Source organism: Cibotium barometz, chromosome 65 (assembly GCF_041138505.1).
Source record: "Cibotium barometz isolate CiBa-2024 chromosome 65, ASM4113850v1, whole genome shotgun sequence".
Lineage (NCBI taxonomy): Eukaryota > Viridiplantae > Streptophyta > Polypodiopsida > Cyatheales > Cibotiaceae > Cibotium > Cibotium barometz.
In genome coordinates, this window is record NC_141110.1 from 22,551,405 (window position 1) to 22,623,493 (window position 72,089).

Consider the following 72,089-nt stretch of genomic DNA (forward strand, 5'->3'; position numbering starts at 1 on the left):
GTGCTTCATTATGTACCTGACATAATGACGCAAGTGCATCCCAAGCATGTTTAACAGTCCTGCAACATGACCGAATGTGAGGAATGATACTCCTCTCTTGACTAACAAAGCAAGAAATGCATATGCATGCACATCTCTTTCATCCCACTTTGTCTATTCCTATGTAGGAGGTATGTTATCTTGTGTTAACATACTATGTGAAACTGAGTCCATGTTTGCAGATGTGCCTTCTCCATCATGTTCATCAGAGGAACCAGGACATTTCTCAATACCAACCACAACATCCCATATCCCTTTGGCTATTAATACATGCCGCATCATATAGGACTATAAACGGGTAGTTGGTCCCTTCAAGCTTATCCTCATAACATCCAAAATACGTCACTATCTTTCATTTCTGGATAATATCCAAGTAAGTAATCACATAACTTGCAAGTGCTTAGTGATCCTTTGACCAAGGTGGATTCTAATAAGGGTACTGACAATGCATACTTGCAAAGTATATGAAAGAAATGCAGAGTAAACAACCCCCAAAACATGCTCGAAACAAAAATCTGACCCTAAAATAGTAGTACAAAGTACAAAGTACTACACACTTCACATTCTCTTTCTTCTCCTAGAAGAGCTCCTTGATCCGATTTAAGAAGATAGGCGACTCGGGGGGGTGGACTCGGGGTGAAGGGTAAGAAGCACAATAGTGGCAAGGAGCATATGCTCTGATACCAAATGTTGAAAATAGGGTTGCAAGAATGCACACACACACAGACATAGTGGAGAAGCTCAAGGGAGCACACAATGAGATGATAGATAGATAATGAATGTGTGCTATACAAAGATGATAGATAGATAATAAATGTGTGCTATACAAAGATGATAAGTATACTACCCCAAGATGGATATATACTAGCACGGGGGAAAAACCTCGTAAAGAGAGAAAAAGTACCCCGATTGGTCCTTCTCACACAATGCATAAAGCCCTAATCCATAATACACACAACACACTTCTAACCCTAGCTAATGTCCACACACTATGACCAGCACACTATGACCAGCGGGACGCGGTCATTTATGTCTCACACATGTTCTTACCTAACATGCCAGCACATAGCATAGCTGGCACACACTGACATTGAGCTTGAATCTCAACAGCCCCTCTCAAGCTCATGATGTACTGCCATAGATGAAGATGTAGATGAGCTTGGGATATCAAAGCTCTCAACACTCCCCCTCAAGCTCATCCCACGTACTCCCAACATAGTACGGAAGTACTCAAACTTCTCCCTGCTAAGTGGCTTTGTAAAGATATCAGACACCTGCTCATCAGTCTTCACATACTGTAGATCAACTATACCATCCAGCACCTTCTCTCTGACAAAGTGATAATGGACCTCTATGTGTTTGGTCCTCGCATGAAATACTGGATTCTTGGCCAACTGTATACTGCTCATGTTGTCACAATGAATGACAACTTTGCCATCAATTGGCTCACCCAAATCTGCCAAGAGACTCTTTAACCATATAGCTTCACAAGTAGCAATGGCTGCACCCCTGTATTCAGCCTCTGTACTAGATAAAGCAACTGTAGGTTGATTCTTGCTACTCCAACTCACCATGGCACTTCCAAGTGTAAAGGCATAACCACTAGTAGACCTCCTGTCATATGAGCTACCTACCCAATCAGCATCTATGTAGCCATGTATATCCAAGCCTTCACCGTGCTCATAAAGAAGACCATAATGTTTTTACATATCGCATAATGCGCCTCACTGCATCTAAATGAGGTTTTCTGGGGCTCTGTATAAATTGGCTTACTAGCCCCATTGCATAACTCAAATCCGAGCGTGTGATAGTCATGTAAATGAGACTACCAACAACCATCTTTCTATACATATATGGATCATCCAACTCCTCACCAAAATCAGCCCGCAACTTTACATTCTGCTCCAAAGGTGTACTCATAAGCTTACACCCTGTCATGCCATATTTTGCCAACATATCCAATGCATATTGGCGTTGCACTAACCATGTACCTGCATGGTCTTTGATCACTTCAATTCCAAGAAAGTATCTCAACTCACCCAAATCTTTCATGTCAAACTGCCCACTCAATGCTTTCTTGACATGCATCACATCTGTAACATGATCACCTGTGTGATAATCAAGTCATCCACATAGATGACAAGTAAAACAATCCCATGATGTGTTTTCTTCACATAGAGTGAAGAATCTGCTGTAGAAACCTGAAATCCAAGGGAGATAAGATATCTGCACATCTTATCACTCCAAGCACGAGGTGCTTGCTTCAAACCATATAATGCCTTTTTCAATCTGCATACATGAGTGGGATACTTTGGGTGTACATGACCTTCTGGCTGTGCCATATAAACCTCTTCTTGTAGATCACCATTTAGAAATGCATTTTTGACATCCATTTGATGCATTTTTGACATCCATTTGATACATTTCCCAACCATTTGCTGCAGCCATAGCAATGACTGCTCTCACTGTTCCCATCTTTGTCTCACTGGACTAAATGTTTCATCATAGTCCAAACCTTGGGTTTGTGCATAACCCTTAGCTACCAATCTTGCTTTATGTCGCTCAATGGAACCATCTGACTTGCATTTCACTTTGTAAACCCATTTACAACCAATGACATTTTTGTCATGTGGTGGTAATGCAACCAAATCCCATGTGTTATTATGAACCAATGCGTCCATCTCAACATCCATTGCTTTCTCCCATACATGCTTTCCAATAGCTTCTGTATAGCATGTAGGTTCCACATGCTTCACCAAAGACGTCATATATGCATAATGCATAGCAAAATCACGGTATGTCAACCTGTCAACTGGATATCTGACCCTTTGGGATCTCCGCAATGCCTGTAGATCACTCTGAACACCTGTCACTCTAGCATGTGGTGGCACATATCTATCCTGCCTTGCACCAGGTTTGCGTAAAACAGGTATGCCAAGCTCCTCATCCAAGCTCTCTGAACTTGATGACTCATAACCTGTAATTCCAATTCCTTCAACCTTCTTCTTGCCTTTATCCACAGCATTACTCCCAGTGCTCACACTCTCATGCCTCAAACGTCCTGACCATGGACGTACAATGCTACTCTCAGCCTTTGCTGGCCCAGACATAGAAGTAGAACTAGAACTTGCTTGTGGCAAGTTCACAGGCACATCAGCTTCAAGTGACTCAATGACACCCTCATCCTTTGCTTTGTACCAACTAGCAAGCTCATCAAACACCACATCTCGTGAGATAACCACTTGCCTAGTTTGTGGATTGTAACATTTGTATGCCTTTCAATCCTGTGCATATCCAACAAATACACTTTTCTGCCTTAGGATCCAACTTCCTCCTTCTCTCGTCAGGCACATGTACATAAGCTATGCAACCAAAAACTTTGAGGTATCCAATGTCTGGCCTATAACCTGTAAGCTGCCGCAGCTCTGGTGTACTTTCATGAATGGCTGTTGTAGGTGTTTTATTGAGTATATACACTGTAGTAGCACATGCTTCTGCCCAATAATAATCTGGCATGCTCTTTTCATTGAGCATTGCCCTGGCCACTTCACATATGACTCTATTCTTTCTCTCAGCCACACCATTTTGTTGAGGTGTATACCTGCAAGTCAATTGTCTTCTTATACCATGCTTTCTCAAGAAATGCTCAAAAGCATTTGAGGTGTATTCACCACCTCCATCTGTCCTCAAACATTTAATCCAACAGCCATATTGCTTTTCTGCAAAAGCTTTGAAATCCATAAACTTTTCCAACACTTCACTTTTCTCTCTGAGAAAGTATATCCATGTCATTCTGCTGAAATCATCTATGAATGTCACATAATATAAACTGCCTTTGATAGATGGGTTTTGTGCAGGACCCCATACATCGCTGTGTACTATCTCAAGTGGCCTGCTACTCATGTTTCCTTCTCTAGGAAACCGCAACCTTGCCTGCTTTCCAAACTGACAGGCTTCACAAACATGCATATTCCCATCATATTTGAATCTAGGCAGCCCACTTGCCTGCATGTTCTTTAACCTTTGTATATTGACATGTCCAATCCTCTTATGCCACATATCAATATCCTGTACCACATTTCTGCTTTTAGAGAACATGGCTGATTTTAACTCAGGAATCCCAGCATTTAGCTTAAACAACCTGCCTTCTTTCTTGCCTTTAGCAATGACTCTACATCCATTCTTGAATTCGTCAACGAAGCAACCATGCTCGTTGAAACGAACCTGTAATCCCTGTTCCACCATTTGACCAACTGAGACCAAGCTTTTTGTGATAGAAGGCGCGTACAATACATCTGACATAGATTTTGTTTGACCATTGTGCATAACCAATGGTACACTTCCAACATATATAATGGCATGCTGAGTATTATCTCTTGTCTCCACATAGCCTTTCACATCCATAGGCTTCATATGCTCAAACCATTCACCATGACAAGTCATATGGTTTGATGCTCCAGAGTCCATATACCAAGTGTCATCATTTTTAGCATTTGTCATCATAGATCCCACAACATGTTTCATGGCAAACAAGTGATTTGTGCTGCCATCATTACTGCTTGATGCATAATTTCCACCACCATGTTGTGTATAATGTCCACGATGTTGTGCTCTACCCCCTCTCAAATCATTCTGTTTGCGAAAACAATCTCTTGCCATATGACCAAATTTCCCACAATAATGGCATTCCACATCTTACATAGATGTTTGTTGGCCTTGCCAACGTCCTCTACCTCGAGGATTACCTCTGCCTCTCTGAGGTGTATATCCACGACCACCTCTAGCACCATATGAAGGCTGAAAATTTTGTTGTGGTGACCTATCCTGCCATCCACGACCACGTGATGTAAATCGCCCCGTGCCTCTAAAACCTCTTTGCGAATAAAAAGCCTGTTCCTCCATCTAGAGTTTGTCTAGTTCACCATCTAAGCTCTACTTGAGAGAGCACACAGGTGGACACCACCATCACCTTACCTCTTTGGTATAATCAAAATTTTAAATTCTCTCCATTGTGTATCTATTGCATTGTCTATTGTGCTTTGTCTTGCTATCTCTTTCCATTGTGCCATATTCTTATAAATTGATTTATCGTAAGTCTTAGCTAATATTAATTTCCATTGTGTATCTATTGCATTGTCTAATGTGCTTTGTCTTGCTATCTCTTTCCATTGTGCCATATTCTTATAAATTGATTTATCGTAAGTCTTAGCTAATATTAATTTTTTCCTAAGTTTAAGAATAGATATCCTAATTCTTAACTTTTATATGGTTCTAAGCAATAAGGAGGTTCACTCAATTTGATAAGGTTTCTTGCAAATGTTATGTGTAATATCTAATCTATGTTAAGGGGTAAAGGGTCAAAATTTAACTTTAAGGGTCTCTCGTTTTGAGAAATGTGTAGAGAATAAGAATTGATTTTTCTTAATTTGATTTAAATTAGAATCACTATGAAATAACCAATTTATTTATAAAATAATAAGAAAATATAAATTATAAGAAAAGCCATAATTATACCTTGGAAATTTTGATTTGTAGAAGACTTGTTATACCATGTGGCGGGTAAAGAAATGAGCCTCTCCTCTTCAATATCTCAAAATTTTTTCTATAAATCCATAGGGGCTTTTACAACCCCTAATGATAACTCTCTTTTACAACCCCTAATGATAACTCTCTTATACTCAAATGATTGCTTACAGCCTTGGTAAAGCCAACATATGACCAATGGACATGTACTACATTGAAAACCAACCATACAGTACTCCCTTCTCTCTAGGAAAATTTTGTGGATTTCTCATGAGAAGGTGGCATTTTTTATATTTGAAAATGATGGCTGCACTCTCTACATGCACCATTAGTTCACTCAAGTTGGTAGCCCACCATATCATGCACCTCGACCTTAATTTCATACATCCACCCATTTTGTCATGCACTCAACCACTCCTACATGCATCCACCCATACATCTAGTCAACCCACATTCATGCACATTTAGAGTTATCTATTAGCTCAGTATGCTTATCTCCACATTAATTATTATTTTTCTTTACAAAAATTATCCCTAAGGTTTTTGCACTCACCTTCCAACCTTAGACTTTTTATCTTTCACCCATTCAATCTTGGATTAAATTAAATGTGCACTCTATTTATAATTTTTATAAAGGCTAATGCACACATATTCAATCTTAGATTAAATTAAATAAGCAGTCTATTTATAATTTTTATCAAGGCTAATGCACACATTCCCTAGCATAGTTTGTGGAGAATTATTTTCATTCTCTCTCAAAAAATAATTCTCTTATTTATTAAAAATTTTAATATGATTTTTTATTATTTTCTTTCTCTTTCTAAGCCCAATGTTTAGGGGGTGCACAAATGCATGTGTGCACATAGAAAAGCCAAATTAATTTTATGCACATGGCATCTTGATTATTAACCTTAAATTTTATTTTTTAATCCCTCAATTTCTCAGCCTTTTAGGTTTCTCATTAAAATATTTTTCTTTCTAAAATTTCATATTCTCTCACTAGATTATACAGCCACAAATTAATATCTCAGCTGCATTAGGAAAAGAGAAAAGGGATCTTACATTCTGTCCTACTTGAAGATCTTAGATGTCCTCATCTCACAAACTAGGGATCTTCCTCTCTCTCCCAAGTAGTATCATTGGTCAAGAAAAACTTCAATTTGATTAAATATTATTTTAAGGGGCTTTTCTCAGACATCTAAAACTACCTCTGTTTCATATTCAACTTGACCTTCGGTGTAGGAAAAGCAACCTACTCATCATCCAATATATAACTTGGATCTAGGACATATTTCTTTAAAAAGTCACATACATTGTAAATTTTTAAGTATGGGAGGAATTAAAAATTCATAAGCTTGATCTTTGACTTTCCTCATAATCACGTACGGTCCATAATATCTGGGTGATAGTTTCCTGTAATTTCCCAAGGAAAGTGAACTTCTCATGGGTCGCAAACAAAGAAATACCATATCACCTTCATTAAACTCTCACAATTAGTCCACTTCAAATTGGCATATTGCTTTTGTCTATCCACCTAGGCAGGTTTGATGTCCTTCTTTATAGCCTGCATTTTAGGATTTATTTCATCCAACATTTTCTTTGATGGTTAATTAGTGTATGGGACCAATTTAATCGCATAATACAATCTTTCCCATAAAGCGCCATAAATTAACTCATCCCTATGCTTCAATGATAAGATGGTTAATTAGTGTATGGGACCAATTTAATCGCATAATACAATCTTGCCCATAAAGCGCCATAAATTAACTCATCCCTATGCTTCAATGATAAGATGCATTATAAAATTAGTTTAATATGAGGCCAATCTCCTATATGTAGGGGGTGGTACACAAATAGTTAGGGGTTTAGGGAAACTCTCCTATATGGAGGGGGTGGTGCACAATTAGTTAGGGGTTTGAGGACAAGGGAGAAGTTGAGGACAGGGCCTAAAATTGATGGGTGTTTTGCCTATCAAGGGTCTTTTTACCTGTCAAAAATTGCATGTCATTGTGAAATGTTTTATTAAAAAATGCTTGTCATTTGACATGCGTCTAAAAAAATTTCTTTTTATTTTTTTAAATCTTTTATATATATATATACCTTATAAATAATATTATATCAATATTCATAATAATATATCGCTAAAGCCCTCTTTTAATGTGATTTGAACTTTGAAGTTAAAACTTAACCCCCCCTTCACAAAAAATTTAAAAATGAAAGTTGGAACTTGGACAGTGGACTGTTGGATAATTTAGAAATTAAAATCTTAGATGCACTGGCCCATTATAATTGCATTAAGTGATGCTATTAACTCAAATCATGTAGGTTTAATTATTTTAATTTGCTGGCATACTGCCTCACCTACCCTATCTTGCATGCTTCTTTGGATACCTATTACCCTCACCCCTGGTCAATGGTTTTGGAGCCCCTCAGCCCTACTTTTATCTACCACTTGGTGTTGAGCCCCTCAGCCCTTCTCTTGAGTCTCCACTACCCACTACCGCCTACGTGTTGTTGGGCCTTAGCCAAGCCACATGCGCTTCTCTGAGCTCTCAGCTCTGTAACCCTCCAACACGGGCACGTGGTTTCCTTGCTCTACGACTCGTCCTATCTCCATGTGCAGACTGCAAGGGCTCCTCGTCGTGATCCCTGTGTTGAGCACATCTTCCTTCGGCATCGGAGCCCTTCATCTTGCACACAAGGGCAAAAGCCTTCTGCTATGTAGGTATATACTTGGAGCTCTGTCTTCTTGGAGATAAGAAGTTAAAATTATTAAACTAATCTTCCATACATAGGAGTTGATATTTGTTTGCTTCTTTTATGTAACATACTAGCATGAGGCTAGGTCGACCGGTAACTGTGGAGTCTGAAATTTGAATCACATGGTCGTCATCTCTCTTCATCTTCCTCAACAGAAACCTGTCGCCTGACCCTAACCATGCTAGCCTTGTCTTCACTCTACTCAATGCTCATCTCACACCTTTACATGCGTTGTCTCCTACGTGCGTGAAGGACCTGCAGTGGCACTGTGGTGGCAGCCTGCTCTTTTATTTGGCAAAACAGTAATGGGCCATGGCCATCACGTAATCTTTTTTTCTTCCACTGAACATGTTTTTTTCTTCTCGAATTGCTAATCAATCATGGGCAATGGCCATAACTAAAATGTCTCTTTTGAAGCTATAGATAAATTAGAGGATGTATTAATGGTGTCTGATGTGGGTGTTATAGATGGAGATTCAATCACATGATTTTTTCTACATGCTTTTGTAAGAGGTGTATAATATAGATGGAGATTCAATCATGTGGTTTTTGTAGGAGAGACTAATGAATGACATGATGGATCATGATATGGTAGTCCATGCCTATGGAATTGTGCTCTCTCTGTCTACAATAATCTAGATAGCTATCTCAAATTTTGAATAAACTTGATGGTGGCTAGTTAGGTATTATATTGGGTTAACTTGAATTTGTGTAGTTATCTCTGCTTCCTGGTGATACATTTGACTAACTTGATGATGATTGAGTGTGGGCAGAAAGTGAATCTTAGCAAACTCAAAATAACTGCATAATGCATTCTTACAATGTTGTAATTTGTAGGCGATTCAGCTTGGTAACTTTCTTACTGTTGTTATACATCTATTCTTACTTAACATAATGAAAGCGTTACCTTAAAGTAGTTTGCTTGGGAGCATGGGGATGCATTGTAAAAGTATTGAGCTTGATTTGATATTGAGTCTTTCTTCATGCTAGTGTATTTGGCAGCCAATGAGAGAGAGAGAGAGAGAGAGAGAGAGAGAGAGAGAGTCACCTTTGCCTTTAGATATGGAGGCGGTCTATGGCAATGTCTCATGGGGGAAGACGTAAAAAGAGTAAATCTCAACCCTCAATAGCCTCATTCATATCCAAAGTGGTCAATGTCAATGCAAGACATGAGAGTGAGAGCTCTCCAAATGATGCTCCGGTTGCTTCGAAGTCTTCATCAACAAGCAAGCCCAAAAGGAGGTGGACAAATCAATGGAATCTTCTTCATCCTTGGGCATACTTATGCAAGTCCCCATGTAATGAGGATAGGATCAAATACATGGTGTCAAGATATAGGCAAAGTCAATACGTTTACAGAGGGAGAGTCCCAAAGCATTCAGCTTTCAGCATTGAATGAGCATGCAAAATCAGCTGATCATAAAATGGCAGCAAGTGCTCATCGTGCAACGATAAAGATTGGTGGAAAAGGACCAATAGATGAGGGTATTGAAACTATAGTACATTTTGAATAGTTAAGGATTGTAACTTGCATGAAATTGGTATATTTTTGTGCATGCAATGATATTGCATTGGAAAAATATCCGGTTCAATGTAAGCTCCAAAGGGATCTTGGTACTCCAATATGGCGGCATCCGATGAGTATGGTGTTTATACTAATCGTGTTTCTGGAAGGGAATTCTTGATAGCCATGAGGGATTACATTAGAAAGGGGTTGCATGCTGAAATTTGTGAGAGTCCTTCTTTTCAATCTTGATTAATGAAAGTACGGATCGAACCATGGAGAAGTATTTGATCATCTATGCAATGTATTTGAATGGTGGTGGCAAAGGACAACCTACTTGCAAGTTTATGGGTCTACTTCTCGTAGACAATGGGTCTGGTGAGGCAATCCGCAATGTTGTCCAAGCATTTATGATAGAGACTAATTTAAATATGAACAAACTTGTTGTATTTGCAACGGATGTTGCTTCAGCATGCACAAGTCATAGGACTGGTGTGGTGGCACAATTCCAAGCATCAACTCCGTGAATCATGGGGGTGCATTGTATTGCACATAGGCAGCCACTCGCAGCAAAAGATGGTTTTGTGTCAAATCCTCATGTGTTTGCCTTTGTTGAGAAGGTAGCAACAAGTTGTATGCATGGTTGGGGAAGTCAACAAATAGGCTTGTTGAGCTGTGAAAATTGATGCATGATTCTAACGTTATGGATTTGAAAGTGTTGCAGATTCATACTATTCGATGGCTGTCTAGAGGGCAAGTTATGGAGAGGTTGGTTTCTTCAATGCCTACTATTTTGGACCAATGGAGAATGCATGAGAAGAAGTGGTATGCCTATGCTACGATCTTTCAAGTGAAATTTGTAATCCATTTGCTAGCTGATGTTCTTATTGAGCTGAATAAGTTAAATGTGGAATTTCAAAGAGAGAACAGTGATGTCACAATGATTGGTGTATATTTGGATTTGACATTTGAGAAGTTAACAATGAGATATATAACTTCTGATGCTAATTTTGGTGTGGGCTCAAAACATCTTTCTAAGTTTCTAGACATGTCAAAGGAAGGGAGTCTAAAATATGCTAATTGTAATGGGCATACTCATACACATGCATTAAAGTTTATCCCAATCCCAAAACAAGCTAGGAAAAAGAAAATAACTCGAGCATCAAGTGGTAGCGAAGATGAGGAGGCAATGCTTAATTTGAATGTGTTGCCCGAGGATGTTGAAATAGAAGTAGGTTCTCTTGTTGAATCCATCTCTATTGGAAAAGCATATGTACAAAATGTGTTGCATGCTTTAAATAATAGGTTTCTTGACCTTGGAGTCTTCAACTCAATTAAGCTATTTAGTCCTTTCACATATCCTCCAGATCCAATTAATAGGGGAAAAAGGACACAGAATGGTTGGAAAGGCTTATCAATAAGCTGAATGTTGATAGTCCAATCATTGACATCAAAAGATGTCTTGGTGAACGAGAGGATTTTGTGGGTATCCTAGATAGAGCGAGTAGGAAAACAAGGGTATGTATGATTCTTGGGAAATTTGCAGCACATACAAAAACACGGTGGGATACATATCCAAGGTTAATGCACTTGTGGCAAGCAAGCATTATTGTTTCGACCAACACAGTATCGTGTGAACGGGGCTTCTCTCGTTTAAAATAACTTAAGATGTGGTTTGTGCTTGGAAACCCTTGATGCCTTGATGTTGTTATCACTTAATGCAAGTGAAGCGTCTCAAATTCATTGCAATGATGTATTTAGTACTTGGTTGGAAAGCAAAGATAGGCAGGCAATGCCATTACAGTGATGTATGCTTTTATGCCATTACTGAACTGTATAGCTTGCACTGTATAGCTTTCAGGTTGCATTTGGACAAAGGTTTCATTTTGAGAAAAGGTCATGAGTGGTTGGGCTATACAGGTTGTAGGTTGCATTCTGGAAAAATACTCATTTGGGAAGTAGTTGATTGCTGGTTTTGGGAAAAGTTGATGGCCGAGAAGCAAGTATTTTGTCAAATTTCAAAAAATGAACATACATAACATATGCATTTTTTGGATAGGTAGTTGAGGACTGTACATATACCAGTTTTGGGGCCATTTCAGGGCCATTTCAGCCACTAGTTACGTAGAACATGCATATGGCTGCATTGGTAATCCTTTGGTAGTGAAGCAAAGTATATTGTAACATTGCATGATGTTTAACATATGTATTGGCTATCTTATGGTGATGAAGCAAAGTATATTACAACATTGTAGGTGTATCAAAAGCATCTTCAACATGTATTTCATTTGAGCATATCTATGAAGGGAAGTATGTACATGTGGTGCTTGTGAAGGGAAGTACTTTTAAACATGTACATGTGGTGCTTGTGTTGTTGCTACTTTTTTCTAAGCTCACTCATTCATGTGTATCATGACTAGTTTAGTATCATGAGTTTCAAGGTGCTTGTGGTGGTAAGAGTTTAAACCTAAGTTTTATCTTAACTCACAAGATTTAAATATTTATATTTTGTTTGATTTTTTGTCTACTTTGTACTAACTTTCTAGTGTGGGAGGGGGGGAGTCGGTTCTCTTCCATGGTTATGGTGAAGAGAACCAACTCGCCTTCTCCCAAAGAGAGCTTGGTGTAGCCACTCCATGGTGAAGGGGTTCAACTCCCCTACTCTCTCTCTTTATGTGGTAAAGGGACGGGTCCTCACCATCAACAACAACGTTGGAGATTGTGATCTTGGAGATGTACTTATTTGAGGCCACTTATATCATCTCTCCTATCATAGTAGGCTTGAATCCTATCATAGTAGAGGCTTGAGTCCTATCTACTTTGCTATTCAAATTTTTTCCATGTGCATGAAAATTTAAGATAATATTTGGACTTTGTTTTAATCAATGTGATAATTTTTTACGAAAAAGAAGTCTCCGACTTTGAATATTTCTAATATATTATGATAGTTTTATTGAAAAAAGAAGCCTTTCATTTTAAAATAATGCTTGTCTATTAAAGGGTGTCATTTAAAAATTTTACCTCATATTAAAAGGAGTGATAAAAGATACATGCCAATTGAAATTGTAAGACACTCATCAATTTTAGGCCCTGGTTGAGGAGACCCTTGCATATACACGTGACATGGTAGAGGACAATTCGAGGTGTCATGACACATTTTTACAACAATAGTAGTACAAGGTCATCCTTGGTACCGGTTTAGGGAAGGGTTTAAGGCGGTTTGAAGGTTGATTCCACCACTCTCGTAGCACTGTTTGTCAATGATGTCAAGTAAATCTGTAGGCATGTTAGAAGTCTCCGACTTTGAATATTTCTAATATATTATGATAGTTTTATTGAAAAAAGAAGCCTTTCATTTTAAAATAATGCTTGTCTATTAAAGGGTGTCATTTAAAAATTTTACCTCATATTAAAAGGAGTGATAAAAGATACATGCCAATTGAAATTGTAAGACACTCATCAATTTTAGGCCGCCCTGGTTGAGGAGACCCTGGCATATACACGTGACATGGTAGAGGACAATTCGAGGTGTCATGACTCACATTTTTACAACAATAGTAGTACAAGGTCATCCTTGGTACCGGTTTAGGGAAGGGTTTAGTTGATTCCACCACCCTCGTAGCACTGTTTGTCAATGATGTCAAGTAAATCTGTAAGCATGTTAGCGACCAAATTACCCTCATATTTCAATGATGTCAAGTAATGTGTTCCTCCGCTAATATGTTAGAGGCCGAATTACTCTCATATTTTGCATCCACATGTTTATAGGAAGAAATTTTTTATTTCATTGTCATCTTCTAGCATGTTATTACCTAAACAAATTGCTTGTTTTCAACACCGGTTTTTTCTACAGTAGGTGGAGGAGGGATGGTTGGTGTGCTTTAAAATTCAGCACATAAGATAAAAGAAGGATTATAGGGCTAAGGCATATGCAAAGGGGACTCATAGAAGGATGTGGAGGCAACAAGGATCTGAAAAACCCTAGTGGTGTGGAAAGATGCGATGAATTCAAGCTCAAAAAGGAGGCCATCTTAAAATATAACATGGTTGGGGCCTCAATGGTTGGCATAGGGTAAAGAGGTTTTCTAAGCCCATCTTCTAGGTCTAGGTCAAGCAATTTCATGTCCAAGCTTGAGGATGTAAGACTCGCCATTGTGTGACTTGTTTTTGGTAGTTTTACCTTTCAAGTTAATAAGGTAAAGAAACTATATCAATGGCATAGCAAATTACACAAAGGATGTTTTTAGAGAGTCTAGGGATGACAACGGTGTCCTAAGTCACTATAAGTCCGAAGTCTACTAACTAGGTTAATCTAGTTCTAGGTTGGTTTTTTTCTAGGCTCATTAGTAGCTTAGGCTTTGTATAAATTTGACTCAAGTAGCGAAAGGTTAATTAAAAGTAATCAATGTTAGTTTTTCTCTGTAGCTAAGATATCTACTAATTTAGTTTCCATCAATTGTCATTACTACTTAAATCCATCTATGACACCTAACTAAATTTTATGCTAATTGTTAGCATGCTTAATTTGTTCCTTTCTCTACTATAGCTAGTGATTAGAGGAGTAATCTAAACACTGACAGTTAATACTTTCTCTAACTAAAGCTAATCACTAAAGCTAGTGATTAGAGTAGTAATCCTAACCCTGACTATTAATACGTTCGATATATTACTTTCTCTAATTGTGATTAGAGTAGTAATCCTAACACTAACTATTGATACGTTTAAACTATTACTTCCTCTAACTAAAGCTAGCTAGTACCAAGTGTTAATACATTTAAACTATTACTTTCTTTAACTAAAGCTAGTGTTTAGAGTAACAATCCCAACTAAATCTAGTGATTAAAATAGTAACCCTAATTAAATCTAGTTATTAGAGTAGTAATCATAACTAGTCTAGGTTAGTTCTAGGTTACTTTCTAAAGTCGACCTTAGTTTGCCCTACGTTAACTCACTAGTCTAGCGTTCTCCTAGGCTAAGTACTAATGAACTAATTACTAATCTAAGGCTAACACTACCTATTTAGGTCCCAATTCAATCGAATACCTACCTTAGCTAACTACTATAGAATATTAATTATCATGCCCTAAGCTAGCTTATAATCCTTAAAGAGAAAAAAACTACTAATACTAATCTTAGTAAATAAGTCAGTGTTTTAATCTAGTTGATGTTTTAATCTAGTTGATGTTTTAATCAATTTATTAATGATTGTTAGTATATTAATACTAATTCCATGCTACTAATACTAATCTTAGGAAAGTTAAATTGGGTTAGCTAGCTAGCTCAGGGCCCTCACACATATCTATCAGTCAGTTTTTAATAACTAAACTATATAAGTCAATTCTTGAAAGTCTATATTGAACCTAATGAAATCACCCAATTAATCTTCAATTAAATACCAACTTATAATGGTTTCTTACTAAAGTTAGTAAGCAGTTTAGTCTTTCTAACTAACCTAAGCTATTCTTAATTGCTAATCTTTGTATCCTATCCTTAACTAATTTTAATTACCTAAGTTATTCCTAATTGCTAATCTTCTTATCCTATCCTTACCTAATTGTTATTACCTATGGAGCTAGTGTAAGAGTAAGTGAGGGTTAGCCTAAGTTAAATCAACTCAATTTCTATTAACATGCCTTATGTGAGGTGCACCATAGCAATTTTGTGTGCATCAATACAAAATGGGTTCTCGTTAGAATCAAATCCAATACCATCTCAAGTTCAAAGTCCACAGTATCTTCCCAAGTTCAAAGAAGGGCATTCGGCCTTCAAGAAAATTGAAGAAAAAAATTGAACCAAGAGTTGAACTTGATTCACAAATGCAGCACCAAGATGATAATTTCTATCACAGTGAGGCCAACCTAGACCACAATAACATGGCATCTATGTTTGAAATGGGAATGGCATTCAAACATTAATGCTAAGGAGGTTCAACAGGCAAGACCTTAGAGCAGCCAAGGACTAGAATGGACAAGTCCCTTTGCAACAAAGTCACCCATCAATCATTCTAAGATCAAAAACATCTAAAAGAAGGCATTAGCTAACCAAAATTCACATAAAACTAATTCGAGTCATGCCAAGCAAGCAACAAGCATGATCAGCAAAACATAAAACAGATGATTGAAAAATATGGTAAATAAAAAGCAATGCATGTTTTTGGTGGAACATGGGTTATATCTATTCATCAAATAATCTCATGAAATACAAATCCAAGCACATTCTTAAACAGCTTTAAAAACAGTCAATGCATACCCTTGCACTCTATAAGCAGCATCTCCCATGTGTCTAGCCTATGTGACACATGATGTCACTCAACTTACATCATCCATGACATCCATTTACAATCACCAAATCAACTACATAACTCTAGGCCTTTTAGATATTTGCACGTATGCAATAAACTTAAGGATAATGCCTAGGCCCATCAACACAAATTCTAACAATATTACTTTTGGTATGTGATGCAACTTATCCCTTGAAGCCAAACATAGTTCTTTCTTTTACTTGTCATGCATCCTATGCTTTAGTGTAGAATCTTGCTTTTCTTTTGAAGGATCAATCAATCCTTTTATTGGACGTAGCTGTAGATTAGTTTCTTTTGCACAAATCCCATCCAAAGAAAGATTAACAAGTTCAATGAAGCTGAAGCTACCTCTGAGTTGGACTATGCATGATGTGTTCCCTCTTGCCATGCTCTCTAGAAGCTTGAATTGACACAATTACTCAAGGATTCAAGTCTCTTTTATGTGGGAGCAAGCCTTTTTCCATTACTTTTTGCATTGTTGAATTGTTGAGTCTTGACAAGTTGCATGTGGTTGTTAGGTACTGCTATGTGAGCATGAGCACTCGGGTTTGTCATGTGGAAGAGGAAAGATGCCACGTGCGAACACTAATTGGACATGGAAGTCTTTCGTCTTTTCTTGTTCCTTACCAACTTAACTACGTTGCGAGAATTTTTGGAAACAGTCTTTCTTTTGTATCACAATTTTTGTACATTGGCCTCTCAATCCCATTGCATTTCATGTCTTTTTTCTTGGTCTTCCTTTTTGGCTAAGGTTTGCAAAGTTGTAATGGAAGGCTGTGTGGAGTCTTATAGTCTATTGATAACCTATTTCTTATCATCAGTTGCACAATCATGAGTAGCTGCCTTAGTTCATAATTAAAGATATAAGAACCTCTCAGATTTACAACCTTGTCAACGAGTAGTTCATCGCTTTGTTTTTCCATCTTGCTAGCGTGGATGCTACACTGACCTATACAATGGATCTCCAATCAAAAGGGACAGCTTACTACCCAAAACGGTTGCATCATATCACTTTGCATTGTCCCATTCTGCTTCCTACCTATTAGCTGCGTAATTTTGCTTGCCTTTCGAAAATAGTTTCCACTAGCATATCAATCAGAGCAACACTTAAGTGAACAAAGATCTTTGTTTCTTTATTTCCTCAAATGTTAAGAGACATGGATCCTTGATTATATTGATCCCGTAGCATGTTGCCTGCGTAGTGGTCCTTGGTCTGAATCATGTTGCCTACCATAGAGGTTTCACAATTCTGTGCGCGCGCGTGCGTCCGTGTTTTTTTTGGGGGGGGGGGGGGGGGGGGTGGGGGGGGGAAGGGAGTATAATAGGTATACATGCAAGAATAATAATGCCTCCATATCTAGTTGAGAAAGATAATGCGGCATATGTTGGTTCAATCAAAAACATTCTTATCATTTTATAGTGTTCCAGGTTTCTGAAGACATGCACTAGATATGCCAAAACACAATTGGGCCTGTATTTATTGAAATGACTACAGAAAAGCTTCGCTCAAGCAGCATACAGCTGATTATATTGCATGACCTGAAAATAGCAAAATAAAACCTCAACATGTGAAGTGTTTAAAAATGGAGGGGTGAAATGTAGTCAATCAATGCGTACGAGAGGTCCCACATTCCTCTGAAGAAGACCTTACAACAGCACAGAAACTTGCAAGCCTTTAGACTGCTTCAGGCCAATAACATTTTTGTAAAAAATATAAACATTTGCAAACATCAACAACTATGTGCCTTCTGGAAGCATTTGATTCTCTTCCAAGAAGCTATAACCCAGTTCTTGGGGCAGGCGAATTTGAGCTGATAATGCGGTGGCGAATGGAGAGGGATATTCAGAAAGCTGCCTAGAGGGACAATATAGACATTTGCACCTTTTGGTGAGAACAAAGCAATCTACAATCCAACGCAAGGCTTGGACACTCATATCAGCTGCAAAGAAAAGGCATTTTGAGTGATGATTGGCTTCCATAAGGCCAACCTTTTAAAAAGGGGTTTATGGACCACATTTAGGCTCAAGAGAGCTTCCCAACTTTAGAATGAAGTTTTGGTCTTAATTTTTCTTCTTCTCTTCCTCAACTTTGAGAAGGCGAACTGGAACAACAGGTACACTATACCACCACTCTCTGACCCTTCTGATAATGCGCTCAGTGCTCTCCTGACGAAACCGTGTCTGTCTTGTAAATGCCTCCCAGAATCCCAAAAGCACCATTAACTTCAACGGAAGAACTGCAAGGCAAAATGCTAGGATGACAAGTACTATAACCACTTGATCTGTTGCCTGCGGTACTTGAGAAGTGTCAGTTATGAAACTGAGACTTGATTTTCTAGGTGTTTGATTGATGAAATTGTTTCACACTTCAAGCTAAAACAGCAGATATCAGAAAACAAAAAAGAACAAAAATAAAAACAGATACTTGATTAAGAAGTGCTTGATCAGGAGAGACTTGCAAGGTCTCCCAATCATTTGGAAGGTGCTTGACAACTTCATTAAGAGGTGCTTGATCGGGAGACAGTTGCAAGTGCTTGTGTTGACAATACCAGGGTGCAATGTTAGCTTCAAAACCGGAATCACAGCTTCATCACAGTTCTCAGGATATCAAGAGCCTTGGGTCAGAGCAGACGTGGGTTTCATTACCCTTTTTCCCATGAAAAGATTCTTCATTTGTCATAAAAGAAAAAATGTCTGAAAACAGTGAACTACAGAACTGCTCCGATATGGAGCCTGACATTTACATCCCTCGAGAAAGGTATAAATGGCGCGGGGGGGGGGGGGGGGGGGGGGGGGGGGGCTTGTTCTCCTCCTGCTGGCCGCTCTTGGAGGGAGGCTACATCAATAGAAGGGGCCACATTGGGGGCCTGTAGTGCCAAATCAGTTGGCCACCCTCTCTAGTGAGGAAGGGGCCCCAACTCCATGTCCATAAGAAAGCCGCGCAACAACACTGCATCCACTCAAAATCACCTGTAAGGTTCTCCCACCGTCCCCACCAGCTATGCATAATGTCCTTCTCACATAGAGTAGAGCCACACCCTCCTCCCTAGCCCAAGCAATCACGCCTCAGGTAACAAAGTGGAGGGTGCTGGCTCTCATGTGAAGAGCCCAAGATCCTCTACAAAACTTGTTAAGCCTTTGGGCTGTCACAAAGGCAATGTCGCTAAGCCTCCACTACGTGTTGCACTGGCTGCCCAGTGATGATCGCCATGCAATGGTTGGCCAGGTGTCATGTCACCATTTCTGGGATTTATGGGATTTACCAGAATTTAAAAGTACTTTACATACCTACGAGGAATTATGGACTTGTGAACTAGTTTTGGGAATCAAAGGTTATCCAAATATAGGGTTCCGGGCACCCTCGTCATCCTTGTGGGTGCCTAGAAACAGGACTAAGGCTTGACACATCGTCTCTGGCTTCATGGATTACATGTGGCACGTGCTTGACAAGCCCTTGGATTGACTCGAAGGCCACTTGTGTGTAAAGCACGCTAAAAACAGGTTAATTATGTGTGTTCACATCATTATTATAATGGGTGGACAAGTTTATTGTAGAAGGCCGGGCCATTTATTGTTTGGGCCCCATGTGGACCTTCAACATTGTCAAATCCCCGCAGGATCACCTCGTAGAACGCTCCATGCTCGAGACTCGAAACCTGCAAAACAAACCAAGCAACGTGAAGGGGGTGCAGGCATGACTCGCCTCCTAACCTTGACAGCCGTGGGCAAGCCCACAAGTCTTGGCTGTCCCCACCGAGCCACAAGTTGGGCTAACTAGTTGGACGATCCGACCAATCTCTACCTCGTGACGTCCATACCGCCACAAAGCTCTCCCATGTAACGTCCTCCTCAACACGATCCTTCCACTTGATCTTGTATTCCGTGATAAAGTGTATTACGCAATCTTCTTTCACGAAATCCAAGAATCTTTTCTGGTTCGTGTGGGATAAATGTCGTGTCCTCGACATCTATAATTTCTTGAGGAGTAACTAACTGGTCTGTTCCACCCAGTACTTCCTTAAGTCTACTGACATGAAATAGAGGATGAACTTTCACATGAGAAGGCAAATCGAGTTCATATGCAACTGAACCAATCCGTCGTGTACTACGAAATGGTCCACATTATCTAGGGGATAATTTTGGAGATCGACCTGTCCGTAAAGTCTCGGAAATCTTTCGGAACTCGCAAATACACCATCGTTCCTTTAGAGAACTCTCTGGGTGAACGATGTCTATTAAAATAAAATCTCTCTGTAACTTGTAACATTTCTTGCATATCTTGCAAAAAATTACATGCTGCATCATGCTGAAGTCCTGAGAATCCCACTGTAACAGGTGATCTAGGTTGAAAACCATACATAAGCATGAAAAGACAAAAACCTGTACTCGTATGCTTAGTACTATTATATGCAAATTCTAACATAGAAAGATAATCCTCCCATGAACTCTGTCATTTGGAGACATATGCTCGAAGCATATCCTCGTAAATCTGGTTCACTCTTTCAGTCTAGCCATCAAATTGAGGATGATCTGAGGAACTCAAATTCAAAGTTGTTTCCAACTTCTCAAAAACAAGTCTCTAAAAATCACTTGTAAACTTAGAGTCCTGATCACTGACTATGTCCTGCGGTAACCATACAGTCTACACAATTGCTCAATGAACTGTCTTGCTAATTGCGTAGCTCTAATGGTCTTCCGTGTCGGTAAAAATCTAGCCATTTTTTTCAAGCGATCCACCACAACCCAAATAGAATCGTAGCCTTAACGTGTTCTTGGCAATCCGGTAATAAAATCCATGGAAATACTTCCCATTTATTACCTGGGATTTGCAAAGGATGCAACAGTCCGGCCTGTCTAAAGTGTTCAGCTTTATTTACTTGACAAACTTGACACTTGAGAACATAATCTTCTACATATCCTTTCATCTTTGGCCAATAAAAAGTGTTTCACTAACGATAATGTCCTGTGTACCCCAGGGTGTCCAGCAAAAGTGGCGTCGTGACACTCCTTAAGAATCTTGGACCTAATGTCTGGGATCTGTGGTACACAAATTTTGTCATTACGGAATAGTAAACCATTCCGAATCATCCACTAACCTCTTGCAACCTGAATGGTAGGCTGCTCAATCATTGAGTCTTGGTCAATCAATGAGCTCCCATCCTGGATCTTCTGCCAAAATGGACCAAAATAACTATCAGTCCTGCAAAGCCTTCTCAATGACTGAAATAAGTCAGTAGTAATCTCGATGAACGACAAAGTATTCACCTCTCTAATTCGACTAAGCGCATCTACGACACCATTCATGGACCCCTTTCAATAACGAATCTCAAAATCAAAATCTTGCATTAATTCAGCCCATCGAGCTTTCCTTCCTCTCAAATCATCTGCATCACACACATACTTGATTGACTGATGAATCAGTCAATACCACAAACTTGGAGCCATATACATAATGTCTCCAAACCTTGAGAGTGTGAATCACAGCATAAAGCTCCTTCTCAAGGGTTGGCCAACGAAATTGAGTGTCGTCTAGCTTTTTACTTTCGAAAGCAACAGGTCTACCCTCTTGAAATAGAGCAGCCTCGATTGCATAGTCACTGGCATCAGTTTCAAGAACATAAGGCCGATATTCCAAGTGATATGCTGATTCGACTTACGTCCACAGCCTTTCAACAAGTCGGTGATCGGTAGTGTCAGCTGAGAGTACTCCCGCACAGATTTCCAAAGAAAAACAACAAAACCAAGAAAAGAACGAAGTTGTTTCACTGTCTGCGGTATAGGCCAGGCCAGAACCTTCTGAACTCGGTCATAGTCAATGCTCAATCCATCTCTAGTGATCTTGTGTCCCAAGTAAATGATGTATGTCATGAAAAACTCACATTTACTTAATTTAGCATACAATCGATTCTGTCTTAAAATAGTTAAGACAATCGTGAGGTATCTAACGTGATCCTTAAGAGAACGACTATATATCAAAATATCATCTAGGAACACAACCACAAATTTTTCCAAATGTTCACGAAAAAGGTCGTTCATCATTTGCTGAAAAGTGACTGGAGCATTGGTTAACCTAAAAGGTAATACGAGAAACTCGTAATGGCCATACCTAGTGAAAGGCGGTTCTTTCGACATGCCTTTCATGAATACGTATCTGGTGATAGCCAATACGTAAATCTATCTTTGTGAAATACTTTGCTCCGACTAACCGGTCAATCAAGTCATCTGATCTAGGGAGAGGATAACGGTTCTTAATTGTCAGCTTGTTCAATCTCTTGTAATCTATACACATTCTCCAGGTGTCGTCCTTCTTTCTCCTAAGCAACACAGGTGCACCCCAAGGTGATTTACTTGGACGGATATGGCCCATCCTTAAATAATCTGCGAGTTGTTTGGCCAACTCATCTTTCTCAACTTGGCTCATCCTCTAAGGTGGAATACTAACAGGTTGAGCACCAGGGACCAGGTCAATACGATGATCTACTGCTCTTTCAGGTGGTAAGCCCGATGGCAATTCCTTAGGAAATACATCTTGAAACGAATCAAGTATCTTCTTTAATTCTTTGCTTTCAAACACACTTAATTCATTGACATCCATAGAAGATATGAGAAATAAAGAAAGTGGAATCAAGACACAATGAAAAGTAGTATACAAAGAAGAATCCATTATATTTCCAAAATCAACGATATTTACAAGAGGTCCCTGAGAGGGATATATACAATCACCTAAGATACTATACTAGGTGTTCCTATGTTCAAAAGAAAAAGTATAACTAGACCAATCTATCTAGACTTGAAGAGTCTTAAACCACTCAATCTCTAATAACAAGTCTACATGCTCTAGATGCATAATATAGCATTCCAGAGTATCTTCGTAGTCCTGAATCCGGATCGGTAGCGTCTCCACCTTTTGATCCCATACTTGCCGACCCGCAGGTAGGCATACCTCATAGGTATGATCGCTGGGTGTTGTGTCAAGACCCAATTTCTACACAAGTTTGTAATTAACAAAATTGTGTGAGCTGCCAAGGTCTAGAAGAATGTGGATTCTATGGCCATTCTTCTCCATAAACTTGGAGACGATCATGTAAGCCAAAAACTTTAGAGTTCAACAGACAATCAGAACATGAACATGAACATCAAAGTAGCAAACCGGGCAACAATATCATAGTCATCCTCTTTCTTGAGAAATTCTTTCTTGAAGACTTCTTCGAATTGTGTCCAAGTCACTGGTTTAGGGTTGAGTTCTTTCCACCAAAGCAAAGCTTTACCTGAGAGGAAACCTGCTGCTAAGTGGATCTTTTTGCCATCGTCATATGGATGAAACTGAAAATGGACTTGCCACTTATGAAGCCAAGTGTCCACTATCTCTTTGGTATGCTGCTTTTGCTCGCCCCCAAACTGTTCCGGAGTAATATTGGGGCCTAAAGCAAATGCCAAAGTATCCATACCCGAAAGAGTAGATAGGATAGTGGTCAACAAAGAGATGGAGTTCTGTAAAGCCTGCATCTGTGCATCGACTTTATGCTTGACGTTCCAAGGAAGAAGCTTCGAGAGCAACTTTAAACTCTTGGAAATCTGATTTTGAAACAAAATCGTCAAAAGATCGCCATCGGTGGCTTCCGTAGCCGGCAAGTCTTCACGTTCGGGAATGGGCTCCAACTCGGATTCTTGGGTCAACATCTTGAAGAGGGCAAGATGAGAGAAAAGTTTTATCTTGCACAAGGAGAGTGCTAGAGAGCTTGAGAGCTTGAGAGATGTGTGGCAAGAAGCCCGCTTAAGGGAAATTTATACGCTTCCCCAAAAGCTTACTTAGCTTTTGCTTTTGTGTTTATATATATATATATATATATATATATATATATATATATGAAACCCCTTTGCTAAGGTTCAGAAAAAAGATGAAAACAAAGCGAAACAAGGCATGGGTTTTTTTTTTAAACAAAAGCTTTAAAAAAAACTCCATGCTGCGTTTGGTTTTCACTAATTCCATCGCCGCCTTCATGCCACCCGACGGCTGGCCAGCGCCAACTGCTTACGACCGCCTGCCCGGCGTTTTTGCCTGTGCACCTACCTGGCCCGATTGCCTACATGCGCCTAAAGTTGCCGTCCGACTGCCTGCGTGCTCACTTGGCCGCCTGCGCCTGCCTGCGCATACCAGCCCACGTGCGAGGCTTGCCTATGAGTGCTTGTCAATTGGACGGCCTTCTTTGCTCATAAAGCTACGCAACCCCTCAGGCGTCACACAGTTATTATGCGCAGCCATATATGCACAGCCACAGAGGCGCTCTCTCTCTCTCTCTCTCTCTCTCTCTCTCTCTCTACAGGCGACTGGCTTTTACTTCTTCTCTCTCTTTCTCAACTGTTCACACAATTGCAAAACATAGCCCTTCTTCTTGCAAAGTAATACAACCCATACAAGACCAAAACCTTCATCACGGGTTCCTATGATGCAAAAACAATCATGCTGAATTTGAAAAAACAGCAGTATACACAGAAAAACAACAATCTTCTCGAACTCGTACCTTTTCTTTGACCTCTTTCTCTCTCGTTCTCGAGGCTTGCTCGTTCTCGAGGCTTGCTCTGATACCACTATCAAATCCTCGCAGGATCACCTCGTAGAACGCTCCACGCTCAAGACTCGAAACCTACAAAACAAACCACGCAACGTGAAGGGGGTACAGGCCTGACTCACCTCCCAACCTTGACAGCCATGGGCAAGCCCACAAGTCTTGGTTGTCCCCACCGAGCCACGAGTTGGGCTAACTAGTTGGACGATCCGACCAATCTCCACCTCGTGACGTCCCATACCGCCACGAAGCTACCCTCGCGGGCCTCGAGATTGCTGTCGGCCTCGTATACATAAAGTAGGTGCACGTCTGCACTAGATCCAGGCTCCTGACCATAGAGCTCTCACAAAGACACGCGAGACTCTATGAACTAATGACTAACCTTGGCCACCTTTTTATAGGTCCTTGGCCGGTCATCGGGCGTCCACACTTGGGCGCCCGCCCGTCCATACTTGGGTGCCCGCCCGTTAGTCTACCCCTAGCCCAACTCGCCAATCAGCCTGCCTAGATACACACTGTGCACATGACAAACATTGCACATACATTATGGATTTGGACCTTCGGTTGTGAAATTTTGTGCAAATAAAACCATTGAAGGAAAGAGTGAAAAAAATCAATGCAAAAAGCTTTGCGTGTACGCACACGCACGTCATCATTTGGCCATTTATATGGTTTTCCCCCAGTTTCTTGTGCCCAAATGTGGCTAGTGTGTGGATCCGAGTGTGCTAGGTCTAGTTCCAAGCTTTCCGATGTGCCAGATTTGTGCCCGGAAATGCTCGTACTGTACATGTTCTATGACCGTCCATAAATCAAGTGCACATGCACACATGTTCACATGCATGACATTGTTTGCCTGCTATGAATGTCCAGTTCACGGGCCCACCACGCCTACCTGTGAACCGTGTGAGTGCCTTGTATTCTGACGTGTTTTGTGGCCTGTTCACATGTGGTAAGTTATTATTTCTTTGTAATGTTATAACCTTTCCAGGTTCACATTTGTAGTAAGTGAGTGGATATCCATGTGTGGGGAGGTTGGTGGAAAATGAAACCGGCCTTCAGAAATTTGACGGGCGGTGAAACAAACACTCGCACACAAAACACTTCAACACCTTTGAGGACCTGGAAAAGAAAACAAACAGGGGGAGCTATAGTGCTCTTGCAAACAAGTACACGGACATCGATTGGCCCCAAAACGCAGTGGCGCCCCTTGCGGTATTTCTTTACTTGATCAAATTTGAGTACAAAGTACAACTTGTAGAATCCTCCACCAATAGGATCCCTTATAGTTTCACCCAAGACTTCCAAATAAGAACTCTCGTTATCACATCAGAGCATACCATAGAGAAGGCACACCTGTACAACACCTCCCTGCTTGAAAAGGTCTTCTCCATCTCTATCATGGATCCCTCAAACCCTTTCCCAAACACCAGTAGGGCTATACCAAACCAGATGTCCTTCCCTATAGTCACAGATTGCCCGGACACATGGATAGGATGATGGACACATGGAAACAGGGTTTCTAATGTTGGCATTGGAAAAAGCATCAGTCTTGGTCAAAAAGCAAGAGAAAGCAAAAGTCAAACTTTGTTGACCAAAAAGCTGAGGGCACCATTGCAACTTTTTGGTACTAGCCCAATGTAAGACTCACGTGGGTCATCCTCGTGGTGAGCTCGGCATCAGTTATCTTGTGCCTCGACATCGATTTCAGCCCGACCTCGACATTGGCACTTTTGTTTGATATTGTATTCATTTGTTGTATTGGTCCTGGCTTGGAAAAGCCCGTGGATTGTTCCTTAAATAAATTCCTAAAGAGGGTGCGGGGCTTGTTCCCCGCTCAACATGGTGTACTGTGTGATCCCTTTTCCCATCCCTCTCTCCCTCTTTTCTCTCTCTATCTATATCTCTTGTATACGTGGTTGAATCTGTCACTGCAATCTTTTCTGGGGTGAGAGAACCATGTCGTGAGTTGAGGGAGACCAAGGGCCTCAAGAAGGGAACAACTACGAAGCCAACCCAGAGCATCAAGGAGGGATCCAAGGCCGCCTATCTGTCTCTCATGAGACCATGACATCAGCAGAGCTCAGATGTGCGAAGACTTTATCAAAGACCAGGCCACTGAAGCTCAAGGCGTGGAAGCCGCCAAAGCTTATTTACGAGGTAAAGGGGTTACCATTGGAGAAGAACCCAAAGCCACCCGATCCATCACTCATGGAGGATAAAGAGAAGTTACCCCTAGAATCGCTCTATTTGATGCAGCTTCCTTAGGCATAGCAAGAGAGAAGAAGACAAAGGAACCTTCAACCGGAAAAGTGGATTTCAAGCCGAGAGAGAAAAGCGTAAAGTTTGATACCTTTTATGGAAAGCGGGACACCCAAAAAGCCCTATTCCTTCATCAAACAGTTTGACGCCGCCTTTGGGGGAGAGGACTTCTCCGAAAAGTCCAAACTTTGCATAGTCTGAATGCATTTTAAGGATGCTGCCTTGAAATTGGTGGCTAAAAGTGGTACAAGATGGGATCGAGCATACTTCATGGACCGATTTCAAAACCATGTTCAACAAAAAGTTCGAGCCTACTTCATGGACCGATTTCAAAACCATGTTCAACAAAAAGTTCCTTCTCGCAAACTTTGAGGCAAATGTGCAAAAGGAATGGAATGAGGTAAAGCAAAAGGCCGCAGAAAGCATGGCAACATATCTCAATAATTTTTCCAGCCGTCTCATTGAAGTTTTTACCCCATATACTCCCATCCCATCATTGATGGAAATACGTAAGTTTGTCAACGGATTGCAACCAAAGCTTATGCAAGCAGTTTATATGGCGGGACCTAAAACCTTGGAAGAAGCCCAAGACAAAGCCTTGCAAGCGGAAGCTTTACATATGCCTTGGATGGTGGGCAAATCAAAGAATGAGAATCGAGATTTGTCTCGGAAGGCTATTGCGACACCTCAAGCCAAGCAAAAGAAAGCTGCAGATAGGCACAGAAGAAAGGTCACTTTTGAAGAAAGGGATTGGGTCTTATTGTGATTTCAAAAAGCAAGACTTAGAAAGTCTAAAGCTAAGAACACAAAGAACCCAAGCTTGCCTCTAGATATTATGGACCTTTTCAAGTTACTAAGAAGATCAACGATGTGTGTTATCGATTGGATCTCCCACATCATTGAAGGATACATAATGCCTTCAATGTCAGTTTATTGAAGCCATATACAAGATTACCCCCAGAGGAGCTTGTATTGGAGGATCCACCAAAAGTGGAAGAACAAGAAGAAATCTTATAGCCGAAACAGATTGTATTCCATTCCATGAGAAAAAGAGGAAGGATAGTGGTCAGGAAATTCCTCTTGAAGTTTAAGAACTATTCACCTATGGATGCGAAATGGATGCCAAAAGAGTACTTCATTGACTATCTTCGAGCTTATGAGGAAGCAGTTGGTCCAAATGTATTTCAAGTACAGGCTTGAAATGTCTTGTGATCAAGACAGATTTAAGAGGGAGGGATTGTACCTCTAGCCCTCTTCATTGGATATATTTATGCTGAAATGGAACTATCATTATATAGCTAGATGAATCCAGGAACATGCCCAAATTCACCTTTTACGAACGTGCATGGTATATACTCATGGTAGTCAATTCACAAAACTATATAACTATCAACTCCATTATGCATAGTACGACATCCCCACTAACGTCATCAGTGCCCAATAGTGGGTGTAGAACTATGTATCAAGATATGCTCTCACACACACAATCCACACACACACACATAAGAGCATATATTCACACAAAGGCCTTCGTACTGAGTTTCTGTCAAACCTACAGAGATGCAGGGCAGACTCAACCATAATGAAGCCTAGCACTAAGGGAAGTAGCAAATAGAAAGAATTAGTACAGCAAATAAGTAGTTGATAGGAAAAATGGACCGCTAAAGATAGAAAGAATAAGCACAATATCAACTCATCATTATCTTGCTTATATAATGGTCTTGATTGGATATGCTCTAGTTTGGGTGGCAATGATGCTTGAAAGCCCAAGGAGCAATATTTATATGTGGGAGGCAACGATGCCAGAAGACCCATTGCACGAGAACGATGCCAGATATTTTTGACTTCGCAATCGGGCGGTCAGTGCAACCAGATGGCCCGGATGACTGTATTGGCTTTCGCAGTCGGGCGGTCATTGCGACCAATGGACCAGATGACTGTATTGGATTTTGCAGTAGGACAGTCATTGCAACCAGATGGCCCATATGACTCTATTGGATCCCATAGTCGAGCGATCAATGTGACCAGATGGCCCAGAGGACTATGGAAGACTTCTCAGCCAGTCCTAGTGACCAGATAGCCTTGAGGATAGTCTGAGCGGTTTCCCTCGAGAACCAGATGGCTCAGCACGGTTTCGATGAAACCAGACAAGACAATCCATGAACAGGAGAATCATTAATTATGCATTGCATACCGATGTATGTTTGAATTTCTTTGACTTTGTCTGTTGTTTTCGATGCATGAACAGTGCTTGGATTTATGGCATGCAATAGTCCACTAGGCTCCAAACTACCTAGCCAATACCTAGAATACCCAATAGACAAGAATGATGCATACTTGTTCGTTGACTAGCTTCTATCTAGTTTTTGCAGAAGGTGAGTATGCATTTATTATATCTAGCCCATGTAACTGGCTATGAAGAACATGTACCATCAAGAACAAGGACATCGGTCAAAGAAAGACATAAAGATGTTGCCAGAGGAGCAGAAGACAACACATATATGAGGAAAGACCAGATGCACAACAGCACCAAATGGGGCTAGTACCACGATCATATTAGGACAACTGTGATGTAAGAGAGAGGGAATGTAACTATTTGGTCCTCCAAGCTCTTTTCACATGATAGCTCATGCCCGAACACATGGACAAGATGATGGACACATGGAAACACGGTTCCTAATGCTGGCATTGGAAAAAGCATCAATGTTGGTCAAAAAGCAAGAAAAAGCAAAAGTCAAACTTTGTTGACCAAAAAGCAAGGCAATATAAAAGCAGGGACCTCCCATCTACTATATAACAACCTTGGACCTCCATGGAAGAGCATAGAAAGAATTCTTGCAGATCTTGGAGGAGTACTTGTGGAGACTCGTCATCACCTTCTTCTCTCTAGCATCACCTAGCTCCTCCCTCTCCGCCGGCAGCCGCCCTTGCAACGCCTATATTCGCTGGTGCTCCGCCCTTGCAGCACCCACGTCCACCGATGCTCCGCCCCGCAGCGCCCACGTCCACCACTGTTGCTCCTGCCACCGCCGACTTGCTGCCGTTGTCTATGCGATGCTTGCGTCCAAAACGCCGCTCTACCGCCTTGCGCTTCTGCCCTCTGCACTACCTCCGCCTTGTTGCGCCGCCGCCAGCACTACAGCAGCGTCGCTCTGTGAAACATGACGCCACCTTCGCTATGCTAGTGGCGCCCTGAGAGCTTTGCGCTGCCTCTTCCCTGTGCGCCAGCACTGCTACACCTCCTCAGAACCGCTGTTTGAGCACCGCCTCCACTCTGTGAGCCGCCTATACTGCCTCTGCCTTATGGTTAGCCTTTGAGTAGTGTCTGCTGCCTTCAAACGCAACCGGTGTCAACGCCAGTCACCACCGCCAACACCACATAAGAGCACCGCCGCTGCCAGTTTTCTCTAACTCCTAAGGAGGGGTTGCCTTGTGAAGCCACATATTTACCACCTTGGTGTGAGCCTCTTAGGATTGCCTTTGTCCGGAATGAGTGTAGAGAGCCTTGTGGATATTTGGGAACGTCAGTTGGATTCATTGGATTTCAATACTAGCCCGTTGTAAGACTCTTGTGGGTCATCCTCGTGGTGAGCTCGGCATCAGTTATCTTGTGCCTCAACATCGACTTCAGCCCGACCTTGACATCGGCACTTCTGTTTGATATTGTATTCATTTTTTGTATTGGTCTTGGCTTGGAAAAGCCCGTGGATTGTTCCTCAAATAAATTCTTGAAGAGGGGACGGGGCATGTTCCCCGCTCAGCGTGGTGTACTGTGTGAAATCCCTTTTCCCATCTCTCTCTCTCCCCCTTTTCTCTCTCTCTCTATCTATATCGCTTGTATACATGTATACATGGTTGAATTTGTCATTGCACGCTCCGTGAGTCCGTTGGGCTTCTAGGAGCCCAATGCATTAAGGGCTGAATTCGATCATGTAAAGAGGCAGTTGCAAGCAAGCGAAGAGGAGTTGAAGCTTCTTCATGAGAACCCACAGGTTCACAAGCTCATTGAAGCCACCAAAGTTGAATTCATGGTGGACCGTACTTTTGACTCCATGGCCAAGGAGTTTGGTGTGAAGCCGAGGGAGTTGGCCCTTACTTACCTTATACGCAATGGAGATGTAATGGAAGGTGAAGCAACTGTTCTTAAGTTCAAAAAGCCACCTCACATAAGAGTCAGGTGGTGCCATTTCTCGCAGGACTAAACTTTGTACAACGAGAAGAACCCTCTGTGACTTCTTGCCATGCTTCTTCAGCATTATATGCAAGGGAAGAGAGTATACATATGTTTCCATCTAGAAGTCTCCACGACTCTACCAGCCACTTTGGCCAAATTTTTACATAGTGGAAACCTTCATGCGGTTAATCGTAGCCCTTAAGCACCTTGTAGGAACATTAGCGCAAAAGGCATGAGAGAGAGAGAGAGAGAGAGAGAGAGAGAGAGAGAGAGAGAGATTGAAATAATCAAGCAAGCGTCACATCAATCTGAATCGTGTACTTCACCTCTCTAGTATTGAACTTGTCTTCTCTCTCCCCTTTCTCTACTGTGTGCAATGCAACAACTTCATCTTCCAACCACCATAGCAGGGCTGAAACCCTACAGATGAGATGTGCTTTATCAAAGTACCATACATCAGCATCTGTAGCTGCCATGCATACATCATGTAAGGAAGGATCATAGCTACAATGTACCTACAATACTCATTCATCTTGAGCATAGCTAGCTACATCCTTTTTGTCACAACTAGGTGTCGATGCATCAGCCATAGATATGCCAGAGTCTTTCTTCTCCTTCTCTTTTGCAAGCCTTTTCCTACACTCATTCATGTAGTGCCCTAGTGAACCGATCCCGTCAAGTGGGAATAGACTCCGTCGGACACCCACACGCGTAATAGCACAACTCAATATCACAATTTGAAATGGACAACTTAATAACAACTGAAAATTGAAATGAAAAGAAATGTTGATAGATGGACACCAGCACTGGGGCCGGAACGGGCCAACCCCCCCTCAATATATGATATATTATTGGGAGTATTTAACAAATACAATACTCCATGGGTTCAATGAACAAGATGATGTCCATGTACAACTGAGATGAATACAGTACCAAACAAGAGGCTCGAAGTAGATGTTCGAAGGAGAGCGACCACTTGAGTGGTCAGTCTCTACGGTCCTGTGCCTTCACTGGAATCCGCGGAGAGCGCCCCACTGGTGTTCCAGGACCACGCACAAACAGGCGCTCACGTACTAACGCCTGGCTCTCCCGATCTCGGCACCTTTGGACCGTGGTTCTCCAAAAGCTTGGACTACCCGGCACCGAACGGGTGTTAGCGATAGAGAGAATCCTTTATCAGATTTTCAACAAAGTTCTTTACTTAAATCTGAATTCATTTACTTGTAGCTCGCAAATGGAAGACAAATACCCGAGGTGTCTGTGTGCAGCTACTAGAGGTGGACACCAGGACACAGCAGTAGCCGCCTATGGAAGGGAGGTGTAACCCACACGCAGCCACCTGTAGAGGGGAGTGCAGCCCCACGCAACTGCCTATGGAAGAGGAGTAGCCGCCTGTTGTGGAGGGGATGCAACCACCTGCAAAGGGTGAAACAACCGCCTGTTGAAGAGGAGACAGCCGCCTTTTGTAGAGAAGGGGCAGCCGCCTGCAAGGGAGGAGGAGGAGGCAGAGCCGCCAGCTGAAGAGGGGAAGGTGCAGAGGCCGCCTGGCTACAGTCGCTTGCAGAGGAGAGGACAGAAGGAGCAGCCGCCTTTGGAAAGGAAACGCCTGGCTGCAGCCTGCGCCACCTGCAGTGTAGAGGGCAGCCCGCTGGAGAACAAGCGCAGCCACCTGCAGAAGGCACAGCCGCCTGCTGTGATGCTGAAACTGCCTGGCTGTAGAAGCACAGCCGCCTGCTATGGCCACCTGTAGAGGAGAGGGCAGAAGGAGCAGCCGCCTTTGGAAAGGAAACGCCTGGCTGCAAAAAAACACAGCCGCCTGCTGTACAGCCGTCAGTTGTAGAGGTGGAGGAAGCGTAGCTTGAGGAGGAGGAGACGATCGCCGGCTCTATGCCTTTACGAGTGGGGTGGTCGCTCTCTTTTGTAGAGATTGGAGAGGAGTTACACGACCACAGCTGGCCGGCTCCCCAAGCTTGCATGGGGGGCGGCCAGCTTCAAAGTGTGGTGTGGGTAGGTGGCCATGCACCCAACCCACACACACATAAAGGGTTAAGTGTGGGGGTTTCCCTCCCCGCCTTGGCCCATATGTGGGTGCCCCTAATGGGTGCCCACTTTTAAATGAATGTGAACTTACAACCTTATAAAATGAAAGGTTAGAAATAAAACTATTAAATATGGAGAGACAGTCCCATAGGTAAAACACAGTTCCAGGCACGAGCCTCCCTATGGAGTGACAGTCCCATAGGCAAGACACGGCACAAATACTGGCTCTTCCATGGCGTGACAATCCCATGGATAGAACACAGTCCAGGTCATACACGGGTGGCACCAGTCTGGCCCCCGTCCATACGACACCATCCTGCTAACACACGGGTGGCACCAATCTGGCTCCCGTCCATGTTAAGCAAAAATACTGGCCTCTTCACATGAGACACCGGCCTGGCCTCAAGTGAACAAGACACAAATCTGGAGATGGACCAAATGGTCGGTCAATTGGTGACACCTAGCTTCCTACACTAAGTACATTTACCCTTCTTCTTGGGCTTCACTGTCACCCTTGTCTAAATCCTTGCTAGAAGAGGCAGTTGTCCCACCTTTAGCCTTGTAGCCACTGGCACTATGCCTTCCCTTTACCTTTGCCTTGAGCAACAAATGCCTGATTACCAATCTTCATTCCGACCTGTTTGTCCGAGATTGCTCGGATGGACTCCCTAACTGGTGGGGATCGGACCACTGCCGAAAACCATAGCATGGGGACTATCCGCTCACCGCAGGGCTAGTCGTACGCAATGGGACAAGGTAACTCCCCCAGTTTGTGGAATATTCCAAGAGTCCTCTTGCAGGAGCAAAGACACGATCTCATCAAAAGAAAAGCCACTTGCATAGCATTTCATGAGCAACCGAAGTGTAGTAGCAAAGCCCTGAAATGAGTCAGGCAATGCGTTCAGGATGGTAGTGACAAGTGAACTATTGGGAATAGACTCATCAATGTTGGCTAGCTGTTCTCGAAGGTCTTTCACCTTCGTGAGACTCTCATCCATAAAGTCACCCGCATCCAAACACATCATGTCCAACTACTTTTTTAGGTAGGCCACATAAGCCTTAATGTGCACTTACTAGTTCTACAAGTGCATCCCATGCTAACTTAGCAGTGACACATGAACAGATATGTGGTATAATGCTTGAGGGAATGTTCCTGTGCAACTCTAGAATCCCATCGTCTTTGATTTGCAGTAGAAGGTAAAAGGTCTTCGGCAGCAAGCATCCCAAACACATCATTACCCGGCATAATGTCTGCAAGTCTACTCTACTGAATGCAAGTGATGCGAAACCCTCAAAATACTGCAAGTATGTATGCTACTGATCCCAATGTGAAACACTGCAGGTAGCTCTCTGAAGACCAGCAAAAGTATTGACAAGAGTAGGGATAGAGATTATTACTGCAAGCTCGGTTATCGTATTTTGATGCCAGTACCACCGACAAGTAGCTTGAAGACTCCCACACGCGTCCCTATGCTCGGTTCAGCTCTGTTTGGGACAGGCTGAAAATTTGCAGAGGTGTTTTGGAGGCCCAAATGAACTAAAATTTCGACGATTTTTGGTTTGGGAGACTCGGGAAGAGACTCAGAACACAGTGGCTTTAAAAAAATCAAAATTCAAAATGGGACCTACAATGGTGGTGCCACCAGCTGAGCTGGGTGGCGGTGGGCAACAATGGGCTGAACCACCACAAATTCGGCGGAAATTCCCAAATCAAAAAAATGAAAAGGGGGGTGGTTAATTGGACTGCTGACGAGTTCATCTGTGTACGCGGCTTCCTGGAGCGGACCATGGAAGATGGTCGGGCTGACCTGTAGAGTGGCAGCCATCTTTCATGCTTCTCCTAGCTCCAATGGAGCTTTGCCTCCTTGGAAATGGAGGACCCCAAGGGATCTTTTGAAGAGACCAAGGTAGGGAGAGGAGGTGGTTGAAGCTGCAAACTTCCACCACATAAAAAACGGGCTGCTCCAAGTGAGTTGCTATTGCAAGTGTGAGTCCCCAGAATCACAGAGCATAAGGCTCTTGATACCAAATGTTGCAGAAATGCTGCAGCCAAGCATAGAAATCCCCACACACAAAGTACAGTCGTGAGAGTACAATGAGAGGCGCACAAAGCAATGTTGTAGATTATGTGATAAGTGCCAAATGTACAAGATAAGATGGACCCTATAATGAAATAAGGGTGGGTTCACACCTAGAGTGCACGGGGAAAAACTCCCTCTTATGGGGGGTAAAAAGTGCCGCGGCTGGTCCTACTGGAGTTCACCCATCACTGCCATGACATAGATGTCTACAATGAATTGAAGTGCCACTCAATATCCACTGGCCTCCAAGTCATGGCGGACGCTGAGCCAACCTAAAATCCACGCAACTTGTGCCGGTTGATCTACACTCCGGATGCCCGATAGAAGATCTATATCGCCTCGGTGAATCTCTGGAGGACCACCTCTCTCATGTGCCACTAGACCTGCTCACGCATATCCAACACCCATAGTCATAGGGGACGGAGGGGACGGACCCTTGGAACGGGGGGACGCCGTCCCGGGAACACTGTGGAACGGGGACGGACGGACGTTCCCAGCTGGGCGTCCCTCACAAGGGACGGCGTTCCAAGGACAGATCCAAGAGGGGACGATTGTGGGGGACGGCTGCATGGGAACGCCTGCAGGTTACTGTTTGGGCAATGGTCACATTTTTGACCTTTTCTTTTGGCCGTTTGGGAGGGGCTTTTCATGGGCCTTTAGCCTTGGCCCATAGGCCTTGAGCCTTTGAGGCTTTGGGCCTTGGCCTCTGTCTTGCTCCCTCCCTATACGAAGACACACACACACACTTCCTCTCACACTTCAAGCTTTAGCTTCACACACACACACACTCTCTCTCCCTCAAGCGGCAAGCCTCAAGTGCCAAGGTCTCAAGTTTCAAGCTCTCACACAAGCAAGCTGTAGCCTCTCAAGACACACACTCTCCCTCACACACTCTTCACCCCCACCCATCCTCACACTCAAGTTCTCCCTCAACTTTCAAGGCTCAAGCCTCACTCACACTCTCTCTCTCTCTCTCTCTCTCTCTCTCTCTCTCTCAAGCTATCAAGTGACAAGGAGGCATCCATCATCCATGGCATCCAACTATAAATTCTCTCAATGATACCTGAATAGTATCTCTTGAACTGTTCATGTTGAAAGTAGTGAAGTACTCATGCAATTTGTTAGAAGAAAGTGTGAAATTCTCTGTAATTATCCTCTTGCTTGATGTCAACTGTGTCATCCCATGTGGGTAAGGTTGAAACAAGTGTTATATCAGCTGTCTTCAAAGAAGTCATCATGTTGAGAGAAAGAATCGAAGGACTTTTCAATATCATCTTGCTGTTCTTCTGAAGTCATGCTGGAAGAATCCTCGATGTTGTCATCAAGTGACTCAATAAAGTTTGCCATAGATGTGTCAAGGTTAGGACTAACATGAAGTGCATGAGCTATTGCATGTTTTTCTTTCGAAATATCGGAAGCAGTCTTCTGAAGTTGAAGGTTCCACACTATGGTTTTGAGGAGCATTGGGGCGTTTACGACATTCAAACCATCTATGGTTGCCATTACAAATTGTGCACAATCCTGTCTTTTGTTGTTCACGAGAAGACAAAGCTATTGCAAGAGGAGGAGTGCGAGATTGATCACATCCAGAGTCCCATCCACGATCAGATGCACATGGTTGAAAGAATTGTTAATGCTGAGAATGATAAGAAGATAACCCTTCTTGTCGGCAAGGTTGCTGCGAATGTTGCCAAGGAGAGTTGGATCGGAATTGAAAGATGCCTGACCAAGATTGTTGATAACCTTCACGAGCCATATGTAAACTGCTGCCATAACGACCTTCAAATGCCGTTTAAGAATTCGGATTCAGATCCCCAACACGCTCGACGTATTGAATGGTGGTAGCAAGGTCGACAGGGTTGTACTTTTTCACGCCGGTATGAAGTGTGGGGTTTAAAACTTCAATGAAGGCATGAAGCTTCTCCATGGAAACAAAGAATCAATCTCGAGTATCAGATTAGTGAACTGCGAGATATATGAAGCCAGAGAACCAATTTAATCCAAGTGGCATAAACGAGTTTGGGCTTGAAAATCCGCATTGGCAGGGATGAACTGCTTACGAATGACCCACTCAAATTTTTCCCACATCATAACCGTTTTTCCAACATGTTGTCGTCGTTGCCACCAAAGTAAGGCAATATCCTTAAGTAAGGATACAACAAATATATTTTATTTTATTTTTATACAGCAAATGTAATTTTCTTGGCATTGATAAGGACCATCAAGTCAAAATACAAGCAAAGTTTGTAAAGCCATTGTTCAAGTGTATGCTTATTGCGTTGTCCTCCATTAGGACTCAGGGGGTTTAATTTCCAGCTTGCAAAAGACAGTGTAATGTCGACTACTAGTTCAAAACTGGTGAGAATGGCGATCTGTTTGCAATTGTTGGATCTGAGAAGCCAATGTGACCATGGACTCTTGAAGTTGTTGTTAGAAACTGGCATGAGAATGGCGATCTATTTGCAATTGTTGGATCTGAGAAGCCAATGTGGCCATGGACTCTTGAAGTTGTTGTTACGACTCTTGCTACAAAGCAGTCGGGTGGAGCCGACCTGCTATGGTGGGTTTGGTCCTCCATAGTAGTAGGCTGAGATGAAGACTCAGCAAGTTGAAGCTCTGGGGGTTGTGGGTGCTAAAGCGTTTGGACCCTAGTGAGAACCATCAACAGGTGGGTGAGGCAGATGCATACTATGAATTGGAAAGGGCAGGTTGCAAGCGGGGGGACTGCTAGAGACCATCCTGTATAGGTAGGAAGATCAACTGGAACCAAGAGCACTGGTACTGGTTGTTACCGATGAAGAGGGAGCAAAGGGGGTTTTTATTTGTTTTAACCATAGATCCCGATTTCCACACCGGAAGCGTGTGGTACTTATATGATGATGAATTGTGGATTCCTTGAACATCAAAGTGCCACAATGTTTTGGCTGTTGTTTGTGATGTATTTTGTTTTTTTTAATGATAAAAACAACAAGGTATATGGCTGATCACACCTAAGATGTGTGTGTTTGAAGAAGCCCGGCTGAATGGAGTCACGCGCTAAGCAGAAGCTGCAAATAATGAAGACTGCAATGCCGGAAGGTTGGAACAACGCCATTAACACGTGCAAGCCAAGGACCAATGTGCAAAAGCGGGGGAACTTGCCACCAGAGAAGCCACGAACTCTATCGAGAAGGAGAACCACACTCTATCGGGTTGAAACAAGTATGGCACGACAACAGGAGCAAGCACCAAAAATTGCAGAGAGGGGAGAGGGGTTCTGTTGAATCACAACGTATATGTAGACAGGGGAGGGCGGGCAGGCAGTCTATTGCACAAAACCTTCTTTTCCCCTCTTTTTTTTTTGTCTTCTCGTTTTTTTTTGGGGGCTATTCGTTAGCCATTTTTTGCCGGGCAAGCGACACCTGATCTTGGGTTACCGGGCAGGTTACTCTTTTTTTCTTCTTCTTGTTTTTTGTTTGGTCTGGGCTGGCCACGTTTACATACGTGACGGTTGGTCATTTTTTTAAATCTTTTGTTATTGATGTGGCTGTTCAATAAGGCTAAGGTGTACAAGCCTTATGTTATAAACATTACTGAATTTTTTTCCTGTTGGTATAAGTGAGAAATCACTGCTTTTTGCCTAAAGGGAGGCGTCTCTTCATGATGACGATTCAGCCTTGAGGTCACCGTGTGCAAGAAGCGATGCATGAAAAGGGGGGAGAAGAGGTTCCCAAAGCCTTTGATGACTTCAATGGTTGCCTAGCAACTATCTACGGCCTTCCATTGTTTTTTTTTTTTTGTGAAGAAGGCTTACTACAAATTTGGGGAAAATCACAAATCAAGCAAGATTGGGCAAGGGGCCAAAATTGGCTGGAACATTCTGTCCTGCTCTTCCATACAACCCTTGCTAAGGCTGGCTAATTTTTAGGGTTAGGGTTTTCTATTTTTTTAGGATTAGGGTTTGGATGTGGGCATCCTACAAGTCGGAGTTTGTTTGCTCTAATACCACTATTAATCTTTTAGCTTAATCAAATATTTTTAAACATAATTAAAGAGATAACTTGAATACTTGAGTAAATATGACGCAAAGAGCGGAAAGCTGTGTTGTTGCCTTGAGACACAAAGCCTTCTTAAATAGGACATGAATAGGTACAAATGAAGAGGCACACCCCTGACGAAAGGTGTGACTCTTCAATGAATAGTTATGTCCTTTGGACGTAGAGATGTGTCCTTTGATCAATAGATATCTCTTTGAAGAGATGTGTCCTTTAGTGATGACCCATGTGACGGGGTGTGACCCTTCACTAATGTCCTTTCAATGATTGAAGGCTAATCAAAAGAAGTTAGAGAGATAAAGTCACAATCGTGAAAAATGCCAAGGGCCCTGTCCCCAGACCCTCGAGTTGGGTTAACCATAGCTCAGGGTTAGGCATCTTAAGTGGGGGAATTAGTAGCTTTTATGAGACATGTGCTATATTTGGCTCCTGGTTTATAGGAGGCCTATATAAGTCACTTGATGGGTCAGTTTTGAGAGAGAGCTCCTCAAACCTGGACTCGAGGCCTTGAGACTACTCCGTGCTTACATCCGATGGGTGTGTACTGGTGGTATGGGACGTCAGGGACTTTGCACGTGGGGCCATGTCTCGGATGCTCCTGTTCCCCTTGCTCGGGGATGAGCCTGAATGGCTCTATGGTTGGGCGGTGAGCTTCATGCTATGTCCTTTTGTTTCCATGTTTATGCTTAATCATAGGGTTTATCTAGTTGGGACTTTTCATTGGTATTAGAGCCAGACCTACTTGGATTAAGCGTGGAAATCTCTGAAAGGAGGAGAGGAGAAAATCCATCACCTGGATCTTCCGGAGCTTAAGTCGTCGAGTTGCTTTTTCACTTTCCAGGGTCTGGGTGGCATGGGTGCAAAGAACTCCATATCCATGTGAAAAAGCAGAGAGAAAAGCATCGTGCTTTTGGTGCTTTTTTGAGTTTTACGTGGGGGAATTCTTTGCCCTAAAACCTTCGTTCTGTATCCGCGCTTTTGCATCTCTAGGCTTCATCCGACAGCTTTTTTCTCCATGGCTGAACTATCAGGGTTTTTTGTGCAGACTCGTCACCCTGTCTGCGTGTAACTCGCGACGGGTGCCCGGGGGACTAGGATCTTTGACACATTTGTTGATACCATCAATGCATATTTAAAACACTTAAACATCGCCACAACCTTAACACATATCCATCATCACTTTGCATAAAACATAAAGTTGGACAAAACATCCACAAATGCTGAAAATGGAGCTTGCATGTGTGACACCGCATAGAGGCCGGAATGGGCCAATCCCCCCTTGGAGTATTTTATTACCCAAGGAGAATAATATCATGTACAAGCTTTAAGGGCCTTACTCTCCCCACGGGAGATGCCGGATTATCCATATACAAATGCCATAACATACCCCAACACGAGGCTACCAAGCCGGAACATAGGCTGTAGAAATGCCGAGCCAACAATATAAATAATAATCCATATACCTCCGTGTGGGTACTGATTCTTCCCCAAAAACCACGAGTCTTCATGCAATAGAGCTGGTACAGCAAGTACAACTCTCCATTCAATCGGTAAAGCGGGGTACAACCAATACAGTGGCTGGTACAGTAGGTACAGTGGTTGGTACAGTCGGTACAGTGGCTGGTACAGTAGGTACAGCAAGTACAAATGCTGGTACAGCATGTACAATGACTAGTACAGCAGGTACAGTGGTTGGTATAGCAAGTACAAAAGCTCGTACAATCGGTACAATGGGTGGTACAATAAGTACAAGGACTGGTACAGCCAATACAATGGCTAGAAATCATAATAAATGATTAAATACCCTTGCCTTCAGTATTTCTTCGCGATGGAAGCCTCCAAAACAGTCCCCAACAGCCGGTATTCTTCATGGGCAGCCTTCAAGAGAGAGAGAAAGAGAGTAGCCATCATTAGGGCAGCCTGTAACGGTGGTAGAGGCTAGTGTGCAGCAAGAGAGCCTCTATTAATGAAGAGAGAGGACTCCAATTTATAGATTTGGGCCTCCCATGAGCTAAAATGGCAAGAGAAGGCTACAATGACAAGTGGAGAGCCACACGATAGCTGAAGTGACAAGTGTGAGGCCACTTGTCTCACTTTGATCCACTTTATAACAAGTGTCAGGCCACTTGTCTCACTTTGGTCCACTTTCTTGCCACATGTCCCAATCTAAGAGATGGGTCCTTCCATAAACTTTATATCTAAAAATATCCCAACTCGTAGACATTCTATCATAGGCACTTTGCCAACTCTTGGTATCTGCTCAATTCCAGATGTAATGATGCGAACAGAATTTCCATCGCAGTCGGGCCAAAAATAGCAACTCTCCTAAATTTTAGGAGTGTGGTCCTTTGTATTCTAGGATAATCCCCCATTCCCAAAGCTTGTACTTTCCAAATATTTAGACATCCTGAAGTCCACCACACCCCTTTCATACTGGGAAATATCCAGGCTAGTGACATCCTCCCCAGCTTCTTAAAAGTTGTCCGCAACTTTAAGCTTCAAGCCATATATTCAAGATATAATCATGTCCCATCGAGTGGGCGAGACGAGACAGTCTAAAAAATCCAATATAACTGAAGAATCCATGTTCCAAAGAAATGGGTGAGACTAAATAAGTCTCCTCAATCACCCATATCAATGAGATAATCATATACTAATGAAAATCACGAACCAAGTGCTAAGACACTTAAATAAGTGCCATGCACAAGAAACTAGTGCCTCGCATAGAAACATGTGCTATGCACACAAACTAGTGCCATTCAAGAGCACAAACCATGGTGACAGAAAAGCTGGTTCTCCATAGTTCTGGCAATCCTTTCTCCCAATCCCAACAGTTCCCATGTTCTCCCATACAATCCCAACTCTGATCAACAAGCATGGTGTGGAAACAATGAAACACTCACTCCACAATCGCAACACGAATCCACGTGTATGGTGGAGTGTTCATTGAATTGCCCTCTCACAATCCCAACATGAATCCACATGCATGGTTAGATGAACAATGAACCTCTTGGCCTTTGTATGGGGAGATAGTGATTCTAATATGGCATAAAGATAAATAAATCCATGTCTCAAATAAATGGGTGAGACAAAACAATCCAGAAGTAAATGGGCGAGACAAAATAAGTCTCCTGCCAACAAGACATCAGTCCACATGACCCTTGGCATAGACATAAGTACCGTGCCAACCAAGCACCATGTCCACTTTACCACTTGCACTCTGTGTTAGTACTCTGACCACACACCTTGGATGAGAGGTGGGCTCAAGTAACAAGATAAAACAATCACTCGCAGGCATAGATAACCTGGTGTTCCATAAGCATTTCTACTACACATAGTTTATAGGCATTTCGGCCACCAACTCACACTACCCTCTCAAGTGCCCATGTTCCCTTCCATCTGCTCTCTATTGTTTCACCCATATATGGTAGAAACAATCTTCAAGAGAGCACGTAGGACAAGAGAATACTACACACGGTATGTTGTGCTTGACACTACCCTCTGAAGTGCCCATGTTCCCTTCCATCTGCTCTCTATTGTTCCACCCACACATGGTAGAAACAATCTTCAAGAGAGCACGTAGGACAAGAGAACACTACACACGGCATGTTGTGCTCGACACTACCCTCTGAAGTGTCCATGTTCCCTTCCATCTGCTCTCTATTGTTCCACCCACACATGGTAGAAACAATCTTCAAGAGAGCACGTAGGACAAGAGAACACTACACAGGGTATGTGAACCATGAGTTTCATAAGTCCAATGCATCCAAAATAAAGGGAGCCAAAAAGAATAATCCATCCCAATAAAAGGGAGTCATAAACATAATCCATAAACTTGAGGATGGATCCAAATCCCTAGAAAAGAAGTCCAAGAATCCAGACCTGTATACCATAATCCTTGTATACCATAACTCTTACCACATACTCCGTGCTAACCACACACCTTGGAGTAGAGATGGACTTTATCCATAAAAGCATCATATCCATGAGATATCCAAAGATTTCTTCTTTATAAACTCGGACAGATTCGTCCATAGAAATTGCTTGTGAAGCCCAATATCTATATAAATCTCGTCCAAGAAAGAAATCTCCATAGATATAATCCATCCCAATAAAGGGAGCCATGAAAAGAATTCATCCCATTAAAGGGAGCCGTAAACAATGTTTCCCTGAAACCATCTCAAGGCAAACAACAACACCTTTCTCCTTGCATAGCTATACAAGGGTTAGCGAACATCAAAAACGCTTCATAGTAAATAGCAAAAGCACCAACTTTGCAAACTCAAAGTATACTTAGCTTTTCTTTGCCACGTTGGTCATGAAGCCAAAAGAAATATCTCGTCACCATATCCTTAAGATATCCTGAGATATATCTCCATATAGCTTGCCTGTAAGCTTGATAATATAATCCACAATATCCATATGGAAACTCCACACTTCCAAGATAAAATTTTGTGAATTCATAAATCCTTAGATCAAGGAGCTGTCTACTACTCATGCTCTTGCTTCATAGGCTCTGAAGTGGCTGGCCATGCTTAATAGCAATGATGGTAAGTGTGGTCCCCACTTGTGGTCTTTTCTCTTCCTTATTGATAAAAGTAAGCCTCCGCTTCCAAGGAAGTCTATGCTCTAATACCAATGTAACTCGCAGCGGGTGCCCGGGGAACTAGGGTCTTTAACACACTTGTTCATACCATCAATGCATATTAAAACACTTAAACAAGGCAACAGCCTTAACACATATCCATCATCACTTTGCATAAAACATAAAGTTGGACAAAACATCCACAAATGCTGAAAATGGAGCTTGCACGTGTGACACCGCATAGAGGCCGGAATGGGCCGCGACCCCCCCCCCTTGGAGTATTTTATTACCCAAGGAGAATAATATCATGTACAAGCTTTGAGGGCCTTACTCTCCCCGCAGGAGATGCCGGATTATCCATATACAAATGCCATAACACAACCCAACACGAGGCTACCAAGCCGGAACATAGGCTATAGAAATGCCGAGCCAACAATATAATCCATATACCTCCGTGTGGGTACTGATTCTTTCCCAAAAACCACGGGTCTTCATGCAATAGAGCTGGTACAACAAGTACAACTCTCCATTCAGCTGGTTACTGGTACAACAGGTACAATGGCTGGTACAGCCAATACAGTGGCTGGTACAACAGGTACAATGGCTGCTACAATCGGTACGGTGGTTGGTACAATAAGTACAAATGCTGGTACAGCATGTACAGTGACTAGTATAGTAGGTACAATGGCTGGTACAGCAAGTACAAAAGCTGGTAAAATCGATACAATGGATGGTACAACAAGTACAAGGACTGGTATAGCCAATGCAATGGCTAGTACAACAGATACAAAGGCTAGTACAACAAGTACAATGACTAGAAATCATAATAAATGATTAAATACCCTTGCCTTCAGTATTTCTTCGCGATGGAAGCCTCCAAAACAGTCCCCAACAACCGGTATTCTTCATGGGCAGCCTTCAAGAGAGAGAGAAGGAGAGTAGCCATCATTAGGGCAACCTGTAACGGTGGTAGAGGCTAGTGTGCAACAAGAGAGCCTCTATTAATGAAGAGAGAGGACTCCAATTTATAGATTTTTACTGAGAATTTTTTTTTTTTCCGAGAATCCAATTTATAGATTTGGGCCTCCCATGAGCTAAAATGGCAAGAGAAGGCTACAATGACAAGTGGAGAGCCACACAATAGCTGAAGTGACAAATGTGAGGCCACTTGTCTCACTTTGATCCACTTTATAACAAGTGTCAAGCCACTTGTCTCACTTTGGTCCACTTTCTTGCCACATGTCCCAATCTAAGAGATGGGTCCTTCCATAAACTTTATCTCTAAAAATATCCCAACTCGTAGACATTCTGTCATAGGCACTTTGCCAACTCTTGGTATCTGCTCAATTCCAGATGTAATGACACGAACAGAATTTCCATCGGAGTCGGGCCAAAAATAGCAACTCTCCTAAATTTTAGGAGTGTGGTCCTTTGTATTCTAGGATAATCCCCCATTCCCAAAGCTTGTACTTTCCAAATATTTAGACATCCTGAAGTCCACCACACCCCTTTCATACTGGGAAATGTCCAGGCTGGTGACACTGCGAGGGGTATGCGTAGATTTGAGGTTGATCTAGAGCCGCTGTGAACAGCCCTGCTGGTCCCATGATACAGGAGGAAAGAGAGGTGTGAAGAGATGATCATGCGTGGAGGTTTTGACCTGTAGAGAAGGCACTGCCCAGAGCACAGTGAGGGGAAAAGCACTGCTGTGAGCCGATTCAGGCTGTCCTGTGTGACTGCCCATGTGTGGCCGTGGTACCCATGAGTGGGCATGCCCGGGTGTGAAGGGGGACGCCCCATAACTGGGCTGGATGGCCAGAATATGGGTGCATATCAGCAAGGGCCGAGTACTCTATATATGGCTGGTAGGTGCGTGGTGTGTGTAAAAAAGCACACGGTGCTTTTTGCCAAAAAAAAACAGGTCGATTTGGAGCTTTTCTGGTGGGCGCATATCTGAGATGCTTTTTTTGGCATCAAGTATGCTTTTTTGGGTGTTTGGTCACTTATGCACACAGAATTTTGTAGTCGACCAGAATTTGTGCTTTTTGACACCCTGAACTGCCTGCTCTTGGTTTCCTTCTTGTGCATCACTTCTGTCCTCACCTGTTTACAAAAGTTTACACCACCACCTCAAACCTTTACTCTCTTTACTTTCTGGACAGATTCATGGCTGAATACATGGATACCTTGGTTCCATCTGTGGGGGTGTCTGGACCTTTCTCAGCCTCTCCTGCAACAACTCAACTTGAGGTAACTACAATATCTATTGCTCCTACGCAGGGTGGTGATAACATTCAACCTAGTATACCACAAGTGTTCCCTCACTATGTGGGACAACCTATACCCGCTTTACAAACAGGTGTGGATCCCTATTTTTTACATGCTTTTTCATAGTTTGCTACTCCGTATTCTCAGTATACGGGTTATGTACAACGTCCTCTACCTTCGACACAACCTTCTCCTATTCCTCAACCTCCTACATCCCCACAAGTGGATACTTTGTATGCCACTGTGCTTGATCTACAACGACAACTCACGGAGCTACGCTCCCAGGCTCCCCAAGCTTCAGCTAGTAATCCTCCTCCTCTGCAAGTGCCTTTTCATCCAGAATCGTTTTCCGGTGAGAAGAAAGAGTGTGAGGAGCTTTACTTGGATAGCTAGCTTGCGAAGTGGACCTACAGATACACTGATGCTCAACATATTAGTCAGATTCAAATTATGCTTCAGCATAAGGTGCTTGCCTGGTGGAAGGACCTTCGTGAAAAGCCGACAACATGGGCTGATTTTCAGTAAGTGTTTAAGCAACAGTTTGTCTCGATCAACAAAATTGAAAACTTTCGTTAAGTTGTTCAAATTGGATATGGGAAAGAAGAGCCTGGACAACTATTTCCAGGAGTTCAAAGACTTGGTGAACCATTGTAAGGCCCTTGAGGAGCCTCATGTGTTGGTGTATATGCTTTATTTATTTGGACTACCTCCAGATTAGTTTTCTCATTTTTCCCCACTCTCCGTATTTTTTCCATTTTTTCCCTATTTTTCTGTGGCATGGGAGGCAGTCTAGTAGTGGCAGGAGCACCTTGAACCTGGCCGACTGCATCTGTGGAGATTCTGGAAGTGGCCGACTGCACTGCATGAGTCGTGGGACTTCTCTGATGCTGGCCGACCCACTCTGCTGCTGGCCGACTGTGATTTTTCAGTCGTGGAGGTTTCTTGTGTCCAGTCGGCTGCCCTACAGCAGGCCGACTGCTGGTGGGGGGCCATATAAATAGGCCCCCAGCCCCTTGTCATTTTTTGTATCATTTCTCGGGATCTTCTTGTGTATATAGAGCAAAGTTACACGCCTCTATCTCTCCCTCTCTTGTGCTTTGATTGTCTGCACTGCATTTTGCTCGTGTTCCCAGATCTGGTCATCATCTCCGCTGCGTATTCTGACAGGAAGTCCCCCAAAATTTGATTAATTTTTTGGTATTTTCTTTTGTAATGCTCCAACATTCACTCCGAAGGGGGTTTGTTGGGTATTTCGGAGCTAGTTGGTGTGAACACCCTCTTTGGGTGTGATCAGCCCTTATTTAGTTTCAGTCAAAAGATAAGACTTGATGCCTATAAGAGCATGTACTTGGGTGGTTCTATTACAACATTGAACATCATTTCTCTCTTTGCACATGCTCCATCCTAGCACCCTAACATCTACCCACTTCTAAAACAGCCTTTTAGATTCCTGCCACCAGGCCTCCATCTCCGAGGGGATCTCTTTTTTAGCCAACAGCCTCGTCAAGTCGCTATCCTTGTAGCTCTAAGTTCCATCTCAGTGAACTTATTGCAAGTCGAAATCACCCACCTCGTGTTACGTGTTTGGTCATGAAGTTACGTAGTATTACGGGAAGTCTCAGCTGTCTGCGGACAGTTGAAGGCACTCACGAAGCATCTCCAGAGGTGATACTGATGGCCTTGTGGAGGTATCCTCCTCTTTCACAAGGAGGACACCAAATGACTTCAGCTGTCCATGGACCATGTGAAGTCAAAACCAGGCAGACAACTCTTTTTGGCAAATGAGCTTCTGCCATTCAAAGCGGAGATGCTGCCCAGTGGACATTTGTCAATCCAGCCAAGTTAATAAAAATTACTTTAAGTATTTCTACGCCGTAACCTCCTGATGTTTTCTGTGAAGTGAGATAGGGATACCCATTTGAATGACAAAAGAAAGGATGGGCATGGCTAATTTCTGGTATTAAACAAGCTTCGCATAGAGTTCAGCTACCCTAACTCTTTAGGGTTCAAAAAAGTTTTCTAATTCCAAATTTACCTGAGGAAGTGTTGAGAACAAGATAGCACGAAGTTTTAAGAGGAAAATATTGCCAGCCTGTAATAAATCTTTCAATTCAGTTAGCCCTTGCTGTAGTGCAAGTAGCTGCTCCACAGTGCTCTGGCTTGCAGGGGATGTGACTTTGAGCTCGCCTGAGTTGCTATCTTGACCTTGTCTGAACCAAAGCATGAAGCCCGCCAAGCACAAAAGGCAGACAGGGATAACGTATCCAAGGAGATTCCTGCAAATCCATAAACAGGATCAGAACACCAAAGGGAAAAAGCTCACATCTACCAAAAAAACAAGGCCTACTAAAAAGCATCATTGCGTAGATAAATAGTTACAACATAAACACTTGTAATAGCATCTGATTACAGAACAAACACTTGCATTACATATCACATATTTTAGCTCTAAGTAGCCCAGAGTACACATCAAACAATTGGTTGAAGCTCCATACTTGAACACGATATACGAACAGATTATAAGGAAAGTCGTCGTTTTGAACGGCTCATTCCAAGTTTGTAATGCTTTGATCCACTCCAAGATAGCACTGAGGGGTAACATAAGCTCCTGCAGAAAAGAATTTCAAGCTCAATTTGATGCTGAAGTGCAAGCTAAATACATAATCATTGGCAAAAAACTTCTGAGTCTCTTTTAGGAGAGAGAAGAGACCTTCATGACTGCCATGTTCATCTCAATGCCATCAACTTTCACCCCATCAATCGTGGACTGTGCAAGTTCCACCCGTTTTGAATTGTCACGCGATTGCATGACTGCTTTCTCGACAGGATTCAAGTCACCAATCAAAAACTCTCCCACAGGAAGTGCTGCATCTTCCACATTGCCCGGCCTCTTTGAGGTAGAGGCACCCAAACTAGTTAAAGTTGCAGCTGCTGATCTAGCGTACAATCGGCTCTTTTCAAAATTTCCGTTGGCTCCATTGCTCACATTCTCTCCTGTCTGGAGAGTCCGTGCCACAGCCTCCATGATGAGGTCTCCACCTGGTAGCTCCTCACCAGTTAAGAACGTGAGAAGGGACTCTGGTTTAACGGGTAAACCATGGTTAACTTCTCGTGTGGCTCGGAGGCGTGCAATGCCTAATATTGCTCTCGATAAAGCCTCGGCCTTACCCATCTCTTCCAGCTGATATTTTCTTGTAAACTGGTGTGCACAGATAAGCTCTCGCACAATAGCAAGCCAATAGTCACGGCGAGCATGACCTGTGAACTCTGGAAACTCAAATATGAGTGGTTCAGGGCTGCAAAACCAGCCAGCTGTAAGCCCAAAAGCATCCAAAAAAGCAAACTCTTGTATCAAAAAAATTGAATAGAAAGGTTTAAAGAACGTACAAGATAGTGTACATAAATAACAACTTACGTAGCAGTTGACTTGCATAGTATAGCCTTGTCAAATAGCCGTGCACCCCACGGCCCCGTCAGCTCAGGTTTCACGATTTGCCGTGAATTGCCAGCTAGATCAAACTTTTTTGCCTTATCATATGACACCACTCCAATAGATTCAAAGTATAAAGCATGATCTGTGAGTGTTAACCGCCCTGCATAAAAGACACCCCTATAAATGGAAGCATTGATAATAAAGTCCTTTATAAGATATGATTGTCTTCCTACAAGATATGGATAACATTATAAACATGAAAGCTTCTTAGTCTCTCCATGACATTTACCAGGCCAAGTCGATACGCCCGCATGCTGAAGAACCGGTTGTGTTGTCACGGTTCCCTCAAGTTCGATTACATTCTCACCTTTTACCATCTGGAACTTTGATAGGTGAGGTGACGAGCATTGACTCTTCATGGCCTTGATGGTCCTATACATGAAGACCATACAAAAAACTCAGCATTAGCATGCCCTGAAGAGAACAACACCTATACGTGCTCAGAACACCATACACACATATACACACAACTGACACATGCACTAATCAGGCCAGAAGTTACTCATACTATAAGCAATGATGATGCAAAAACTCCATTCTATAAAGGACAATGTCTCACTTGTCCAGTTCTCCCAGATACTTATCATATACTGAAAACTGCAGCCTCCCTGCACTTGCAGCAGTCAACGCATCAAATTGACTGTGAACAGTTACGGGGTCTGCCACACCTGCAATAGCAGGCCCCAACCGCACAAATGCTTCCTTTCCCACCGCCCTTTCGGTGTCAACCTGGCATACATTGCAGCTAGTGCTTTGTGAACTTTCACGTGCATTGGAATAGATTTACTATAGATTTTAAATTCACATCTTATCTAGAAGAGGACTGCTCACCTTTAATATAGGCTTATCTGCTGCACCAGGGGTTTCCCAGGCAAGCATCATCTCAAAAGTAAGCCGTCGGAACTCCTTATCAGACAAGTAATCCGTCACATGGGTTTTAACTGCCAGAGCTCTGAAGCAGCAATACTCCAACAAATTCCGAGAATACTTTGCTGGAGCTTTTGAGGACTCAGAGACTTCATCATCAAACTGTTGTTGCAGCTCTTCAACAGACAACAATAAGATCCTGAAAAAATATTTAACACATTAAAGCTTAAGATCAGATTCAACTATCCTGCTTGATCAGTTACCACACCCTGCTCAAAAAAAATATTTAAAACAGAAATTCATCAACAAGAAAATTTCGCATCCCAGATGAAACCCATTAACCCCACCTCCTACTTGAAAGGAAAGATGAAACTTATCAACAAGCAAAACCCTAGAAAGAAAAAACCCCATCAATCAGTGAAACCCACATGCAAAGAAGGAACTTGTCAATCACATGAACCTACATCCAAAGAAGAAACCCATCAATGGGTAAACTGCACTTTTCTACTAAGCGAAAAGAAGAAACCCATCAATCAGCATGACCCACATCCTACTTAGAGGAAAGAAAAAAACCCATCAATGAGCAAGAGCTACATTAGAGGAAATAAAGAAACCCATCAATGAGCAAGATCCACTCGCTAAGTAGAGGAAAGAAAGAAACCCATAGATGGGCAAGCCCCATCTCCAACTGTAGCAAACAAGAAACCCATCAATGAGCAAGAAGACCCACTCCCCAGTTAGAGGAAAGAAGAAACCCAATAATGAGCAAGGCCCATCTCTCAGCTGTAAGAAACAAGAAACTTGTATATGCAAAAAAACTACCTTGTATTCAAGCATAAAAGAATCCCATTAATAATCACCAACCCTAATCCTTAAAGGAGAAAGAAACCCATCAATATGTAAAAGCTACATCTTACTATTAAGATCAGCATGATAAAAAGAATCCAAACTAGTCCTATCTCAAAGCACCCTTGAAGAAGAAATCCACAGATAAGTAAAGCCCACAACCTCAATTAGAAACTCCAAGAATGAAGCAAAGTAGTCCACATGCACCTTAAAGCAGAGAAGAATCTCATCAATGAGCAATATAAAAAGGTAGGAGCAGAACCCACATCCTTTTTACAAAATACCCATCAATAAGCAAAACCCATGATATAAGAGAGTTCTTCCACTTAAAACAAAGCAGTAAGCAAAAAAAACCCACAAAAATGCGAGGTAAAGGCAAAGTTGGGCTGAAGTACTCATAACAAGCAAGCTCAACAGAGCTGAAAAATGTGTTGATTATTTACTCGTGCTAACAAAGCCAACCTGAGCAAATTAGAGGTAAAAGGGGGCTGATTGCAAAGCAACGCCCACCTCAGGGGGCATAAACTGATGAGAGCGTTTACCTGGCGCAACGGGCAGCAACAACGTTGGCGAGAGAGGAGAGCTCCCGGACCCACTTCCTGGAACGGGCGGAGGGGCTGCCCTCTGCCGTTGCCGCGATCTCTTCCTCCTCCTGCAGGTCTGCCACGGTGTCCTCTTTCCTCACTCCGAAGAGGCCCTTGAGAGAATTCTCCCTCATCAGAGTCTCCACAAAACTCTTTCCTTTCAGCATGCTGCCCATCCATATGCTCCCTTAAAGCAGGCAAAAATTAATCGAAATCATGAAGGAAAAGCTCCACCCGGCTGCATCCATGGTCGCATAAACAAATGTGTGAGTGTGTGTGTGTGTGTGGGGGGGGGGGGGGACAGAGAGAGAGAGAGAGAGAGAGAGAAAAGAGGTTTGCTTCCTTTGATTGCTTATAAGGCCTTGCACAGAACAAAAGGCCACACACCGACAAAAGCAACCTGCAAACTAGCCTTAGCCTTAGCCTTTATCCAAATCCGGAAGAATCGCTGGAATTCTGGTATTATGGATGTGCGTGCGTCGGGCGAAATGGTTTTAGCAGAAAGAGAGAGAAATAACGGAGCCCATACTTGCATAGGTATAACTTGTAAGGAAAGAGAGAATCACAATACCCAAAAATGGACTCCTTGTTGAGGGCAACAAGAAACTCATACCTACACTTGGTATTCTTCCTTTCCACTCTAAGATGAGGCACATTTTTTAGATCCTGTTCACACTAGGGCATTATTGTAAGAGGATACAACATGTGATGTATACTAAAGAACACTAGCAAAAAGTATGATCTTTCACATCACAAAACTTTTAAACTTAAATTATACAATAATAGAGATAGAGAAGAAGAATAATGTATTACTGATGGTGGTAAATCCTCATACCTGTGTGCTCCCCTAAAAGGAACTGATCCATAACTACTAAGACAAAGGTTGTATGCTATTAGAAGCTAGGGAGTACACTCATAGATGACTAATGAAATGTATAGAGAAGGGGCCGGCCTAACGTGTATATGTGGGGCGATTGCCATGACATGATCGCTTAGGTCCGTGGGGTCATAGTCAGTGCCACTTTTCGCATTATAGGACTCAGCCCACAAAGATGATATAAACGACACTACGCAATTTCTCCACCTCCCACAGCACCATCCAGGTTTAATGTCAAAACAGGGTGTCCAAGAGTAAAGTCTGCTTATTCCATGGGTGGACTATATGGGATAGCAGTCCAATGCCTATTTCACAATGTGCTAAATCTAATATTCGAACTATCTCTCTCTAAACCATCTGGACTCTTAGGCCACCATCTCAAATGATATACGAGGATGTCGGGCAACCGCATTACTCAACCACGGCTACTCCTCATAATGGAGGTCTTACAAACATGAGCTAGGCGTGTGCCTAGACAATACAACATGAGGGTGGAGCATTTATATCCAATACTTACATCCACTCAAGAATCGCACAACACTAAGAACTTAGAACTCTCTTTTTTAATAGACCTTCAAAGCCTTATGAACCAAAAAGTGTTTTCACGACTATTCTAACAACTGAATATGCTTGGGCACAATTTACTTGTTTTTGTAGAGGCCACCTTGGATGCTCTTACAAGTTGTTATGACAATATAGGAAGCTACCCTTGGTTTCCTTCACACACCTCCCTCCCTCCCCCCTTCCACATCGACACATACATAAATAATAATAATCTATCTTGTGGCATAAATTTGGCCCCACTTTTGCATGGCAAAATACTTAATCGATATGAATTTTAGAACTATTACTACTAGTAAAATGCATGGGTGGCTAATGAGATATACACTTTGAATTTGCAATCACCAAAAAAGTCACTTTCAATGCACTTATGTTTATGCACTTCAAGTTTGTTGTCACTAAAAAAGTCACCTTCGAGGCTATCTCACATATTTGGGGTAATTTCCTCAAGGTGTTCAATAGACATGAAGTTGTTTATATGATTGCAAGAAGAAGAATGTCAAGACCTATATGACACTTAGAGAAGAATTCTTTTTCTCAAACACAAAAATTAGAGCAAACCATTGAAAAACAAATTAAAAGCATGAACCTTATTGGGTTCAATCTCCCCTGGATAAGTGTGGCCCATCGTACCACCCATCATGTGCCCATCGTACCACCCATCTTATGGCCCATCATACCACCCATCTATATTTAAATATATTAAAGCTTACTTTTCAAAAAGACAACTCTAAAAATAAAGCTTAAGAGCTTTTTGAGTTCTTGAGAGTACAAGTCTTCCAAAAATATAGCAAGCTCAAAATATCACTTGACCATAGAGGTTATGACTAACATTCCCTCTTGCTCAGGTTTTGTAATTGGCCTCAATTACGTGGATGGTATGAGTGACTCTCTTCACTTGTTAATTAAATATGCAACTGAGGTCAGTTGTTGCAACCCAACTAAGAGAGATGTTACGGTAATTAATTTATCAATGTTACGATAATTAATTTATCGTTGGGTGACCCAATAAGTGAAAAGAATATCTTGGGTGACCCAAGTGTGATTAAAGAATAAATTGGTTGTGAGTGAATCCAAACAATTGTGACATGTGTGACACATGTAAGGAATGTGTGAGTTTGATTGTGAGTGAATCCAATCAACTCTTCTGAATTAATTCTTGATGAGGGTGACCCAGTGTGGTATAAGAATTAAGAGTGAATCTGATTCTTTAAGAGGGTGACCCTAGTTGGTTGTGAGTGACCCTAGTTGGTTGTGAGTGAATCTAACCAGCTGTGACACGTGTGAGATGTGTGGTATGAGTTTAATCAACTCTATGAATACGTGCAACACGTATGAAGACATTGTGAGCGAATCCAATGTGGGAGTTGGTTTGTGAGTGAATCCAATCAACCCTAAGACATGTGTGATGCATGTAAAGGTTATGTGAGTTTGATTGTGAGTGAATCCGATCAACTCTAAGATACGTGAGACGACGCGTGTGAAAGACATTGTGTGTGAATCCAATGTGGAAACGATTAATGTGTTTAATCTCCTGTGTGTGATGATATTTACAACGGAGGACGGTTGTCTTCTCAAACGGGAGGACTATCACGGGAGTGAGATTTTTCACAATATTTTATCATGGGAGTGAATTTAATTAATTATGTGTGGTGCATGGTTTATGTGTGAAGCATGGTAGTAAATGATTTTCATTTCTCAGAATTATTTTTGTGAGTGATTCCAAAGTAATTATGATCTAACATTGTGGACTATGTTAAGTATAGATCATGAGTTTAGAACAACCGAGGTGGACATTGGACAAGATTTTCTAGCCGAGCATGTGTGCTAAATATTTGATTTTGTATGGTTTGGCTCATTGTACACATGTTGGGAAAGGTTTATTTTTGATGAGATACTTTAAAAGCATTGGACTATGGTTCAATTTTGTAAAAGCCCAATTTTTAAAAAAGCTATGCTATTTATGGCTCCAAGGGCTAAATTTATGATAATATGATTTAAATACCGCGTGTGGGAGTGGAGCCACACACGCGAGGGGGAGATTGCACCCAATCTTGTGTTCTTTGATTTTTATGCTCTTGAGTTATGCTATGGTGTTTATGGTTTATTTCTTCTATTATTCAATTTGTGGAATATTCTAATCTCCATGTACCATGGTCCTGTAACATTGACTTGGCACTTAGGACATTTTATAACATAATTTTGGATGTCCTTCTTTAAACCTGCCCAATAAAAGTGTCTTTTAACAAGTGTATAGGTCTTAGAAATTATCGGGTGCCCCGCACTTGGAGTGTCATGACATTCTAGTAAAATATTCTCACGAATATTTTCTTCTTTAGGTACACAAATGCAACCTTTATATAACAAGTACCCATTCTCGATGGAAAATTTTTTCTAGCAATCTTTTTGACTTATTAACCCTTCTTTAGTGATTCCTTTAAACCACTATCTTTTTTAAGTGACACTTTTATCACTAGCTGCATTTTCTTTACTCTCTATTTGAGAGTTATCTTTTTTAAGTGACACTTTTATCACTAGCTGCATTTTCTTTACCCTCTATTTGAGAGTTATCTTTTTTAATCAAGTAATTCCAAACTACTTGATAGCTAGGGTCATTAGCACGTTTTCCTTTTAAGTGAGCCAACAACTCACTTTCTAGTTGAGTAAAACTCAACTCATTTATCATGGGTGCTCGACTTAGAGCATCTGCCACATAATATTAAATTTCTATATTTGATTTGAAAATCAAACTCTTGTAGGGTTTTAGACCATCTAGCCTTCCTACCTTTTAACTCCTTTTGAGTATTTAACCATTTAAGACTTTCATAGTCTAATAAAACTTCAAAATTGGCACCATACAAATAATGACGCCATTTTTTAAGAGCATGCACAGTTGCAAACAAATCTTTTTTATAAGTTGAATAGTTACTTTGAGCTTTGCATAACTTTTTACTTTCAAATGCAACTAGCCTTCCCTTCTGCATAATACTACTCCTACAACAAAATTACTACTCCTACAACAAAATTACTTTCAAATGCAACTAGCCTTCCCTTCTGCATAATACTACTCCTACAACAAAATTACTAGCATCCGTTTCCAGTAGTAGCTATTGCTACTTTCAATTTTTCAAAACTAGTTTGTTGATCATGAGTCCAACTAAAATGTTTTGCTTTTCCTTTAAGCTAGCTTATCATTGGAACAGCTATCTTAGCATAATTCCTTATAAACTTTCGATTGAACCCATCAAAAGTCCTAAAAAGTTTTGTAATTCATCTATATTGGATGGGGCCTTCCATCTCAATATAGCTTCAACTTTATGAGGATCCATACAAATCTCTTTCTCAGACACTATGTGTCCAAGATATTGCATTTCTTTTTTGAAGAAGTCACATTTACATTTTTTGAAGAAGTCACATTTACATTTTTTAGCAAATATTATGCAAATAGCTTCTTGAAAGTGTTTCCCCCAATGAAAATAACTATTCTCTCCCAATAATTACATCTGCAGTCGACAGACACATCACTTAAAAATTTAAAAGTGCTTCATACTCTTGAATCTTTATCTCAACTTGGTTTACCATAGTATCCCACTCCTCTTTATCATAGCCATTGGCTAATGATACTATCAACTTATGAAAACTTGGGACTGTTAGTATATACTTAATGCCCGCCTCTCATCATGTATCTCACTTTGATGTATAATGCACATTTGTTAGGCCCCCGTTATGAGGAGTAGCCACGGTGCATATGTTTTTAGTGGTAACCCCGGCTTAGATGTTGATGGGGTCATTATTGTGACCATTGATAATGTGGTCAGGGGTACGAGTGTTAGCTGCGGCTCGAGGCATCGCCCCAGCTTGGGGGGTCCTAGGGGGGGTAGCAGCCCCCCTTCGGGGGGTTCAGGGGGCGAGAGCCCTTGATGCAATGGTATGAGGAATATTCTCTAGGATATTCTCTCAGATACCAAGTCCATCATTAATGGGCCGCGTGCTTGATACGCGGGTGGTGACCATGTCTATATAGTGCAACCACCCTCTTTGTATACACGTCTACCACACCGCGTACAATACTATATATAGATATGGTTGCCATGAGCTAAGGCATCTAATGCTCGTGAGTATCCACCCCCTTCTACACTTAGTACATCCTCCATCTAGAGTCTGTCTAGATTGCTATCTTAGCTCTACTTAAGAGTGCACGGGTGGACATGACCATCACTTGTACCTCGTTGGTATAATCATAATTTTTAACTCTCTCCATTGTGTATCTATTACATGGTCTATTGTTCTTTGTCTTGCTATCTCTCTTTCCACTGTGTAATATTCTTATATGGTATCAGAGCTTAGGTGCTCTTAGTAGAAATAGTGCATAAAGTTTAGTCTTTCTTTGCATAGAATCCTAGGAGTGATGGCTTCTATCTCTACTATTGCTGCACCAGTCTTGCGCATTCATCCGCTTGCCTTCACAAAAGGCAAGCTTGATGGGACGAACTACACTCTTTAGAAATTCAAAATCAATGTCATTCTAGACTCTTATGAGCTCTTGGAAACTGTTCTGGGAATGGATGCAGAACCAGTTGGAAGTCCCAACCCCAACAACCCTGCAAACATGCTTCTACCTAGATGTTACACTTCTTCGAGCATGGAGAAGGCACAATGCGATGCACTTTGTGCCATCGTCACCAACATAAGTGATTATGTTCTCACTTTGATTCAACATACTACACCGAGGCTGTAGAGGTTTGGATCATACTGAGAAATCAGTATGAGACTTGGAATCAGACCAAGATTCAGAACCTAGAGAATCAGGTTGCTGCTAAAAAGTTTTATGAAGGAGAAGCTATTGAAGCATTTATCTCGTGGATCAAAAATCTGTGAGATCAAATGGCTGCTATAGGGATTACACACACTAGTGAGGAGGTGTATCTGAATTCTTCCACAGAAGTATGATGGCTTAGCTACATTACTAAACACTCAGGTTAAAGTACCACCTTTATCATTTGATGAATTTAGTGCTATGCTACTTGAGGAGGAGATGCGGCTGAAGACCCGCCGATGATGGTGATGCTAGATTTTCGGCCAATGCTAAAGGCAAAGGCGTGACATCTTTTGATGAGAAAAAGAAGAAGCCGAAGAAGAAGAAGTTTCAAGGGAGCTACTATTACTGTGACAAGAAAGGTTACGGTATCAAAGACTGTAGAAAGAAGCATGCTGACGAGAAGAATGGCACATTGAAGTCTTCATGGAAGGAAAAGGAGTCAGTCAATTATGTCAAGACCGTGCTTGAACTTTGGGTCGCCATTGAAGAGGGATGTTCATTTGCTCAGGCTCCAGTTGATGATTCATGGATTTTGGATGATGGAGCATCCCGACACATGACCAGTAAGAAGGGCTGGTATAGTTCCTGGAAGCCTCTATAGGAACCCATAAGTGTTGTTGTTGGGAATAATGCCAAATGTCCAGTCGAAGGGTATGGAACCATATCTTTTGTGGGGCAGCTACTACATGCGAAGAGAAGAAGCTCTCAGATGTGCTCTGTGTACCCCAAATAAAGAGAAATCTACTATCATTTGCTGTGATGATGACAAATCGTGGGCTTGAAGTACAGTTCAAGAAAATTAAAGCAAAAATTCTAGATGCTGTTGGCAAGATAGTCAGCAAAGGAGTAAGGTGCAATAATCTTTATGAGCTGAGTGCCCTTACAATGTCTGCAGATAAGAACACAAGCAAGCTTTGGCACGAGCGATTTGGTCACATTGGATTTATAGTGCTAAAGGAGATGTAGAAAAAGGGTATGATAGCTAATTTGCCTGCATTTTCAGAATTGCAAGAAACATGTAAAGCTTTCATGATGGGCAAGGAACAACGCAAGGCATTTCTACAAGAAAGCAGCAATCGGGAAAAGACTCCTCTAGAGCTAGTACATGCTGATCAACAGGAAAGTAACAATCGGGCAAAGACTCCTCTAGAGCTAGTAAATGCTGAAAATGTCTGCTATTGCATTAGGGGATCTTCTTACTTTATGCTGTTAGTCGACGATTACAGTAGGAAGATGTGGGTTTATTTCCATCGGGATAAGACTGAAGCTTTTGGCAAATTCAAACAGTGGTGTAAGCTTGTGGAAAATGAGAAAGGAAAGAAGGTGAAGAAGTTTCGTACAGATCGAGGAGGGGAATTCCTTTCAATGGAATTTGACTACTACTACAAGGAGAATGGCATCAAACTCCAACTCACCCACCACTGCTCACACACCTCAGCAAAATGGTGTTGTAGAACGCCGCAATCGAATTGTCATGGAGATGGCTCGATGCATGTTGAAGGCAAAGGGTTTGCCTAATACATTTTGGGCTGAAGCAGTCAACACAGCAGTTTATGTCCTCAATCGGAGTTACAGAAAGGCACTCAAGGATGTTACACCTCAAGAGGCCTACTCCCATAAGAAACCTTCAGTTTTTCATTTCATAACATTTGGCTATGAATGTTATGTGCATATTTTAGATGCATCCAGGACCAAGCTAGATGCCAAAGCAAGAAGTGTATCTTTCTTAGATATAGTCAAGAGTCGAAGGCATATCAGCTCTATGATACAGAGGCAAAGAAGATTGTGGCTAACCAAGATGTGGTATTTGTAGAATAGCCACACTCAGTGGAGGAAGGAGATCCATTCACTCTATCTTCAGCTGGATAAATAGTCCACCATGAGCCCCATCCACTGTTAATCCAATTCTAGGATTAACAAGAGCTACCACCATTATCTTACATCAAGGAGTCACGGTAGATACACCAAAGGGTCATACATTCAAGATATGAAGCAATAGTGTCCAAAGCTACAACTTGGACGAGCGCCCATAATGGTGTAACGGAGAAGTTATGGCGATTCGTGCAGTTCAACAGGAAATCTCTTTTTGGATGTGTTTCAAGGAGGGTTAGGGTGAGCCATCCCTTGGCTTTTTCCATCGTTTTGCCTCTAATCTACGTATAACCCATTGCCCATTATCTTAATTAATGGTTTTCCATGAAAAAGATGTGGCTTTGATAGTGATTTGTGTGAGATTTGGTGTAGAATGGCTCTCTCTTTTGTTTTTGAAAAGAATGCTTTTTGCTTAATTTTTAGATTAATTTGTTGATTTTGTTGTTGTTTTTATGGTTTTTCATGTTCTTAGGGCTTGCACATAGTTTGTATTAGGCTTAGTTTGCATCCATTACATCAAACAATGCAATAGAATGCAATTCTTGGTGAATGTTAGCTCTCTTTAGTTTAAACATAAAACCAAGATCATTAATTTTAGTTTAATTGTGTGTTTTTTGTTGAAATTGTTTGGATTAGAGTGTTAGCAAGCATTAGGAGTAGCTTAATCTTTAAAAAAAAATTAAAACCATCAACAAACCCTTGAATTTGACTAATTTCTCTTAATGGACTGGTTTTTGTCATTAAGGTGATTAATCTTATTCAAGAGGCCAAAAATTTAGAAAATATGTTAATTGGGGTCTAAATTGATCATATGAGTAGTCAAATTGGAATTTTTGAGTGTTTTGAGAGCATCTAAGTGCATCAAAACACCTAATCACATCAATTTTTTGATCAATTGGAGAAATTTGACTCTCTACTTAATTGGAGAAATTTGACTCTCTGCTTAATTTTACCTTAAAAGAGGAGACCATAATTGAGAGTCTAATTAATCCCTTGTTTTAGATTAATTTACACAATTGTTGATGCACAAAGATTAGCATTCCCTTGCTCTATCTAAGGCTGTGCTCAATTGTGTGAATTAATGAGAGATTAGTGATTAATTAGAGTCCTTAATTAGTGTAAAAGAAGAAAAGATTAGTGAAAGGATTAATCCTTAATCACTTTTTTTACATAACTCATTAAGACTAATGAGCATTCAATGAGAAGATGCTCATGATTGAGTTGTCAATTTGTCCATTTTGGGGGTCATTTATGAAGAGTGTAAGGGGTGTCATTAAAAGGTTGACTTTTTTTATTCCACTTATCTTTTTTGGGAAAGTGCCCATATCCCTTTCATTTTAAATTCAAAAAATATTTTCTCCCAAAAAGAAAAATTCGTATTTTCCACTAGACTAAATAATAATAATAATAATAAATCAAAATTTAATTTTCTATGAAGTCCGGTTTACGGCGTGAAACACTAGTTTCACGGGGCAAAAATAAATATAAATAAAAATCAAAGATTAATTTTCCCTGAAGTCCAATTCATGGCGTGAAAATCATTTCACGGCGTGAAACACTAGTCACACGGCCAAAAGCAAAAATAAAAATTGAACTTTTATTTTCGTGAAGTCCGATTTACGGCGTGAAACTAGTGTGAAAAGTTTCACGTGGCAAAAAAATAAAGAAAAAATGAAATTTAATTTTCGGTGAAGTTCGGTTCACGGCGTGAAAACCGTTTCACGGCATGAAACACTAGTTTCACGTGGCAAAAATAAAAAAATTAAAATTTAATTTTTCGTCGTGAAGTCCAATTCACGGTGTGAAACATTAGTTTCACACGTACAATTTTTTTTAAATTTAATTTTTCGTGAAGTCGGAGTTTACGGCATGAAACACTAGTTTCACGTGGCAAAAAAAAATCAAAATTTAATTTTTCGTGAAATCTGGTTCACGACGTGAAAAACTAGTTTCACGCAGCAAAAAATTAAAAAAATGAAATTTAATTTTCTATGAAGAGTTCACGGCATGAAACACTAGCTTCATGCGACCAAAAAAAAATTTGAAATTTAATTTTCTGTGAAGTTCGGTTCACGGCGTGAAACACTAGTTTCAGGGGATTTAAAAAAAAGTAAAAAAATCAAAATTTAATTTTCCGTGAAGTCCGGTTCACGACGTGAAACACTTGTTTCACGCGTCAAAAAAAGAAAAAAACAAATTTTAAATTTTCGTGAAGTTCGTAGAGTTCATGGCGTGAAACACTAGTTTCACGCGGCAAAAAAAATAATTTAATTTTTCTGAAGTCCGATTCATGATGTGAAACAATAGTTTCACGTGGCAAAAAATAAAAAATAAATAAATCAAAATTTAATTTTCCGTGAAGTCCGGTTCACGGCGTGAAACACTAGTTTCATGCGACCAAAAAAAAGAAATTTAATTTTCTGTGAAGTCCGGTTCACGGCGTGAAACACTAGTTTCATGTGGCAAATAAAAAATAAATCAAAATTTAATTTTCCGTGAAGTTCGGTTCACGACGTGAAACACTAGTTTCACGCGGCCAAAAAAAATCGAAATTTAATTATCCGTGAAATCCTGTTCACGGCATGAAATACTAGTTTCACGCGGCAAAAAGAAAGAAAGAAAGAAAGAAATAATCAAAAAATTTTTTTTGTGTGAAGTTCGGTTCATGGCGTGAAACACTAATTTCACGCGATAAAAAATAAAAATAAAATAAAAATCAAAATTTAATTTTCCTTGAAGTCCGCTTCATGGTGTGAAAACCATTTCACGGTGTGAAACACTAGTTTCACGCTACAAAAAAATAAAAAAAATTGAAATTTAATTTTCAGTAAAGTCCGATTCACGGCGTGAAACACTAGTTTTATGCGACAAAAATTAAAAATTAAAAAATCAAAATTTAATTTTTCGTGAAGTCCAATTCACGACGTGAAACATTAGTTTCACACACAGCAAAAATTAAAATTAAAAAAATAAAAAATTAAAATTTAATTTTTAGTGAAGCGGATTCGGTTCACGGCGTGAAACACTAGTTTCACACGGTAAAAAATAAAATAAATAAAAAAATAATCAAAATTAAATTTTCCGTGAAGTCCGGAGTTCACGGCATGAAACACTAGTTTCATGCAGCAAAAAATAAATAAAAAAATAAATCAAAATTTAATTTTCCGTGAAGTCGGAGTTCACGGCGGCGTGAAACACTAGTTTCATGTGGCAAAAAAAAAATCAAAATTTAATTTTTCGTGAAATCCGATTCACGACATGAAAAACTAGTTTCACGTAGCAAAAAATAAAATAAAATGAAATTTAATTTTCAGTGAAGAGTTCACAGCATGAAACACTAGTTTCATGCGACAAAAAAAAAATTGAAATTTAATTTTCTGTGAAGTCCGGTTCACGGTGTGAAACACTAGTTTCACGCAGAAAAAGAAATAAAAAAATCAAAAGTTAATTTTTCGTGAAGCGGTTCACGGCGTGAAACACTAGTTTCATGCGGATTTAAAAAGAAGTTTAAAAAAAATTAAAATTTAATTTTCCGTGAAGTCCATCCAGTTCATAGCATGAAACACTCGTTTCACGCGTCAAAAAAAGAAAAAAAAATCAAAATTTAATTTTCCGTGAAGTCAGCGGAGTTCATGGCATGAAAATCATTTCACGACATGAAACACTAGTTTCACACAACAAAAAAAATAATAATTTAATTTTTTGTGAAGTCCGATTCATGGCGTGAAACACTAGTTTCATGCGATAAAAAATAAAAATTTAAAAAAATCAAAATTTAATTTTCCGTGAAGTCTGGTTCTCGGCGTGAAAACTGTTTCACGACGTGAAACGCTAGTTTCATGTGACAAAAAAATGAAATTTAATTCTCCGTGAAGTCCGGTTCACGATGTGAAACACTAGTTTCACGTGGCAAATTAAATATAGAAAATAAAAAAAATCAAAATTTAATTTTTCGTGAAGTCCGGTTCACGGCGTGAAAACCATTTTACGACGTGAAACACTAGTTTCACGCGGCCAAAAAAATTTCAAAATTTAATTTTCCGTGAAGTCCAATTTACGGCGTGAAACACTAGTTTCACGCGGCAAAAAGAAAGAAAGAAATAAATAATCAAAATTTAATTTTCCGTGAAGTCCGATTCATGGCGTGAAACACTAATTTCACGTGGTAAAAAATAAAAATAAAATCAAAATCAAAATTTAATTTTTCTTGAAGTCTGGTTCATGGTGGCGTGAAAACTGTCACAGTTTCACTCGGTAAAAAAATAAAATTTAATTTTCCATAAAGTCTGGTTCACAGCATGAAAACTGTTTCACAACATGAAACACTAGTTCCACGCAGCAAAAAAAAATCAAAATTTAATTTTTTGTGAAGTCTGGTTCACGGCGTGAAACACTAGTTTCACGACACAGCCCAAAAAAAAATCAAAATTTAATTTTCCGTAAAAGACCGGTTCACGGCGTGAAACACTAGTTTCACGCGGTAAAAAAAATAAAAAATTTAATTTTTCGTGAAGTTTGGTTCACGACGTGAAACACTAGTTTCACGTGGCCAATAAAAAAAAACAAAATTTAATTTTTCTCGTGAAATTCAGTTCATAGCGTGAAACACTAGTTTCACATAGCAAAAAAATAAATAAAATTTAATTTTGCGTGAAGTCCAGTTCACGGCCTGAAAACCGTTTCACGACGTGAAACACTAGTTTCATGCGGCAAAAAGAAAATCAAAATTTATTTTTTCGTAAATGGTGTGAAAATCGTTTCACAGTATGAAACACTAGTTTCATGTAGTAAGAAAATAATAAAATAAAAAATTCCAAAATTTAATTTTTCGTGAAGTCCGGTTCACGGCATGAAAATTGTTTCACAATGTGAAACACTAGTTTCATGTGGTAAAAAAATAAAAATAAATAGTAAATAATAAAAATCAAAATTTAATTTTCTGTGGAAGTCCAGTTCACGGCGTGTAGTTTCAAAAAGAAACTCAGGAAAACACCCCTGTCTGTAGGCCCGTATCTCCTAAACCGTATATCCGATGAAGGTGCTCTAGGACTCATCGGAAAGCTGACATCGAGCTCTTCGACTTTGGACCGCGACTTTGGACCGATCTTCCGAAGTCAAAATCGACCATTTTGGCCTCCGACTAGCAGCCTCAAAATTCGACCCGAAAATCAAGGCAAAAAACAACCCAAAAACCATGAAAAATCATAAAAATTAGCGCGAAAATGACGACGAGCTATATTCGGACTACTTTTTGAGAGTCTGAACGACAAAATCACGGATGACTCAGGGAAACAAAGTTGTAGTACTCCAAAAATACTACAACTCCCTCATACAGAGTTTCAAAATTCCTTTTGGAACACCCTCAAAAACGTGCTGTGAAACAGGGAAAAAATTCTCGAGAAAATTTTTTGTCTTAAGACAGTGATGGAAAATAGGTTTTAGGACCTCCTCTTCCATCTGGGAAGTTCCTAGCATATGCTTTTTCCGAAAAAATATCTCAGGTTCACGTGCGTATATAGCGCCTAAGCTAATTAGGGCAAACGGACACCCGTTTGATCCAACAAAGAGTACGCCAAGCCTCTTGAGCCTGTAATGGGCTGTGGGAGAATATAAAAAGTAAAAAAAAAATAAATAAATAAATGTGTTAGCTCATTAAGCAGCATTTAGGCACACTCTAATATGACCACGATAGAGGGAGTGCCAGGGATCACACAAGGACTAAACCCAATGGTTGTCATCTTTAAGCCATTGAGATCTATGTCCCCAGCTCACCTCCCCATGCCATTAGCCATGCCTATAACAAGCGTGTCATGAGATTTTACACCCCCTATAACTTTGATCCCACCGGGCTTTGGTCCCTTGCGTAAATTTCCAAGTACCAACCCTTTCCTAGATGTCCACACCTTGGACATATTGACTAGTCTAGGAAAGGGGGTGGCCCAAGGACACATTGAGTCTCTTCCAATAAGAGCACTCACATACAGCCTCAGTGATTCATACAGAGATATGGCCGTACAAATTTCTAAAATTATGGGCAAATATGACGGAACAACAGACCCTGTTCAATTCTTCATTCAAATGTTTGAATAGAGATGTGAAGCCTTTGGAAATCCCAACTGCCCCACTAAGGTACATACATTGAACTTATGCTTAGAGGGAAAAGCTAGTCGATGGTTCATTGCATTGATGCTGACGATCCAACTTCAAAACCTTGAAATCAGTCTTTATACATGGCTTTTCCAGACAAGGTGATTGATGGAGTGCAATAACAGAACTCTCTTCAATTGAGCGTCAACCAAATGAATCCATTAGAGATTTTATCCTTCGGATAAAACTCTTGGACTCACGATGTGAGTCATGGAAAAAATTAAACGATGTTCAATTGAGGAGATGTTACATGATGGGTTTAAAGAATAATAGCTTACACAACTTGATCATTGTATCCAATCCAAAAACATTCGATCAATGTTGTAAAGAAGCAATACGTTTAGATGACAACATGCTGGAAGATGAGCATGCTACGAGGTGTTCCTCATTTAAACCATGTGAAGCAATGTCAAAAGAAAGATCGATCTCAGAATTGACATTCCTAGAATTTTATGCAGCCTTGCTTAAAACCTTACAGCCAACATCTCTAAGAGAGGATAAAAACCTTCAAAACCAGACATCCTTAATGCCTCTAAAAGTGAGGAGCGAAATGCCTTGTGTTGAATGCAATCACTACGATCATCCCAATCCTCATTGTGCATACAAGGCACCTGTTCTTCTATACTGCATATATTGTAAAACCTTTGACCATGATACTAAAAAGTGTCCCGCTTCATCCACAATGGACTCGAAATCTCCATCTCCCGTGCACCAAACAGAAATAGTCCAAAAGGTAGAAATTGCTCAGGAAGCAGTTAATCGAACACTTCAGTGTTTCTATTGTCGTGGACCTCACAAGGTGGCAGATTGGACAGTTTAGAATACTTCCATGCCCATAGTCACTGACACCTTGCAACCAATGTGTGAACGATGTGGCATTAATCACATGTTCCAAGATTGCCCAAGACGAGTTGCTTCAATGCAACTTGTCTCAGATAGCATCCACATTAAATACCACCACACAAACCTCAACACCCATATGTGCGACACAGGATACAAAAACCCAAAAGAAAATTCAATCTCGTCGCATGGGTAAACATAATGAAAAACTAACAAACCAAAGAAAGTCAGAGAATGAAACAAGTTCTAGTACATCACTAAGTGAGGATGAAACAAGTTCTTACTCTTCTCTCAGTGCACCACATAGAACAATCAAGAAACTAGAACCCACCCAACCATCCCAAATGGATAATAATGATCACATGATATATATACGGAACGCAAAAAGCAAGTTCAAGAGAGCATGCCTAGCTTGGTTGAATGTCTTAGAGGGTCACCAGTTGTGATTGAGCCTCATAATGCCAATCCTAAAAGAGAAACCAAGATATAAAGCCTAGAGGAGTACGTACCGCTTTCCCTTTCAAGAGGAAGACATACTCTCTATAGCAGAGTCATTTGAGACAGATTATACGAACTATAGGCTTGAGAAAGCACGTGAGGAATTTGATAATTCCCTTATTACAAGATCAAAACAATCTCTCAAAACCTCATTCGGAGGAATGATCTTCTCTTATAGTAAAGCCAACATCACATCAACACTTGCAACTCTAATGGCTCAACCTGAGTTATACAAGGATATAATGAACTCCATAAAACATGACTATAAGGATTTGCGAGTTTTCAAACAGCCAAAGGGCCAAGTGTGCCAGTGTACGCACATTGGGTACTCTTGAAAAAATTGAGACCCAAACAGAGGATGAAAGTGAATGGGAATATGAAACAGACACAGGATCTGAAGCTGAAACAATAACCAAAACATCCATGGTTCCTTTGGAAGATTCTATCATGGTATGGTCGAATTTCCCTACAGGCAATGATGTTCAGCGCAAATGTGGATGGAGAAGCAACTACTTGTAGCTCAAGGCTACTATGAAGGTGCCAATCAAATTTGGTTGCCTCGGCAGTCAAAACCTCTTCCTCAACGTAGCACTCAAAAAAGCCAAGGAAGAAGAAGAGTACTCCATAACACCGTCCACAAAAGCCTATACGAGTTCCTCAAAGAACTCCACCAATGCAACAAGTGTGGGTACCAAAAACAATGCTGCAATCACAAGGGTACCACCAAAGAAATAGTAAAGCTTGGGTCCCCAAGCACATTACAAAGTCCCCTAAGCTTGTGCAAATAAGAAAGCCTCAACACCAAGCACATCGGCCACCAAATTACAGTGTTCCTCAAAGATGGGTGCATGTGCATGTACTTAAACAACAAGGATACTATGATGATAATTCCATCATATGGTTGCCAAAATCGAACAATGTGAAGAAAACCTCACCCACCGACTTCAACCCCAACAACTTCACCTAAAATTTGACAAGAATGGAGGCCCAAAAAATAGCAAGCAAATCACTCAACCACTCTCGTGCATTCTGCACCAACACAAGAGCTTGTCTATTGAAGCAAACAATCAACAGTCTTCCCTAGTGCCTCTACATCATTTCAGCAACAAATTCAAGAAGCAATACTGAGACTTAGGAGCACATCAAGAACAGAATAACAATGCTCTTGTCACCCCTCTGGAAGTGAGAAATGAGCGCACAAGAAGCTGTTGCTTGCAAGTCATGACCTAGATGACCTATAAAAAAAAACCTCGAGGTAAAAACCTGCAATTTCATGGAATTCCATCTCACAGAATTACAATTCACAGAGTTCCATCTCACGGCTTAAGAACTAGCACTTTCACAATTTAAGCCTCATTCATGAATTAAGTCATATCACACAATAGCCACTATATATTTGTTAAGCTTTTTGCTTACTATTCTTTTGGCTAAATTAATGTAGTAGCTGCTCCATGAGTACATATCCATACTCATGCACCGGAGAACATTTGCACCAAAGCCTCACCCATTGACAACTTTCAGGTACATCTCTGGATGAGGGGGGGCATGGTGGGCGAAAGCCTGGTCAATGGTACAACCCATCACCTGGAATTTTCCTTCAAATTACAAACCTCTCCAAATGATGCCACCATCTTCACAAATCAATGATCTTCAATCCTTAGTGAAGATATTTATATTAGCCTCGCAAGTTGACGTAATTCTTTCAATCCTCACCAATAAGTGGCTACTTCAACACAGAGCAGTTCAATAAGAGTCTATTATGACTCAATTCTTGTACTTCATGAAAATCTGCTTCTAAGAGCACTTAATTATGCATAAAAACATAAAAAAGCACATGGGCAGAAGAAGGCATTATACGGGTTGAAATTGGCCCCAAAGGCACAGGGTAGATCAATTTTTCAAAAAGATTGGGTTTAAGAAGTGCTTCTAATGCTAACTTGTATGTTCTAAAAAGGCATGGCAAGATTGTTTTGATTGTCTTATATGTAGATGACTTAAACATTTCAAGTGACAGTAAAGAGATGAGCTAGAAGACAATGGATATATTGAGCCATGAGTTTGAGATGATAGACTTGGGCCTTATTTTTCTGTTTGGGGATTGAGGTCTAGTAAGAGTCAAGTAAAATCTTCATTTCACAGTAAAAGTATGCTTGGGAGATTCTCAAAGCATTTGGGATGACAAACTGCAAGCTTGTGTCTATGCCAATGGAAGTGAACGTGAAGCTTTCTACATAGGATTATTCATCATTTGTTGACATTAGGAAGTACATGAAGTTGGTGTGGGGAGTTTGATTTTTCTCACTAACACTAGACATGGTATCAGCTTCACAGTTGGTGTGTTGAGCAGGTTTTCCAACAAGCCACGAGAGAGTCATTGGAAAGAAGGGATGAGGGTACTTAGGTATATGGATATTGTTTTTCACTTAGTTTTGGTGCTTTATGTTGGACCAAAAAAAAGCAACCTATAGTGGCACTTTCTTCCACACAGAGGTTGAGAATAAGGCAGCTTGCTTTGCTGCATATGAGGTAGTATGGCTGAGGAGAATCTTGGTTGACCTGGGAGTTCAGATCAAGGAGGCTACAGTCTTGCGGTGCGACGCCGCGATGGGGTCATTGTTGTGACCATTGATGATGGTTAGGAGATGGTCAGGGGTACGAGCATTAGTTGGGCCTGGTGCATTGCCTCCCCGACTGGGGGGTCCTAGGGGCGCTAGTAGCCCCCCCTTGGTGGGGGTTCGAGGGCGGAAGCTCCCAAGGTGATGGTATGAGGAATATTCCCTAGGATATTCTCTCAGATACCAAGTCCATCATTAGTGAGGAATGGTTCGGTGGGCCACATTCTTGATATGCAGGCAGTGACCATGTCTATATAGTGTAACTGTCCTCGTTGTATACACATATACCACACTGCCTATATGGACATGGTTGCCATGGCATCCAATGCTCGTGAGTATCCACCCCCTTCTACACTTAGTACATCCTCCATCCATAGTCTGTCTAGATCGCTTTTCATGAGAATGACAAACTTTGACCAATTTATATTTAGGAGAATCCTTAAGAGTCGACACTTGACTAGTGTGCACTAATTTTCCTTTAGGTTTATCATTACCATTCGTAGTAAGTTCTTGTCCTTGGGACTTGGGACAATGCTTTTTGCCATGTCCCGGCTCAAGACAAGAGAAATGAAGTTTTTCTTTAACTGCTCTCTCAAAATCTTGCTTTTTTAGAAACTTACTAGGATTGGATTTTTGCTTTTTTTGAAGGTTCTTCCTTTTTAAAGAAAAAACCCTATCTTTTTAGAGAGCCAAAATTTTCTCCATGAGGCTTATATGAAAAATTCATATCTTTTTCGTTACGATTACCATTACCCATGGTATCGTTAACTTTTTTGCAAATCTTATAGCCTTATCTAAGTTTTTTTGGCTCTTTGGAGCTAAATTCCTTCTCGTACTCCCTTTTTAGGCCTCTAATGAAGCCTCTTGCTTTTTGAAAATTATCTATGCCCTTAAGTTTTAAGAAAATTTCCCTATAGCAAGATATATATTGAGTGAGATTTAAATTCTTTTGTTCCATAGAACAATTATCCCCACTTCTCCCCATTTTAATCTTCTTTATTTTCAGGAAGATATTCCTTTAAGAATAATTCCTTGAATGAATCCCAAGAATTGGGTACTTGCTTAGCTTCTACTAAACTCATCCACCACTTTATAAGCTTTGCCTTGTAAGGATAGGCTAGCTTCAATGGGGTGGTTATGCGTAGTTCTTAAAAGATGTAAATCTTGCCATTTTTGTAGAAAAATATGGCCTTCTCTTCTCCACTAGAAGTGGGTGCCTTCAAATATTTGAATACCTTACCCTGCTCTCTAGTTTTGGGACCCTCTTCAATTATGGTTTCATTCAACCCTTTTTCTAGATTTTTTTCCCTTCCCTCACCAATGCTATTTTTAGATATTTCTTTTACTCCCAATCCTTCCCCTCCCATCAAGGAGCTAAGAAGACCCATCATTTTCTCAAGTTTATTTTCTATATTAGAGATTTTTTCTTTCATTTCCTTTATTTCCATATCCTCATAATCATTGAGGTCTAAATCTTGCATATCTATTTCATTTGGTTTTGTAATATCCTCTTCCATGTGGCAAAAGGACATTAGGTTTTCCCCCTTCTCACCATTTTCATCCTTCCCACCTTGAGAAGCCATTTTCTCTAACACTAAGCAAAATGGAAAAGTTTTTACAAAGCGAAAAAAATGCAACACAATGACCTTACTTGGTTGGATAATTATGAATTGTCCCCACCAATGATGTGAAGAACAATTCCTTTGATTCCTCCTTGTTGATATTTGCTTCAATGATCCTTCAAGCTTGTATTCCACTTGCTCCATGTAGAACTCTAAAGTATACCCAATTTATTAGACAAGAGGTATTTTATATGGAGAAGATTTGAGAAATATAGGAGTTAGCTTATGGAAATGAATAGAAAAGAGATTAAGGAGTAGAGATTAGAGTTAGTAATGAGTAGATCAATGGAAACATGGAAGAGAAAGAGCTTAT

At 41.1% G+C, this 72,089-nt stretch overlaps 1 protein-coding gene across 1 annotated transcript; it reads right to left on the minus strand.

Annotated features, from left to right (window-relative positions):
- Positions 1 to 17,701: 17,701 nt before the first annotated feature.
- On the minus strand, positions 17,702 to 52,506 carry LOC147603064 (uncharacterized). The gene is made up of 9 exons (XM_086797382.1): positions 51,884 to 52,506; positions 50,460 to 50,694; positions 50,188 to 50,357; positions 49,858 to 50,000; positions 49,551 to 49,728; positions 48,846 to 49,431; positions 48,631 to 48,743; positions 48,171 to 48,411; positions 17,702 to 18,416 (listed from the first exon to the last, which is right to left on the minus strand). Exons 1-9 carry the CDS (start codon positions 52,099 to 52,101, stop codon positions 18,189 to 18,191), a joined length of 2,112 nt encoding a protein of 703 aa, XP_086653508.1. The 5' UTR covers positions 52,102 to 52,506; the 3' UTR covers positions 17,702 to 18,188.
- Positions 52,507 to 72,089: the final 19,583 nt, after the last annotated feature.

Bases quoted from the DNA above. Each gene is read 5' to 3' on its own strand.
- LOC147603064 (XM_086797382.1), bottom strand. From the start codon at position 52,101: ATGGGCAGCATGCTGAAAGGAAAGAGTTTTGTGGAGACTCTGATGAGG. The intron at 50,695-51,883 runs GTAAACGCTCTC...ATATTTTTTCAG, and splicing joins GTTGCTGCCCGTTGCGCCAG to GATCTTATTGTTGTCTGTTG. The intron at 49,729-49,857 runs GTAAATGTCATG...TCTTTTATGCAG, and splicing joins GGGCGTATCGACTTGGCCTG to GGCGGTTAACACTCACAGAT.